General features: G+C 33.3%; 3 protein-coding genes and 1 pseudogene across 3 annotated transcripts in view; 3 read left to right on the top strand and 1 right to left on the bottom strand.

The window, feature by feature from the left end:
• Positions 1-15,138: 15,138 nt before the first annotated feature.
• On the top strand, positions 15,139-18,921 carry LOC117910751 (ABC transporter G family member 11-like). Its single transcript, XM_034824907.1, has 8 exons — positions 15,139-15,511; positions 16,377-16,450; positions 16,602-17,066; positions 17,163-17,249; positions 17,355-17,480; positions 17,606-17,803; positions 17,934-18,020; positions 18,114-18,921. The coding sequence occupies exons 1-8, from the start codon at positions 15,184-15,186 to the stop codon at positions 18,822-18,824; spliced, it is 2,076 nt and encodes a 691-aa protein (XP_034680798.1). The 5' UTR covers positions 15,139-15,183; the 3' UTR covers positions 18,825-18,921.
• A 13,212-nt stretch (positions 18,922-32,133) lies between these two features.
• On the top strand, positions 32,134-35,864 carry LOC117911691 (annotated as a pseudogene).
• A 17,631-nt stretch (positions 35,865-53,495) lies between these two features.
• LOC117911669 (ABC transporter G family member 11-like) lies at positions 53,496-57,871 on the top strand. The gene is made up of 8 exons (XM_034826073.1): positions 53,496-53,816; positions 55,270-55,349; positions 55,455-55,919; positions 55,998-56,084; positions 56,176-56,301; positions 56,387-56,581; positions 56,715-56,801; positions 56,931-57,871. The coding sequence occupies exons 1-8, from the start codon at positions 53,507-53,509 to the stop codon at positions 57,627-57,629; spliced, it is 2,049 nt and encodes a 682-aa protein (XP_034681964.1). The 5' UTR covers positions 53,496-53,506; the 3' UTR covers positions 57,630-57,871.
• A 13,587-nt stretch (positions 57,872-71,458) lies between these two features.
• Positions 71,459-72,089, bottom strand: part of LOC117911012 (uncharacterized mitochondrial protein AtMg00810-like) — a 1,121-nt gene continuing 490 nt past the window's right edge. Inside the window, exon 2 of the mRNA XM_034825180.1 lies at positions 71,459-72,089. This exon is cut by the window's right edge and continues 328 nt beyond it. Coding sequence (XP_034681071.1) covers positions 71,459-72,089 — 631 coding nt within the window.

Genomic DNA, 72,089 nt, shown 5'->3' with positions numbered 1-72,089 from the left:
CATAATCAGTTCATTTCTTCGCGTGGATTATGATGGATTAGGAGTTGTGGGATGACCCTACACTGGGGTATAGCCCTTTCAGAGAGCATTTTTATTGGAGATACAGTCACTCTACTCGATATTCTGCATTGGGACACATTCTACTCATTGATGTTTGATTTTTGAGATGACGTTTTATTTGAGGCGTAACCCTCTCATTAGTGATGGACTTTGATTGTTCATTGGAGCATAGTCACTTCTGTTGCTTTATACTGGGGCATAGCCACCACATTCACATTCATGGAGCCCGGGGATTCTGTTTCATATGGATTACGTTGAGATGTTTCCGTTTTGGCACCAGGAATAGAGGTTGATTGATTTGTTGACTCAGATGCACTGCTTTACACTAGGTTATAGACGAGATGGAGAGTATTTTTCATTGGAGCATAGTCACCCTATCAGATCCTATACACTGGGGCATATCCATCTTTTGGAGAGAGATCAGATTGGTTCTTTACGTTGGAGCATCTACTGGATGATATGGATCATTGGATTATTTCATGTTGTCCTCAGTGCACACTGGGGCATAGCCACCTTGTTGGAGGTTTTGACATTGAGGCTTGACTTCCTGTTTGTGATTGCTGCTTACGATGGGTTATGGAGTTATCGACACCTCGGGTTTAGTCTTCTCGGCATACTTGGATGATCTCGGGTATCTCTCTACCTTTCATTTCATACTCAGACATTTCACCCTTGATACTTTTGTACTTTCTATCTTACCAGAGCCTGATCATCACCTTCTTTTATCCTACACATCCCACCGTGGCACATGACCTTACCCTTTTCTCGATTAGGATGAGATGTAGATCAGTCCTCGATCACCTTGGTTGTGTTTTCATGCATTTTTTTGGACTTTAGGTTCAACATCTTCCATGATAGCAGGGCCTGATAGATTGTTGATTTATTAGTAACGATGTTTTCACTTTGACAGTTGGCATGTTGAGTGTTGATTTGCTTGTTTTTCGCATTTTGAGCACTGGTCATCATTGTTTTTATTCGTCAGTTAGTCTTGTTTTGTCAACATGGTGTCACGATACATGGTCCTGTTTGGCATTACCTATTTGAGGTTGGACATTTTCATTACATGATGGATAAGCATATTTCAGAGTACAGTAGTTTTAAGGCATTTTGCATCTCTGTCTGTTCATCATTGCATACTAGGGCATACCCCCTCTCCAAGATCATTAGACCTTTCACAGGCTTCATTATCTTTTGATCTAGTTGTTGACCCCTGTGAATTCCATACTGGGGCATACCCTCATTTTCTAGCCTTCTTTAGGATCATTGGACCTTTCACATGCTTCATTATCTTTTGATCTAGTTGTTGACCCCTATGAGTTCCATATTGGGGCATACCCTCCTTTTCTAGCCTTCTTTAAGATCATCGAACCTTTCACAGGCTTCATTATCTTTTGATCTAGTTGTTGACCCCTGTGAGTTCCATACTGGGGCCTACCCTCCTTCTAGCCTTCTTTAGGATCATCGGACCTTTCACTTGCTTCACTATCTTTCGACTTAGTTGTCGATCCTCATGAGTTGTCATGCTAGGGCATATCCCTTTCGACCAAGTTTGTTTGCATCGTTATCTGGGTTATCCTTTGGTTTTGGGCCATTCGATCGGTCATTCATCCTGTCAGTTTCAGTTCAGTTTGAGTCGAGGCCGCAGCTATATCGATCGGTCATTCGTCGTGTCAGTTTAAGTCGAAGCCGCACCTATATCGATCGGCCATGTTCCTATTACTTCGTTGTTTGAGTTTGAGTCGGGACCGCACCTATATCAATCGGTCATCATCTTGTCAGTTCGAGTTCAGTTTGAATCGGGACCGCACCTATATCGATCGGTCATTCGTCGTGTCAGTTTGAGTTGGAACCGCACCTATATCGATCGGTCATCTTCTTATCAGTTTTAGTTTCAGTTCGAGTCGGGGCCGCACCTATATCAATCGACCATGTTCCTATCACTTCGTTGTTTGAGTTTGAGTTGGGACCACACCTATATCAATCAGTCATCATCTTGCTAGTTCGAGTTCAGTTTGAATCGGGGCCGCACTTATATCGATCGACCATCTCCTTGTCATGTCAGTTCAGTTTCTGGAACCGCACCTATATCGATCGGTCATCATCTTATCAGTTTGAGTTTGAATCGGGGCCACACCTATATCGATCGGCCATCTCCTTGTCATGTCAGTTTAGTTTCTGGGACCGCACCTATATCGATCGGTCATCATCTTATCAGTTTGAGTTTGAGTCGGGGCCGCACCTATATCGATCGGTCATCTCCTTGTCATGTCAGTTCAGTTTCTGGGACCGCACCTATATCGATCGATCATCATCTTATCAATTTGAGTTTGAGTCGGGGCCACACCTATATCGATCGGCCATCTCCTTGTCATGTCAGTTCAGTTTCTGGGACCGCACCTATATCGATCGGCCATCTCCTTGCCATGTCAGTTCAGTTTCGGGGCCGCACCTATATCGATCGGCCATCATATTGTCTATTTGAGTTTTCGAATCGGGGCTGCACCTATATCGATCGGTCATTCATCCTGTCAGTTTCAGTTCAATTTGAGTCGGGACCGCACCTATATCGATCGATCATTCATCCTGTCAGTTTCAGTTTAGTTTGAGTCGGGGTCGCACCTATATCGATCAGTCATTTTCCATGTCAGTTTGTGTTTTCGGGACCGCACTTATATCGATCGGTCATCTTCTTGTTAGTATGAGTTCGTGTTTTCGGGACCGCACCTATATCAATCGGTCATTTTCTGTGTCAGTTTGTGTTTTTGGGACCGCACCTATATCGATCGGTCATCATCTTGTCAGTTTGGGTTTTGGTTTTCGAGACCGCACCTATATTGATCGGTCATTTTCTGTGTCAATTTGTGTTCTCAGGACCGCACCTATATCGATCGACCATTTTCCTATCAGTTTGTTTTTAACTTGAGTCGAGACCGCACCCATATCGATCGGTCATTCATCTTATCAATTCAGTTCGACGTCCAGGGTCTTTGTTCAGTATGACATTCAGAGTCACATCTTTAGTTTTGGCATTCAGAGCCATTGTGCATACTCATCCAGGCATTTTTGGGTCACCATGTATCATCCATTTTGGGCACTTAGAGTCACTTTCCTCACCTGGCTACTCTGGTGCTTATTATTTATTCATCATGCTCTTCTAGATTTCGCCTTTCACTACACATGACACGGTCTTTTGAGATCACGACACGTATTTATGTCATGTTGTTGGGCACCCTACACCTAGCATTCTCATGTATATCACATAAGGAGTCCCCTTTGGACGCGTTTTTTTTTCTTTTACTTCAAGGTGGTTCAACCGTTACTCATCTGTGGTATGGTGCTTCGAGTCACTTTTGGAGACGTCTAGAGAGAGTCTGAGTCTTTAGTGTGACTTCAGAGTTATTTTGAGACATCCTTCTCTTTTAGGACTAGAGCCTTTATGTTCGTCCATCGGCATGAGTAAGTCCATGTTTCGCTAGTATTTCTTTCGGGGGTCTCCTTTGTTCTTCGATAGAGCTCATTTCATCCCACTCGTTACTCACACTTACTTTTCACTCCAGTGTTCATATTCCTTACACTCATGAGCTCTACCGAAGAGGGGCATATTTGTAGACCCCTGTGAAGATGAGGGCCCAGGGGGAGAAGTGAGGGGAGTTTTCTCCTCATTTTTTTATTGCATTTTTTGGAGGAGTTGGGCAACACTTGGGATAAGTGAGGGCCCCCTTTTCCCTATGCATGGGACCCGCTAGATTGGGTGAGCAACAAGTCAAGATACAGGCCATGCTGCTGGAAGGGGAGACACCATACTTGCTGATGCATAAACATGAGGAGGTAGGTGGTGACTTAGGAAAATAAAAGTGATTCCAAAGAGCTGTAGGCAGGGGGGGATTCGTTAGTGGGAGGAGGCTTTTCTTTTGGCTAGAGGAGCCTTTTGGAAGAGAGGAAGAAAGAAAAAAAAATGGAGTTTTCTGAATCCCTTCGGTTGGGGAGGAGTGCTCTCAGGTACGAGTATTATAGACTTTTGATTCATATTCCCCTATCGTATTTGCTTCTTCACTCATTTTTTTTTATGTAGTTTTCGTTCATTAAAGAGACGTGTTTGCTATGCTATTCTTTCACTCTCTTGGATTTCATTCGAGAATATTACGTATATGGGTTTGTATGGATCATGTTGATGTTCTTTATATATATATATATATATATATATACCTGGTTCATAGCCCAGGGATTAATGCTTGGAAATAGGCTCAATATATTTGCTATTTGTTTTCTCCCGTTTGTTTCTTTTTGAACATTTTACACCATTTCAATCTCTGTTCCTTCTTCCTTCATATACGTCATTTTGAATTGGTGAGTTCACTGCTAGTATGCGGGAATCGAATAGGGACTTGGATTTTAGAGTTGTTTATCTTCTCTCAGTTTGAAGAATATGTCTATCAACCCTGCAGTCCCAGTTTATGAAATGACTCCTCACACAGCCGCCACTACTTTGTTTTTCTTTTTCTCACCATTCTCTTCATTGTCCTTTCATTCATCTCCACTTCTTCCCTCCTCCATTCCCATGGAAGGCCGCCCTTGCTCTCAGCTCGCCTTCGCCATTGCTGGCCACTGACCATGCAGTCTTTCCTCACCTACATTACTACATAGCCATCAGAATCGCCATCTCCACGTTACAACGCCGCCGCATCCCTCACAGTTAAGCCACTACCTTTGTATCTCCATGAAACCGCCTTGGACTAGCCATTGTTCACCATCCCATAGCTCCATGACGCCACAGCCGCTGCCCATAGCTTGCATGGTTACCACACCGCTGGAATGACACCAGAAACGCCAACCTTCACGTGGACCACCAGCAATGCCATTGTCTATACCGCCTCCTCAACTCCGTTTGACGATGGTATCATCAACGGGGAAGAACCATGAGTTATGGCCGTCAAGGTTCCACAATCTCCATCTAGTCCCTCTTATAGGCTGTTGCGACCATCCCCAAGCAAGGATCCTCATATACGAACGTTGCCCAAGGAAGCTTCCGTGATCGTTTTTATAAAACAAATAAGGTTCTATTGACATGGAAGCAATGGCTCGAGATCGGTATCGGTGCTGCTCGAGGACTGAAGCATCTACATCAAGGCTCGGAATGCGAAATCATTCACCATGACATCAAGACCACAAATATTTCGTTAGATGAGAAACGGGTGGCCAAATTTGCTGATTTCGGAGTGGTGTTGTTTGAAGTACTGTGCGCGGGACTGGCTGTGGAAGGGAGCCTGATGAAGGAGCGTTCTTTGAGGGGCACGGAGACGAAGGCGATGCAATGTTATGCAGAAGGTAGATGGAAAGGGTTCCAAGATTAGCATGAGTGTATTTGCTTTCTGTATGGTGTTGGATGCTTTGAGTGAAAATGGGTAGTGTCAGTGCTTTAAAAAAAAAAATGATGATGTTGGCAGAGGCTTGATTTGAATTTAATGGTGTACATAAAGCATGTGTTTGGCTCAGCTATGCATGACCACTTTCTCTCAGGGCGCGTGTCATCCTTTTAAGAGTATTTACTTATTTGTTTATTTTCTTTCCATGTATTTAAAAATTCCATGCCAAAAATAATTTCCTTCAAAATTTAGTTTTTTTTACGTACTGTTCTCAAACAATTCTTCGACATCCCGGTCTCCGAATTTGTTTTTTTAGGTATTACTATTATTCCAATCATTTACTTGTTTTAAAACTTCACCTTTAAATAATCTTTCAAAATTCTTGTTTCTAAATTTAAATTTCAATTTTCGTAAATTCCCAATATTCCCACTAATTTATTTAATCATTAGCATTTTGTTTATTTATTTTAAAACTCCATTTTAAATCAAATTCTTTAAAACTTCTGATTTCCGAATTAAATCCCTAATCCCGAAAATTCCAATATTCCCGTTCATTAATTTAATTATTATTTTCATTATTATTGTTATTTTATTTATTTATTTATTTATTTATAAAAATTCAATTTTTAAATAATTCTTTAAAATTCTGATTTCCAATTTCTTTAAAATTTAATTTCCAAAGTTCCAATTCTTAAATTTAATTTTCAAGACACCAATTCTCAAATCCTTTTAAAAATTCCAATTTCTTTTCCAATTCTTAAATTTAATTCCCAAGACTCCAATTTTTAAATAAATTTCAAAAATCCAGTTTTCTCTTTAACAGTTTTAATGCTTTTCGGGTTTCAAATAATCTTCTATTTATCTCGACTTTACATAAGCATGAATGTAATTTTCATAATTCCAGATTAATGGAATTTGTGGGATTAATTTCTGCAAGATAGATCGGGCTTTGTTGGGGGCCCAACATATGTGATTTCCTTATGATTGATTGATTGTTTGTTTGATTTAATTGCCATGCATGATCGATTTTATCCTGCTCTATGACATGCTCGAAATTATTCCTTAATTGTGCACTAACCTCACTTCTTGATAGCGCTTCATGGATCACTGCCCAAGTACGCATCCACATCCGCTCTGGTCATTTTCGGTATGCATGTTTAGATTCTCACGTGTGCACGATCACTCTGAGTATTCATTGATTTCCTCATCAATTGCCATGATTGCTTCATTTTATTAGTAGAGACTTGACTTTAGGGACTTAAAGAGGTGTTACGGTCTGTACCGTACCTTCTCGATAAGTAACCTGACCCCCGAACCCGATCCGGTTTTTCGTAGACCGCCTTTTCCAAATAAGGAGTCACACTTAGGGTTTTTCTTTCTTATTTTTTTTACCCTTTTAAAAATAAAACAAAAATAAGTGACGACTTCAAGTCATTTTCTTAATTCAAAAAAATCATTTTCCAAATAAAAACGAGTTTCGCCATCGAGTGGAAGGGCATGAGCCGAAATGCGGGGTCCACACTCGTATAATTTAAAGTAATAAGATTTGAGAGAAAATTAAAAAAAAATCCTTTTATTCAAGTAAGGGAAACGAAACAAAATTATATTTGGAGAAAACTAAAATAATTTTTATTATTGAATTTTAGATTACATTTAATTAAATATCACATTTTTTGCTTAAAAAATAGAAAGATTTTTTAATTAAAAAAATACCACAACAATGGGTTTAGATAAAAAAAAAAAAAAAACTTCATTATATAAATAAAAACTAATATTATTTAATTGGTCCAATAGATTCAATAGATAAAAAAAAAAAAAAAAAAAAATCTCATTTTAACTTTTTCCTAAGGCTCAATCCTGCCACTAATTGTTGATTCTCTCTACCAACCCCGTGACTTTAGATGGAGGCTATGGGTCTAAGCTAAAGATTGGAACTTTGAAATTTTATTAGAATGTTCATAGTACATCCAAATCTACAATTTCTTAGCTTTCCCATTTTGTGGTGGTTAGTTTACCTTTGTAGAAACAAAAAAAAAAAAAATCTATGAGTGCAATCTACATGTGGTTATGGCCGAGCTTCTAGTCTCCATCCTACATGTAATGAGTGCAAAAAACAAGACATTATTTGAAAATTTTATGATTTTTTTTTTATGGGAATATAAATCCTTAAAGTTTTAATCGAGGTTTCCATGATAAATTTACATGTGAAGATTTGGACACATGCATGCATGCATACAAGAATTGAGTAACATCAAGAGACTAGTTTTCAGCCAAGAGACTAGCTTTAACACAAGAATTGAGTGTTAAAGCCTTGAAAAGGTTTAAATCTTGGAAAGGTTTAAATTTTAAAGAAATTGTGTAAGAGCTTATTGGAGCCAGAATTCAAGTGTAAGAAGATTAGAAGCTTATTTGAAGATTCAAGTTAGTGGAACCCTCACTCGGTTAGGAGATTGAGGAAAATGGACGTAGGCAAGAAAGTGTTAAACCACTATAAACCCCGAGTTTGAATTCTCTAATTCTATTTCTTTATTTTTGTTTATATTGTGCTTAAACTTGTTGTATTTGAAAAGAATTTAAAAAACTCAATTCGCCCCCCTTTTGGGTGTTTTCTTAATTAAACATCACCTTTATTTTCTCAATTATTTTTTGGCATATTAAATGTGTTATGTATACTTAAAATATGTTTGGCAATATTTATACTTAAAGTGTTTTTAGTGAAAGTTTCTTTAGAAAAATCACTTGTAAAATGTTTCTAAAAAAAACACTACAAATGATTTTTCAACATTATAAATTATTTTAAAAATTTTTTAAAATGTTTCCTAAATTTTACCAAACATGTAAGGTGTTTTTTTTTTTAAAAAAAATACTTTTTAGATTAAAATCATTTCTTAAAATCACTGTCAAACAAACTCTTAATGGGAAGTCCAAAGTGCAAATTTATTCTTAAGACACTATGTTGACCCATTAGAGATTAAAATATTTAATTTTCTAGTTTTTATATAATAAAAATAAATTTATAAAAATTTGCAATTGTAAAAATAATTTAGGATTTATATTAACATGAAGTTGTGTCTTTAGTGTAGTTCCATCATATAAAAATTATCAGTTGAAATTAAAAACAATTTCAATATAAAATTTAAAATTTAAAATTGTTTATTTAAAAGATAATTTTAAATTTCAATATTTAAATTAAGGTTTTCTCTTTAAAAGTATAATCTCTTATTTTACTTTCACAAGTTGGGATAAATTTTGAAATATTTTTCTAATTATCATATTTTATATATCTTTGTTTCTGAAATTACAATTTTTTTTTCGTCCAAATCCCCACCATATGTGGAGGAGAATGCCTAAGCCCACTAATTAGCTTCCTATGAAATGACAAATGCTCCAAAACAAGACGCGTGGCTCAACCTAAAAATTGCTCAACTCTCCCTGGCATGCAACATACAAAATAAATAAATAAATAAATAAATAATAATAATAATTAAAATAATTTTTATTTAATATTGTAAATAATTTCAAGAATAAAAGTCATATTCAAACCATCAGGATCGAATAAAAAAAAAAAAAAAAAAAAATCTAAAATCCATTTCAAATCCATCAATGTTTATTCAAATTGATTCTATCACAAACATGTTCTACTACTTTTATGGAGTCTATCATGGAACGATTGAAGGAGTTCTTCAAAACTGTACTTATTCATGACGCCTACTTGATGGGATGGATTGATTACGTGTTCAAGTTGGATATCTTAAGTTTATCACACAAAAAACCATATTGGATATGACTCCACTAATCTAAACGCGACACTTCGATATTATTTGTTTTACCCCTCAAGTAAGTTCCATATATGATCCCTCTGGCTCCACCGGCGAATAAAATCAAATTTCATAAAAATAATAGGATAAAATTTGAGGTCCAAATTAAACAAATTTTGTCTCTTCGGCACGTCATATGTGCTATGATGCATGGTGGTTGCGGAGGAGCTAGCCTAGACTGCCCTTAGGTTTGCTAGCCTCCAAACCAAGATGCGTGGTTGAGGCTAAATGCTGTCAACTCACTCACATGCAGACGAGGAGAGCCATGGAAATGCTGATTTCTCGGAGATAGAAAAAGTGTGACAATAGGTTTGACGATGATGGTTGGCCGCCGGAAAATAATTTTAAAAGATAAGTTTTGAGAAAAAAACTTGGGAGAATTGTATTTTGGGTGCCCAAAAATTAATATTTGGTCCATATAACTTTCAAATTGATGAAAATGATATAAGATGTTAAAAGACCAATATATCCTTCAAATGTCTATATATTACATTTTAAGGATATAAAACAGCGATGGACTAAAATACTCAAAGGCCTTTCATATAAGCTTTTTATTTTTGTCTTTATTGTACCACTATTCATGCAATCATAATAATTCTATTTTAACAATTTGAATTTTTATTGTTTTTTAAAAAAAAATTATAAATAATTGAAAACCAGCATTATTTTCTATTTTAAATTACAAATAAAGAAAAATAATATTAAAAAACTATTTAAAAAAAACACTTTCTAAAAAAATGGTAATATGATTTATATTTTTTATATTTTCTTTTTGAAAAAACATTTAATTAAAAAATGAAAATTATTTTTAAAAATAAAAATTGAAAACCTAGTACTATTTTTTATATGAAAATAATAAAAAGAATTAAGTTTTATTCATTGATTATCCATTTTTATTTTTTTCCATTAGTTATTTTAATAATAAAATAAAAATATATATAATATGTTTACAATTAAACAATTAAATTGATCAATTATGTGTTTTTTGTGGGACTATCTTTTACATGAAAAATAATTAAATAACTAACTTATATATATTTATTACTCTTTTTAATTTTATTTTCTTTATTTATTTTTTGTCTAATAGAAAAATTTAATATATCCATAATTAACAAAGTAATAAATCAATTGTGCACATTTTAATCTATTAAAATAAATTATTTTCTAATTTAAATAAATAAAATGAAATAAGTAAATAAATTTGGGGTTATTTCTATTTTTTAACATATCTTATATCAATATTTTTTATGGTTAAATAGATTTTTTATTTTATTTTCTTTAATTCCAAAAATAAAATGAAATAAATAAATAAATTTGGTATTTTCAAATTGATCTTATATTCATATTTTTTATGGTTAAATAAATTTTTTATTCTTTTTTCTTTATTTCCAAAAATAAAAGGAAATAAATAAATAAACTTGGCATAAATAATAGTTTTTAAGTAATTTTTTTGTCTTATTTTTAATTACATTTTGCATTGAAAATAAAATAAAATAACGTTTTATTTGTTTTAATTATTTTAAATGTCAAACTATTGGGAACATAGTTTACACACTCACGTGGATATAATTTATACATATATATGAAATTTATACCATTATACAAGGTTATTACATTAATTGTACAAGGGGTGTACAAAACTGTACATTTTGAACAACTTTTTTTTTTTTTCTTGTCATCTAAGGATTATACGTTCTCCTACCACAAATTCTTTTATTTCATATACTTTATTTAACTCGCATATAACAATTCAAATATTTACCTTAATAATGATGTTTAAAGAAAAATTTTGTTTTTACGTTTTATATCATTTTTTAAATCAAACTATTGGAAACATGGTTCACACATCGTATGTGGCACATAATGTATGCATATGGATGAAATTTGCACCATTGTACAAGGTGTTATACCAACTGTATAAGGTAAATGTTCAATTGGACAAACAAATGTTCTAACTGTACAAAACAAATGTTCTAACTATACAAGGGGTATACAAGGCTTTCATTTGTGAAATATTTTAATCAATTTTGGACAACTTTTTTTTTTTTTTTTTGTCTTGTCATCTAAGGATTGCACACTCTTAAGGTACACATTCCTCTATTACACACTTATCTTATGCACTTTATTTAACTTGCACATGATAATTTGAATACTTATCCCATTAATGATGTTTAAGAGAAAATTTTGTTTTTCCATCTTCCACTATTTTTTGAAACAAACCAATGAAAACATGGTTAACCTACCTATGGTTTACACATTGAGTAGGGGGTATATGGAATTTGAGTCACTGTACAAGGTATTTACACTAAGTGTACATGACAAATATACTAACTGTACAAGGGTGTACAAGACTATTATTTGTGAAGGATTTTAAGTGATTATGAAAAACCTGTTTGTTTATTTCCCTTAACCGAGAATAAATGACATTTCTTACACACATTGGTTAAGCATACATTCATCTCATGCACTTTATCTAACTTGTATATGGTCATTTGAATAGGTACCTCACTTATGATGATTGTAAAACAAAATTTTACAATAATTTTTCTTCTTTTTTAAAACCAAACCAATGCAAACATGGTTAACCGACCTATTGTCAGATATTCATGAGATGATGTATGAAATTTGAGTTATTGTACAAGGGTATTATACTAACTGTACAAGACAAATTTACTAATTGTACAAGGGTGTACAAGACTACTTTTTGTTAAGGATTTCAAGTGATTTTGAAAAACTTTCCAATTTTTTTTCCACTCAAAGATTTTTTTCCCACTCAAATTCTCTCACTCAAGAATTGTTTTGAATTTTATTTTTAAATTTCATCATAAAAAATTTGTAATTGCATATTTTGTTTTTGTAGTTTTAGCAATGTTCTTTCTTTCCACTATTTTTTTTTTTTGTGAAATTTTATTCAAATGAATCTATATTTAAAATTATAATCATATTTATCAAATTTTTTACGAAAATTATCTTTAATTCTTTTAATATATTTATACTCATTTATTTAAAAAATGAAAAACTAATTTTTTTTTTTGTAAACATGTTCTATTACCTTTCAAACAAAAAATTAGATAAGTTTGAAAGTTAATAAAAAAATTAAATACCACTTTCAATATTGTTTAGATAAAATTTTATATAATAGATTTTATTTGAAATTTAATTTATAAAGTTTAACTAAAAAATTGTATTGATAATTTTCTTGTTGTGAGTCAAAATACTTTGTATTAGTCTATTTAGATAAGAAAAAATAGTAATATATATATATATATATATATATATATATATATATATATATATATATATATATAGTAAAGTGAAGTGAAACTCAATTTTTAAATTTTTTAAAATATGTTTAATGTAGAAAATATAAAAAATAAGAGAAAAATATAAATGAAAGGGTAATATAAATTTAAAATAAAAAATTAAAATTAAACTAAAATATAAATACACAAAGATAAAAAATATTTGGATGAAAAACTTCAAAATTTTTATCATTGCTTATAATAAGAGCAAAAAGATTCAATATCTTTAAAAATGAAAAACAAAAAAAACATTATTGCTTTTTATTTGACATAAAATAGAAATATAGATTGGAAGAAAAAGAAAAAGAAAAGTTAAAAATGAGTAATACTTAATAGGGAATAGAAAAGGGAAAAAAAACACAAAAAAATCGAAATTCACATTCACTTGTGCCTATGTAAGGGTTAAGAATATTTTAGAGATTAATGAAAGACAATATCCTTCATTTTAATTTTCATACTTTTTTTTTTTTTTTTTTTTTTTTTTATCTTGGGCTTAAATATGCATGATATATGGATCAAATTTTAATTTTTAAACACAATTCTCCCAAAAAAAACTTTTCAAAACTATATTTTTAATAAGTTTGACAATGATGGTTGGCCGCCGGAAAATATGTGGTATGATATTTTATAAAACAATAGTTTGTTTGAAAATCTGAAATATTTTAACATATTTTTTATATTTAAAAAAATAATTTTAATATAATGCTTATTTTTAATTATTCTTCATATTTATATAAATATTTTTCAAAACAAAAAATAAGTGAAAACAATTAAAAGATGTTTTATAAAAACATCATGTTATATATATATATTAAATTATTTTTTATTTTTTGGTTATCAAACTTATTTTACTATTTATTTGTTTTTTTTAAAGTAGTCGTCAATGAAGGTGAGCCTAAAATTGAATTTATTTTAAAAACAAAACAATCAATTTTCAAAAAAATAAAAATAAAATCTTAAAAAACTGTTTTCAATCAAAAGTTTATCAAACGTATTTTCTAGTATAAATAATATAAAATTATTTTAGAAAAGAGTTTTCAATTTTTTTTTATCTAAATTTGTAATTTCCTTATTAAACTTTATAATTGATTTGTACTAGTCCTTTTTCGCACGACTTAATATTACTTCTTATTTTTCTAATATCTGTAAATCATTTTTAAATTAATTCATTTTATATTATTTTTAACTTAATTTTTTTAAAATTTTGGATTTTATAATTTCTATTTTAATTTAGTGACAGGGTGTTCTTAATTTCAATATTTTTAAATATTTTATGTTATGAAATTGTAACCATAAACTTCATTAATACATGACTTCCAAACTTCCATTAAGATCTCCAAGTATACTATACAAAAATTTAGAAGTTATATATAAGATTTGTATTAATTACTAATTATGATAAATATATATGTTAAAACTTAGAAAAGTATGTTTTTATACACTTATATAAAAAAAACTATAAAATATGTAGTCAAATTTATAAAATACAAATTTCAAGCGGTATCTAAAAATAATAATAATAATTATTATTATATACATTTTTTTTATATTAAAAGTATCACCTTCGACCATTCAGATACTACATTTTAATAATATAGATACTACTTTGATCATCCTAAGTACTAATTTTGAGTAATAACTACATGAAACTTAAATTATTTTTAAAAAATTCCTATTTTATAATTATTTTTATATCAATGTTTGAAAACTCACTTTTTCATCAAACTTGTATAGTTCAAAGCAATAAGATTTGAGGGAAAACTAAAAAAATCATTTATAATTGCATCTAAAAGAATTAGGAAAAATTATCCTTTTATTCAAGAAAGGGAAATGAAACAAAATTATATTTGGAGAAAACTGAAATAATTTTTGTTATTGAATTTTAGATTACATTTAATTAAATATCACATTTTTTGCTTAAAAAATAGAAAGATTTTTTAATTAAAAAAAAATACCACAACAATGAGTTTAGATAAAAAAAAAAAAACTTCATTATATAAATAAAAAACTAATATTATTTAATTGGTCCAATAGATTCAATAGATTAAAAAAAAAAAAAAAAAAAATCTCATTTTAACTTTTTCCTAAGGCATTCCTACCACTAATTGTCGATTCTCTCTGCCAACCCCGGGACATTAGATGGCGGCTATGGGTCTAAGCTAAAGATTAGAACTTTGAAATTTTATTAGAATGTTCAGAGTACATCCAAATCTACAATTTCTTAGCTTTTCCATTTTGTGGTGGTTAGTTTACCTTTGTAGAAAAAATCTATGAGTGCAATCTACATGTGGTTATGGCCGAGCTTCTAGTCTCCATCCTACATGTAATGAGTGCAAAAAAACAAGACATTATTTGAAAATTTTATGATTTTTTTTATGGGAATATATATCCTTAAAATTTTAATCGAGGTTTCCATGATAAATTTACATGTGAAGATTTGGACACATGCATACAAGAATTGAGTAACATCAAGAGACTAGTTTTCATCCACGAGAAAAACGTTTGGTTCTACGTGCAAAAATGCGAATTGGTATCCCAATATTCTTGGTAAATTTACATGCTCAGAAAGTCTTTAAATACTGGGCTTAATTCCTTGGAACTGGCAAGAAAAATCACACAAACAATCTCTCCTTCATTGCCATGCCTTCTTCTTCGTTCCGACCTAGTGTAAGTGATTCTGAAATTGGCTATGGCTCAGCTTCTTTGCAGAGTCATAGGCGCGAAACCAGGAAGCCCCTGGAGGTAGAAAGTGTTCCAAGCCCAAATAGTAGGGAAGTAGGAGGAGGAGTTAGTGAGGAGGGTGGTGTTTACTTGACATGGGAGAACCTGTGGGTGACGGTTTCCAATGGAAAAGGCGGCAGCAGATCGATCCTTCAAGATCTTACGGGCTATGCCAGGCCCGGCGAGGTCTTGGCCATCATGGGTCCTTCTGGTTGTGGCAAGTCCACTCTTCTTGATGCATTAGCAGGTGATCACTAGGTTCTACTAACGAAAATTCTTTGAAAGATAAAAATGAGGCATTTGTTGAAACTCGTACGTGTTCAAGTATAGTTGACTCTGTTATTTTTTTATTTCGGGTTAATTTCACCCATATTTCTATGGTTTGGTTTAAATGCATCTAAATATTGTTGGTTTCAAATTTAGTAAATTAACATTTCTATGAATTTAGTCATTTATTTTCTTTCTATGAATTGTTTTAAAAAATAAATTTTATATATAAAATACAACTATTAAGGGTGCTAAATGAACAAAATTTGAAACTAATGGTCGTTTAAATATATTTACGTTAAATCTCATATGGCATCAATGAAATTAACTCTTGTTATTTTTATTGGAGGAAAAATAAGGACTTGTTTGGCTATATTTTTTTTAACTTGTTTTTAAAAACGGTTTTTAAGTTAAATAATGAAGAATAACTTTTAGAAACAACTTTCAAAAAATATGGTTGAGCGGAATTATGTTTTCCGTTTTATTATTAAAAAATTGGTGAAAACAACTCTTATTTGTTTTCTAAAAATTGTTTTTCATTTTATTTTATTTTTAAAAATTGTTTTCAAAGAACAATGCTTAAACAATATTAGAAATTTTTAAAAATAGTTTTTTAAAATTTTTTATTTTTAAATCATACCACCCTTTTGAAAATATTAAAGTCACTAGTAATGGGAGGGAGAAGGCGGAAGACAAGATGAGAAAGAAAATTCACATGTACATATAACTTGCAAATTTATGATCCTTGAAATATTTTTCTACTTAGCTTCATATTCGTTATGTGATGATCATTGATGTGTAAAAATAGGAATTCAAAATAATTAACTTGATTTTTTATGTTGCAGGAAGATTAGAAGCAAATCAAAGTGGGAGCATACTTGTCAATGGTCGTAAACAGACACTAGCTTACGGAACATCGGTACGTATGAATTGATCATCTAAAAACCCAATAAACAGATTAACTCATCTTGTGGCCTAATTGGGAGGCCAAGGATTTGACAAAAATTAGAATTATAAGAACTATATAGGAGCAGATAATTGATTTTCCTTCCTTTCCATGATCAACTTAGGCTTATGTGACTCAAGATGACACCTTGCTTACCACTTTAACTGTTGGAGAAGCCGTATACTACTCTGCTCAGCTCCAATTGCCAGACTCCATGTCAAAGCAGGAGAAGAAGGAGAGAGCAGACATGACTATAAAAGAAATGGGCTTACAAGATTCCATAAACACAAGGATAGGGGGGTGGGGTGCTAAGGGAATTAGTGGTGGGCAAAAGAGGAGAGTCAGCATTTGTGTAGAGATCTTAACACACCCCAACCTTCTCTTCCTTGATGAACCAACAAGCGGGCTTGACAGTGCAGCTTCATATTATGTCATGAGCAGAATTGCCGGTCCTGATTTCCGACATGGAAGGACCATCATTACATCCATTCATCAACCCAGTAGTGAAGTCTTTGCGCTCTTTGACAATCTTTGTCTTTTGTCTTCGGGTAGAACAGTATACTTTGGTCCCGCTCGTGCAGCAAATGAGGTATATATATGTAGAACAAATGTTTAAAGGCTATATTGTGCTTAGTGTTTCAGAATTCAAACACCTAACGTATCAATCAACTTCAACTCTCTGCAGTTTTTCTCTAGAAATGGTTTCCCATGCCCAACTCTCCAAAATCCATCAGATCACTTCCTCAAAACTATAAACAAGGATTTTGAAGAGGTACAATTCCATTTTGCTTCCCCAAATTCCATGGTCATAACACTTTCAATTCTTTATAATGAATTCCCTTAGATACTAGTTAAATTTCTTAGTTATTGTTACCAGGACATTGAACAAGGTCTAGGAGGAAAGAAACCCAAAGAAGAAGTAATCGATATCCTCATAAAGGCATACAAATCATCTGGGAGTTGCCAACAAGTTCAAGCACAGGTTACTGAAATCTGTAAACAGGTAAGCAATTGTTCATGTCATACTGCAAATTTCTTTATCAAAAGAATTTGTAACTAATTATTCATGCTACACCACACATAAATTAGAATCTTTTTCTTAAAATTTAACGAGAATGACATTTCCAGGAAGGTGATCAAGCCCTGCAGAAGTCGAGAGACCATGCCGGTTTCATTAACCAGTGCCTTATTCTTACAAAAAGATCTTATGTGAACATGTCTCGCGACCTAGGATACTATTGGATGCGCCTAGGTGTGTACATCATGGTGTCTTTTGCTCTGGGCACCATTTTTTACGATCTTGGCTTTAGTAACAGCTCAATTCAGGTGAGAGATTTATAGAGCACAAATGTGGAAGAATACATTTTCATCAATTCATCAAATTCAAAACAAGGCAACATGAAAACATGAAAATTAACCTAAATTATTCATTAGAGTTTTGATTCATTTTTTTCAGGATAGAGGTTCAATGCTCATGTTTGTAGCATCATTCCTGACATTCATGAGTATTGGTGGATTCCCATCTTTTGTGGAGGACATGAAGGTAACCATATAATGTCGGTTTTTTTCTTGAATGAAAACATTTCAATTGTGTTATAAACTTCCGACTTCAAGTTTTTTCCCCACATAAATCCAGGTCTTCGGACGGGAGAGACTAAACGGCCATTATGGTACAAGCGCATTTGTTGTTGGAAACACACTCTCTTCTGTACCTTTCTTGCTACTTATTTCTCTAGTTCCGGGTTCAATTGCTTATTACCTTGCTGGACTTCAGAAAGGATGTGAATACTTCATCTACTATGCTTTGGTGCTTTTTGCTTGTATGATGTTGGTCGAAAGCATTATGATGATTGTCGCGAGTCTCGTCCCCAATTTCCTCATGGGCATAATAACAGGTGCTGGAATTCAAGGGCTGCTTATACTGTCCGGTGGTTTCTTCCGGCTGCCCGATAATCTTCCAAACATATTGTGGAGATACCCTTTATATTACGTCTCTTTCAATAGGTATGCTTACCAAGGAATGTATAAGAACGAGTTCACAGGACTAACATTTCCTGGGGATCAAAGTGGAGGGCCAGCCACCATTTCTGGTGAAGAAATTTTGAGAAAGAGATGGCAAGTGGAAATGGGTTATTCTAAGTGGGTTGATCTTGCCATCCTAGTAGGAATGATTGCTTTGTATCGGCTTCTGTTCTTGATTATCATCAAGACAACCGAAAAGGTGATGCCCCTTATCAAGGCTTTCATGTCAAGGCCTCCCAAACACACGAATCAGGTAATGTCGAATTCCACACCTACACCTCCCTTCCGCTTCACCTTTATATGCAACAAGGATGTGCCTTGGTAATTACACTGACTGCATTATAAGGCAGTGGTTAATGTGCTTGTATTAGTGATCTTTGTGGAATATGAATAACTATACTCTGTGGGTTTCATGCTTCAAATCTCAATTGATTGTTCTTAAGCAGTGGAAGAAACTAATGTGTTCCAAAATTCTAATTGAACTGATTGATATGGATTTAACCACAAAATTTAATTTGAATCCTTTTTAAGAACTCAACAACCAAGCTAATTAAGATTTGTTTTACAATGATTTTAAGAAACATTTCTAACTTGTCTAATATTTAAAAGCAATTTTTTGAATTTTTTTTTCAAATAGTAGAAAGGTTAGAAACGTTTTTTTAGAATAACTACCAAATGGGTTTTAACTATCAATACGACTCCAGGATAGAAAAAATATTTTAGTTATATTTGGTTTCTAGAAAGTATTAAGAAAAGAGAAAAATGTTAAGGAAAATAATTTTTTTATATTTGGTTTTATCATAAAAAAATTCGGAATAAAATCAAATATAATTAAAATTAATTAGAAATTTATGCAATTTAAAATTATTTAATTTTTATATAATGAAGGAAAATATGTGAAATACTTTTAAAGAAATGTATAAATAATTTATTGATTTTGAATCAATTTTCCTTTATTTTTATTTTCCTTCCACTTTTTCTCTATTTTCTTTTCCTCACATTTTCACGCAAATTTTCCAAGAAACAAACACAACCTTGTGTTTCTTTCTTTGTTCCTATCATGGGATGGGGTAGTTTAATCTTTGTAGAAATATCCTGCATGAGGCTTTCTTGTATGATTATGTAGTGTCGCAGACCAGAAGAGCAGTGCTTAAATTTGTTTCAATTCATGTTTTAAAACCACTGGTCATGGCTCATGTATATATGCAATAAGAATGAAGGACAAAAAATCAAAGAAAGAATTTAGTAGATTTCTAAGATCAATGATCCATTTACAAAAAATGTCAGGAAATTGAAAAGTAAAAAAGGTCCATCAAACTAATACACATTAATTGCTTGAGGTTAATTTCGTTTACTTGAAATTTTGACTAAATACTTCTAACTCTCATATTTTTTAAATTTCACCAAATACTTTTCTGATTATTTTCATTTCTTATTTTCACTCATCCCTTCTCTCAATCAAAATAATGAATATGTATGATGAAATTTTAAACTTACAGATTATATGCATTTATATAAAATTTTAGGAGAAGTAAATGAAATTAACCTTAATTACCTATTAATGTTAATGTGCAATTTTCAATAAAATTTTGTCAAAATGTAAACAGTTAAGTGTTTAGAACAAAATCTTGGAATTTGATTGATAAAATTCTTGAGAATTATTTTGATGATTGAATTTGGACATAAAGTGACATTTGAATTTATTAGTAGGTAATTTAATATAGGTTAGTTGCAATTGGTTGGATACATTTCTGAAATTGATGCTTGAATTGGAATGGTTGTGGGTGGAATCAAATCTTGTAAGGTTTAGGGTTTTAATATTTATATATAAGGTCGGATTTGATCTTTAATTTTATAAAATGAATAAAATTAATTGTGTGTGTGGTTTTCTTTGGGCGCCACCTTGGTAGCCTCACGTGGCACAATATGAATGGGTAAAATCAAAATAGGAGCAAGAAGGTCAACATGCCACGACAACAGACAATGGGAGGTGTCGTGGGAAGATGGAATTTAGGAAGTGTAGGACCTTGATGGAAGAAGTTGGTTGTGCTAAAAAAGAAAAAAAAATGTTAAAGGAAAATATTTTTTCATTATAAAAAAAAAATATAATTAATATTATTAAAAAATTTTATATTTTTAAATTATGTAATTTTTTGTATAAAAAATTTAAATAAGTGAAAAAATTTGAAGTAATATAAAAAATAATTTATTAACTTTAAATTTATTTTATTTTTATTTTTTATTTTTTATTTTTTATTTATTTTTCCTCTTTATTTTCTTTTCCCTGTCTTTTCTTTCAAACTTACCAAAAACTAAACATAACATAAAGATAATTATGTTTAAGGAGATAAAAATGGAACTGATGCAATTAATCAACCCTAATAAAATAACAGTGATTTACAATTAACAATAGGGAAGGGAATGGAATAAATCATGTCACAATGATAGAGCACCTTATGGAGGTTGAAATCAAAATAGAAGGGGTTAATAACTCTTCTTGGATCTTTGGCTTATCTATATGTGATTACTTAGTAAAAAGACAAAAAAGTCCTTTTGATAAAACAAATCCCTTTTATCATATAGTACTAGTAGTAGTAGTAATAATAATAGAAAAATAATTTTGTAACTTATTTTTTTAGATGAAACCATTAAGCTAAGATTTATGTGATCATACATTGCCAACTAAGAGTATATTTTCTACATAGTTCCCTTCCAAAATCAATGAGCCTATGACCCCAATATATTATACAGCAAATTGTGCTCGTATTGTATATCACAAGCATGTGCAAATCAACAAGCACAATCTAATACCATTAACCCCTTTAGAATCACAAGTATTTATTAATTATGTAACAAACTAGTCAAACTTTTCAACACTTTATGATAGTTATTTAGTGAAGCCATCTAGTAAGTCATCTCTATCAAAGATGAAAAACGTCATAACACAAGTTATGAGGTTAACTATCCTATGATTGAGTCAAGTCATATTATATAATATCCACTTTAATTAGGCATTGCAATTAACTAAAAGAGTCTATCCACTTTCTTTGGTAATTGTGAGCTAATTTTCTGTTTCAAATAAACTAATAATTATGAAATCTTGTACATGTCTAATGCTAAGCACCATGGTCATTATCACACCCTTGAGATTCACCTCAAATTTTTCTCTGAGTGAGCAGTGCTAAAAACCCTTTCTTAGCCAACCTTCTCTGAATGCCTCACAAAAGCAACGTAAAGAGGCTAACTCAATTACGGGAATCCTTCCCAACTTGTGATATTCAATCAACAACTATAAGATACAAAACTATCTCAAGTGTCTAACACTTTATAAGAGATAGAGAACCAACAAATGCCTACAACCTGCTAAGCATTAATCTATATCCGTATCTCTAATATGCAGAAGGGTTTATATAAGTCATAACTTGCAATTACATGTTCAAATTTCAAACCAGGAGCCTACTAATGGTTATACAACGTCTATAATCACCCAACTGGAGACACCCCTCTAGACCAAGGTGTCTATTCGCATCAACTACAACCTATCAGCCACCTACATGTTCCCTTTACGGAGTCAAGTTGTTGTCTCCTAGGTGCTGCATTGATCATCAACCTTCAAGATGATGCTACTAGCTACTGTGTCAAGCCATCTCTCATAGAGCTAATATTGATGAGTCATCCTAACAAGGTGCCTCTTATGAACGGGTGTCTATCAAGGTGCCTTTGATTAATGGTTTTCTGAATCGGCATCATTTATCGACCACCTGATTAGGTCCATTTGATGCATCAACATGCCTTCCCCCATACTGATGCTTGAGCCCATGTCATGTCAAGGTGCCCATGGCATGGGGCATGTGTCAAGCTCCATCTTATTGTAAGGCTTGTGGTGCTTTGAGCATGCCATGCACCACCAATCCCATTGGTCTATTTGTTGTATTAGTGCTTCCTATCAAGCCATCTTAGTCACAACATCGAGCCATGGCATTACGCCCATGGCTTGGTCATCCTTGTGCACAAGCCATTATGCCCTTGTGCCATGCATAGACATGTTTAATATGAGTCGGTTGCATGTCTAGTCGCCTTATCAAGCCATGTCATTGCGCCTATAGCTTCTCGAACCAACTTAATGTGCAAGTCTTTAGACACCTTCATGCTAGCATGGGTAGGGGATGGGTCGCACCAAGCCTTGTGCCATTGTGACCATAGGGTGAATGCCACACATGTCATGAAGCCCATGTGTGCATGCTAGTGTGTCATCCGTGTGTCCTAGGCAAGTCCAAGGCCATGCCAAGTGCCCTCTTGGTGTGGCCAAGGCTTAGCCTTGTTGTCTCATTGAGTCACTTACCCTACCCCTTTAAAGAGCATTATGGACCGTTTTCAAAATGTTTAGAGGAGACATCAGACCCTCTTAAGGAGACATGATGGAATATTTAGATAATTAATAAATATATTCCATCAATAACCTCACTCTCCATATGCACCATCATCATAGCCCTCTCAGGGCGTGAGTTCACTATTGGAGATTCCCAAGTGCACAGGATATGTGCAAGGTGCACGTGCATGGTGCATGCCTGGTGCGTGTGTAGTTGTGTCTGGTGTGCGTTGGTGTGCAGGCGGCCTATGCCTAATGCATGTGCAACCTTAGCAATGTGTGTCAGTCTCCTCACTTAGCTTCCTGAGGTTAAACCATCAAACCTCTAGGTTCTCTTTACTCTCTACCTAGGGTCCCCATGGCCGTAAGGCCTACCCATGAGACCCTTTTTACTTCATCATTGGGTCAAGAGGCTGACAAACCCACCCTCATCTACTGAAGTTGATGCCCTTGTCGACTTAGTTTGCAAGTATGTCTGCAATGCCTCCTCAAAATGCCATAAAGTAACATCTCTCTCTCAAGTTGCTTTTGATTCTGAAGTCCCTTTCCACTAAACCATAAAATTAGTTTGTCAATTATTTCTACTGGTTCCCATGGTCCTATGATCTAAGATTTTCTCCATCTCTTGATCAAACTACTTTATGACCAAGTAAGGGGTTCACTTTATCTACATCATTTCTATGTCCGAGTCATCATGATATGGCTTCAGAAAATTAACATGGAAGATTGGGTGAAACTTGAGTCTCTCAGGCAATTTCAACATATAGGCCACTTGCCTTACCCTCTTTATCACTTCAAATAGTTCATAATATTTTGGAATTAGACTCCTTTGCCTTATCTTACTTCTGATCTTCTTCCATATTTGAGGGGTCAATTTTAGGAGGGCCTTGTCTCTAACCTAAAATTCTAAGGATCGATGATCATGATCTGCATACTTCTTCATCCGTTTGGCTACCTTTTCTAAACTATCCCGGGCTTTATCAAACATCTCCTATTAAGACTTAGTCAATTAGTATGTTGTAGGGTTGTTTCCCCCTGAATTTTGTTTAGCCACTTCTAAAGGCATATTTGGATGCAACCCCATAGCCAACTTAAAGGGACTCATCCCTATTGTTGAACTCCTATGCAAATTATAACACAACTAGGCAGTGTCAAGCAAATCAACCCAGTTTTCGTCACATAGTGTTTGAGATATTCCTCCAATAGAACATTGATCATTTCCATTTATTCATCAGTTTGAGGATGGTTGGTTGTAGAAAACTTCAACTCCGAACCCAAGAGTTTGAATAGCTTAATCCAAAAGCGATTTGTGAACCATGTATGTCAATTGCTCACAATGTCTCTAGGCAACCTGAAGAATTTCACCACATGGCTGAAGAACAACCTAGCCGCCTCCTCTGTGGTACATGCATCAAGTGTAGTACTTAGAAAATCTATCCACAATAATAAAGATAGATTTGAAGTCATGAACCTTTGGGAATTCGTTGATGAAGTCCGTAAAGATGCTTTCCCAAGGCTTCTCTAGAATGGGGATAGGTTGCAACAACCCGACAACTTTCTTCCTCTTGGTCTTATCCATTTGATAAACCAGGTAGGACTTCATATAAGCCTACACATATTCACTGATCTTTGGCTGGTAATAAGATTTGGCCAGCAACGCCAAGGTCCTTTTTTCATCAGGATGACCTACCCATGTAGCATCATGAGTTTCTCACAATAGTTCCCTTCTCAAGCCACCTACAGGGACATACCATCTCTCTTCTTTAGCCATAAGGAGGTCTCATTCCAACCAATATATACCTTCTGATTGCACCATCTCTGACCTGTTGTCTTAGCCTTCCATACCCAACATCAATCTCTGTAGTTTGCTTGATTCTTTCACTAAAGTCAGAGATAACTTTTGAGAGTGTAGTAATATAAGCAATCACTCATTTTCTACTTAAGGCATCTGCCACTATATTATGCTTTCTTAGTCGATGCAACCATTCAAACTTGAAGCCAACTAGAAATTCTTACCACTAAGTCTATCTGGGACTCAACTTCTTTTGTGTTTTGAAGAAGGTATTGACCGTGTTGTCAGTGACCATTGTGAATATGCTCCCAAGCAAATAATGCCTCCACTACTGTGGACAATGAACCACAATTGTCATTTCCTTCTCATGAGTGGAGTATCATTGCTCTACATCATTCAACTTTCTGCTCTCAAATGCCATAGGGTGCCCTTCTTGCTCCAGGACCCTACCTAAGGTCCTATTTAAGACATCTGTTTGGACTTCGAAGGGTAAGTTAAGGTTTGGCAACCACAACACAAGCTCAATGGAGATGGCTTCTTTTAGGCCTTCAAAGGCGATCTAACATTGCATACTCCAATCCCATTTATTGTCTTTCTTCAGTAGGTTAGTGATGGGAAACACCATTTTTGAATATCCCTTAATGAAACTTTTGTAATAGTTGGCTAAGATGAGGAAGGACTACAATTCTATCAACTTGCTAGGGACTAACTACTCCTTGATAGCCCGCACTTTGCTCTCATCCATTCTGATCAAGCTTGCATTGATTTTATGTCCAAGAAATGTGATTTGTCTATGAGGAATTTCAAATTTCTTCGACTTTACATTAAGCATGTGCTCCCTTAGTCGTTGGAAGACCATCCTCAAATGCTTCTCATGCTCTTTTAGAGTCTGGTTGTATACTATAATATCATCTAGGTACACCCTAAAAAAAGACATCCAAGTAATCTAACAGAAATCATTCATCAAATTACAAAAAGTAGTAAGGGCTTTCATTAGCCTAAATGACATTACCATAACTTCGTATGAGCCATAATACGTTACAAATGTAGTTTTCCCCCTTATCTCTTCTTACAATTCGCACCTACCAATAACCCAATCTCAGATCCAGTTTGGTGAAATATGAAGCCTTTGACAATATATTAAACAACTTGACCGCCAAAGGGATCGGGTGTTTGTTCTTTATGGTGCCTTTGTTCAGGGCCCTATAACCCACACACATGTGCAAAGTGACATCTTGTTTTTTTTGGAATGACACTAGTGCACCATATGAAGCCCTCGTGGGTTGGATTAAACTTGCATCCAACAACTCTCTTAATTGTTTCCGTAGTTCCAACAATTCTATAGGGAACATCTTGTAAGGGAATTGAGTAGTGTGTTTTTTTTTTTCCAAGCAACAACTCTATCTTGTGGTTAATGGGTTGTCAGGGTGGCAACTCTTTAGAAAGTTCTACAGGCATCATGTCTTTAAACTCTTTTAGAATCCCAACCATTGAATCAAGGACTTCCACAAACTATTCCTCCTTGATCTCGATCAAGGCTGCAACATAGGTATCCTAGCCCCACTTCAAACCCTTCTTTAATTGGATAGCAGACAACATCTTAGGATGACCTTTATCATCATCTTTCACATTCAAAGCTTGCACAAAGCAAGGCTGAATTTCTTTCAACACTACTCAATGCATCAAAAGCACACATCTTGAGATGACTTTAAAACTTCAAAAAAATAACTAATAACTCTTGCAAGGGTAACAAAATATTAATTGGGCATGTTAGACATAATTACTACTCAAAATATATGAAATTAATAAGAATTATTATATAAAATGTACTCTTTTTGAGTAGTAATCAGTCAAGAATTGACTTTGATTTTAAACCTTACATTTTATAATGTTCTCTCTAAGGATTTAACATCAAATTATGAAACTCTTCAGAACATTCTTTATTTTATGATTATTTTATTTATTTCATTAAGTATTTTAAGAAATCTTTATTCATATTTTATTATTATTTAGTTGATTTAGAATTTTAGTATCTTTAGTAAATAATTAATCTTTTTAATCTAAAAACAAATAAATATATTAAACTTGATCATAAAAGACGACAATCCATAATACTACAAAGTTATGATAACTCCATCTCTGATTTTTCGGTTATCACTTATTTAATCTTTAATATTTTATTTATAATAACGTGGAAGGAGTGATCCCATTATTGCAACAACAACTTCATCCCTCCTACCATCAACATCAATCAAGTTTCTATTAATGTGAGCCCACACGTCAATCAAATTTTATGAAAAAATAACTTTTCAATTTAATTTTTTATATATATATAAACATAAAAACCAATCCTTTTACTCTTCGAATTTATAGAAAACAAATTCAAATGCAGAATTACCTCATTCCAAATATTTAATAAAAATATATTTTTAGATTCATGTTAAATAGAAATCAAAACCTTCATTTTGAAATCCAAAATTATTTTTAGATTCTTACAATTTTCTCTCTGAAGTTGCAAATAATTTAATGAATTCTATTGAATCTTTTACACCATATTGTTTTCAAGAGTATCCTTCTCGGCCTTTGTACACTTGGAAACGTAGGTTCCCACAACCACTCTCAACAATCCCCTCCCCCCCAAGCTTTTGAGGCTCGTTTTATAATTATTTTAATTTTCAGAGAGGAAGTTTTATTTATTTATTTATTTTAGGTTTTGTAGTTTTTTCCACTATTCTCCTTCCACCACCTATTTTTATAGAGTATAAGAGACAATGTCAAATATTTCTATTTGGATAACTATTCTCAATTATATAATTATTCTAATGCAAAAATTTGTAAATTTTCTCATAATTTTGGAAAAACCACTTTAAATAAAATCGACTATTCAATTTAATCCTAATTAGGAATAACCTATTAAATATCCATAAATTTTAAGCTCTAAAACTTTCCCTTTGTGATAAATCAATAATTAACCTAAGTTTTGCACAACGTTAAAAGATTCTCGCATGTTCAAAAAATTAATCAACCTCCATAAATGAAATTACAACAAGATGATATAAATAAACCTCATATGAAATATTGGAACACATGAAATATAAAAACCGCCCTTAAAGCAAAATTTTCATGTGCGTTGTGCGAACTTTTTCTTCATTCTAATACATTGCAAAATTACTTTGGTTGATTCTTTAAGCCTATTTTTCATTGCAAAATATTTTCCATAAGCAAATCATAAATCTATATGAGGTCCATGAGAAACCATTGTTGGGATTTTGTGATGGTCATTTCATCAATATTCCAATCAATCCTATCATCTAATTAATATATATTGATAAACTATGAACATATCTTACTACAGTGTCATGGGTGAATTCCAAAAAATAGAACGTATTAGGTTAAGACCCAAAACTTTGATGACGATGATGACGACCACGATGAAATTGATATATATTGATAAACTATGAACATATTCTATTATAGCCTCATGGGTGAATTCCAAAAAATAGAACATATTAGATTAAGACCCAAAACGTTTTAGATGACTTGTAAGTGGGCCTCTCTACGACGATGATGAGTTGATAGAAGGAAAAACAAGCTCCACCATTTATGTATTTTTCTCACATCTTTGGCTTGACTTGATAAAGAGCATAAAAGTCCTTTTGATAAAACACATGGTTTTAATAATAATAATATTACTAACAACGATCGAAGTCCCGTAAATTTAGATTCATATGATTCATCACCTTTCACAATCAAAATTTGCCGCCCCATAAAAGATGTGGCTATTAAGAGCTGGAGGAACCATGACGATTAGGAGCCACAGCTTCCAGGCCAATGCAAAAGACAAAGGAAAATGAGATTCACATTGGTGTCGGCCAGTTAGGTTAAAGTTCAATGAATTTATAACAATGTTTTAGCTTTAATTTCGCCTCAAATTTTCACATTTTTCAGGCTTCCTTCTAGATTGGAGCTTCTCTGGCTTCATCTCAAATAATCTTCATTTTATGTAAGATGTCTCAGCATGGTCACACCCTTTTGGATTGTTAGGCAGAAAATTTAAAATTGTGTGTCAAATAATGTAAATATTATGTATGGTAGGCCCTATAAATATATTAATTTTGGTCTAATTCTATGTTTAGCTGTATAATATGTGTCATGCAATTTAGAATTCATCTTGAGAGGAGGAAGGATGTCAAACTTTAAGATATATAATTTTATATTACAAATTCATAATTGCATGAAAAAAGAATATTTATTTATTTAATATAATTAGATGTAAGCATAAAAATTTAATATTTATATTCCATAAATCATACAAAAATTAAAATATTTTATATTAAAGTTGTGTTAGATGGTAGTTTGAGAATTAAAAATAACCTATGAATAATAATAGTTTAAAGTAGATAATAATAAGTTCAATTTACAACTTTATTAATTTTTATAATACAAGTTGACAGAGAACATATTCTTTTGATTTTTATTTTTTTTTGGTTTTATTTTGCAGTTGATAATTTATAGTTATTTAAAATGTAAATCTTGGATTGACCTTAAAATGGTAAGGATTTGACAATTGTTTGATAATTGTTTTTTAGTATAGTTTTCTGTTTTGTAAAACAAAAAATAAGGAAAACATATTAGATAACCAAAAGCTATTTTTTTGTTTTTTGTTTTAACAATAAAAAACAAAGTGTTTTTAAATAATATTTTTTAGTTGTTTTTATTTATTTTTTAAAAACTGTTTTAAAAAATAATTATATAAATATAAAAATAATTAAAAATAAATAATTAGATATAAAAAATTATTTTTAAAACATATTTTAAAATAAATTAAAAATATTTTAGGTTTTCAAACAAACTTTTATTCTAAAAAAATCAAAAACAATTTTTAAAAATAGTTTTAAAAAATAATAACCAAACAAGCCGTAAATCTCCTTTGGGTTCTCCTTCTCATGATGAAAGCTTGCAAATTTGTAGAGAAAGAAACCAGAAAAACATAGCAGAAATAGGGCACACAAGAAAAACATAGGCAACAAGAATTGCAACTTGTTTATGTTTCAAGATTTTTTAGATACAAAAATGAGAAGCTTGCTCAATACACTTCTTTCTTTCCATCCAAGCCCTCCATCTGTCAAGATTATAACCATAGATCAGAAAGATGACTATAGTTAAAGTATTAAAAAACAAACTACAGTACATTAACTCATCAACAACACTACATTTTTAATCATCCAAGTGAAAAGGGATTTGGAAAGAAAATGGCAAACCCCAGCAATGAAATAAAAACAAAAGTTCAAAAAGATATGGTAGGCAATTCCTCCCAAAAATCAACAATGGCATTCCTTCGAATGTTGCCATATTTACTGAAGATTTTGTGAATGATAATTTGATTTTAGCCCTACCTCTGCATTCGTTGCTCACCAGAATGGGTGTTTAGCTAACTACTACAATTAAAATCGAATTTGAAAATAACTAGGGAGGAACCAGGATTTGGAGGATTTTTGGTGAGAAAAATGCAAATATTCACCATGGTCTTTGCATGTGGCTTACTTAGAGATTTGATCCGATCACATGTTCTCTACACATGCATGACACATCTTTGATTTTCTCCCTAAATAATGTCCTTGTAATTTTTGAATTGAAACCAGAAGGATTTAAACTTCAATTTGATATGTGCAAAGAGGGGAATAGAGAATTAGAATCAAAGTATTGTGATGAGAAGGAACTACCGGTTGCTATTAACAATTATGGAGAGTCAAATTTTAGGAAGCATTTTTAATATTTTTAGTACTTAAAAACTTTTATCTTTTAAATGTTAAAAAATGCTTCTTAAAATTATTACCAAATAGACTTTAAATCTAATTTTGGGAGTTGAGTTTTTGGATGTATATTACTACTAATGTTATTGACTCATCTTTTATTAAGAGTATTTGGTTTATTTAAGTTAATCTACATGTGGACATGGTCGAGTCATGTCCTAATTTCATTTCTCATGTCCTAATTTCATTTCTTATGTTTTAGTTATCCTATTCAGAATTAAGGATGGAAATATCGAAAATCACACACACACACACACATATATATATATATATATATATATATATATATATATATATATATATATATATATATATTGGTACTTGAATTTTAGGGATATATCAGATACATCGGGGGATACTTTGACACAAAATATTGATAGATAAAAAATTAATAAAAACTCATGGAAATGTAAGAAAAACTCTTAAAAATGAAATTAGAAGTATAATAAAAATTTTAAAATTGTTTTGTTGAAAAAATTAATATGTGTATGATATAATTTGTGATATTAAATTTAATTATATCATGTCAATTAAAAAATATGAATTATATATATAAACTCATTATGAAGCTAAATTATTTCAAATATACTAATTGTGTGATTTAAATATGTTACTATACTAAGTTAATTTATTTACATCTATTGAAAATATATTAATTAATTATAAAAACATACTAATCTAAATTTAATGTTATACTAATTTAAAAATATATTACGTTAATTTAGTTTCAATAAGCTATTATTACACTTGAATATGTAAAAAAAAATTATTAATTTAAAACTAAATTATTGCAATTGTACTAATTATGTGATTTAAATTTATTTATGATTTTTATTTAAAAATAATAATATATTTTGACATAAAATAAATTTATTAAAAAATATCAGTAGATATTTTGATGCAAAATATTGATAATTTTATTTACGATTTTATGTTTATCTTATATTTAATTATTATATAAAAATAAATTAGAAGATAATTAATATTAATTTATTTATAATAATTTAATTTTTCATTGATATATATTTTTGATATTTCAATTATTTTTTTTCATCTAAGATCAATTTTTTACTTGTATCCCTAATATATATTTGATTATTGATATATTTTTAATATTTTCGTAAATCGATATATCAACTATATATTCTATTGACGGTCCTTTATAAGAATTTAGAACTCATCAATTTAGATCATTTTTTATTTTTATTTTTTGAAAATTTCAATTTCTAGTGCAGTCTTAGTGCACGACAACACCGTTTATAATCCTCTCATTTGAAGTAATAATAATAATGAAAAGGGCCCCACTCAACTGCTTCAGCAGTCCTACCGTGACATGATTTATGGCCAGTCATTCCCATCCAGGATAATTGAAGCTTTGATACGGATTGATATTGACAAGCTTTTAATATGTAAAATCAGATTAGATTAGCCGTATCCCATCACGAATGAATTCTTGGCCACGTTAAACACATATGGGCAGTGCACATGCGTGTGTCGAGCGTGCACATTGTGAATTGAACCTAGGACCACAAATTTCTTCTTAAATCACATGCTCATGAAGTCTATAAATGAAAGGGTAGTTTCATGAGGCTACCCAGGAAAGATCACAAGCCCTTGCTCTAGCTATCTCTCTTTGTTTACCATGCCTTCTCCAGTGCAACCTGGTCTAAGTGATTTAGAAGTTGAATATGACTCGGCATTTTTGCAAAGTCATAAGCCCATAACCAGGGAGCCACTAGAGATGGAAACTGTGCCAAGGCCAAGACCTAGGGAAGTTTTAGGTGGTGTAGATAAGGAGGGTGGTATTTTCTTGACTTGGGAGGATTTGTCGGTGACTGCTTCCAATGGAAAAGGTGGCAGCAGACTGCTCCTTCAAGGGCTTACTGGTTATGCCAGGCCGGGCGAAGTCTTGGCTATAATGGGTCCTTCTGGTTGCGGCAAGTCCACTCTTCTTGATGCATTAGCAGGTGATTGACTTTCTTTTGGCTCTAAGAAAATCATAAGTACAGTGTCATGCTAATCCCTTTCATAGTTCTTATGCTAATCCCTATTATTGTTCTGCCCTTCTGTGCATTCAAACTCACGCATAAAGTGCACTGTCATGCACTTGGACACAAACTACGATGTTAATTACCAAGGAAAAACTTATTGATTCTGTTTGTGGCAAGAAGGTGGAAGAAAAAAAAAAAATCTTTAGCATGGTAAAAACATATAATTTGGACAAGGGCGAACCCATGCAGTGTCCAGGTTATGTAAGTAGTTTGATGTTATTTTGCTTCTCAAAGTAAGTTTCATATATTGGCCTCTAAACCTCTTTTCAGGCTCCACCACTTATCTTGGATTTTTGTTGCAGGAAGATTGGGATCCAACATAAGTCAGAGTGGAATGGTACTTGTTAATGGCCATCAACAGACACTAGCTTATGGAACATCGGTATGTATGGAAAAAGCTTCTTGAGACTTCCTAGTTCAAAAAGATCATGTCAATTAGAATTTGAAAGGATTAATGGATTAAAAATGATGAAAAGATCCCAAATTTGTAAAATTAACCTCCTCCGTTTTTTAACTTAAAGACTAATCCATTTTTGACATAAATACCCTTTAATATTTCAATTATTTACGTATGTGTTTTTTTTAAAAAAAGTTATTTTTCAAGAAAAAAATGTGGATATTCTTATACAAAATAAACATTTTTTAGGGTGAGAAAAAAAAATAAAGGATTAGTTTTACAAATTGGAGATGATTTCGTCTCTTTTAATCAATTAACCTAATTTGAAAATCGATTAAGCGTAAAAAGGAGGATATCGGGCCCTTTCAAAAATATACATTAATTTATTTATCTCTATCTTATATCCGATAACTTTTTGAAACAATACAATAAGAGTATAAATATCAAATTGAGGTTATATTTACAATTTTTGATAAGTGGAGTTATTTGTCCAAATATGGGAATTACTTTGTCCCTTTGACACAAATATTTGTAATGAATAATTTTCCTTTCTTTTTTTTATGGTCAAGGCATATGTGACTCAAGATGACACCTTGATTGCCACTTTAACGGTTGGAGAAGCCGTGTACTACTCTGCTCTGCTCCAGTTGCCAGACTCCATGTCCAAATCAGAGAAGAAGGAGAGAGCGGACATGACCATAAGAGAGATGGGCCTGCAAGATGCTGTAAACACAAGAATAGGAGGCTGGGGTGTTAAGGGCATTAGCGGTGGACAAAAGAGAAGAGTCAGCATATGCATAGAGATCCTAACACACCCCGAGCTTCTTTTCCTTGATGAACCCACGAGCGGGCTTGATAGTGCTGCTTCATACTATGTCATGAGCAGAATTACAGGCCTTGATCGACAACATGGAAGGACTATCATAACATCTATTCACCAGCCCAGCTATGAGGTCTTTGCACTCTTTAACAATCTTTGTCTTTTGTCTTCAGGTAGAACAGTGTACTTTGGTCCAGCTCATGCGGCAGATGAGGTATGCATAAAATTTTGGAGGGTTCCATTGATTATTTTAGAACTGGAATTAGTCATATGTCACTTATTAATCCAACCTTTATTCAATGCAGTTCTTCTCTTCAAATGGTTTCCCTTGCCCAACTCATCAAAACCCATCAGATCACTTCCTCAAAACAATAAACAAAGATTTTGAAGAGGTAAAATCTCATGATTTTCCTAATTCCTTGCTCATAGCGGTATCTTTCAATTCTTTAAATTGAATCCCCTTGGAGAATTACTGAAATTGCTTAGTTTTTGTTACCAGGACATTGAACAAGGTTTTGGGGGAAAGAAATCGAAAGAGGAAGCAATTGATATTCTTACAAAGGCATACAAATCATCTGGTAATTTCCAGCAAGTTCAATCACAGGTTGCTAAAATATATAAAAAGGTAAGTAACTGTACTGTAAATTAATGCTTTAAATTCTTAGAAGAAATTGAACTCATTGTTTATATTAAAGTACTTTTTTAGAAGTTAACGACTGTGACATGAATTTCCAGGAAGGTGGAGCCTTGAAGAAGAGAAGCCATGCTAGCTTCCTTAACCAGTGTCTTGTTCTTACAAGAAGATCTTTCGTGAACATGTACCGTGATATAGGCTACTACTGGTTGCGCCTAGCAGTCTATGTCGCATTGACTATAGCCCTGGGCACCATTTTTTACACGTTGGCCATAGTAACAGTTCCATTAAGGTGAGCAATAGTCATAGAGAGAGTCCTATAACACCAATAGGAAGCAACATCTAGTTTCATCAATTCGAAATTATACAACATGAGAACCTAAAATTGATCATTGTTGTTTTTATTTATTTATTTATTTATTTTTTCTTTTAGGATCGAGGTGCAATGCTCATGTATGTAGCTTCATTCTTAACTTTCATGACTATTGGTGGATTCCCTTCTTTTGTGGAAGACATGAAGGTATCGTTTTTTCTTTTTCCTTTTCGTAGTCCTCCATCGAGTTTTAATCAATTCAACGCAGATCTGTGACACACTTCTCTTACCAAGGATAAGATTTTTCTGGAATGAATTTTTTTCCCCCATATAAATCCAGGTTTTTGGGCGCGAGAGATTAAATGGGCATTATGGGTCGAGTGCATTTGTTGTTGGAAACACATTTTCTTCAATACCATACTTGCTAGTGATTTCTCTGATCCCGGGCGCAATTGCTTATTACCTAACTGGACTTCAGAAAGGATGTGAACACTTCATTTACTATGCTTTGGTGCTTTTCACTTGTATGATATTGGTTGAAGGCCTTATGATGATTGTGGCGAGTATAGTCCCCAATTTCCTCATGGGTATAATAACAGGTGCTGGGATTCAAGGGCTACTGATGCTGAGTGGTGGGTTTTTCCGATTGCCGGATGATTTTCCAAAACCATTTTGGAGATACCCATTATACTACCTGTCGTTCAACAAGTATGCTTACCAAGGGCTGTACAAGAATGAGTTCCAAGGACTAAAATTTCCTAATGAAGAAGCTGGAGGGCCACCCACCATTTCTGGTGAAGAAATTTTGAGAAAGAGATGGCAAGTCGAAATGGTTTACTCGAAGTGGATTGATCTTGCCATCTTGCTGGGAATGGCAGTTTTGTATCGACTTCTGTTCTTGATTACTATCAAGACAACCGAAAAGGTAATCCCACTTGTCAAGGCTTTGGTGTCAAGACCGAGCAAGCGATCAAAGCAGGTAATGGCAAATCTCTCTGCAACACCTTCTGCTACACCTTTGCATGGAGCGAACCCATAGCCTAATAGTGATGCATATTGCATTTATGGTATATTTGAAAGCAATGGTGATCAATGTAATTCGAAGACTAGATATATTCTACTGAAAATGGAGTTCATGTGAGAAGTTTCTGGTAAAAATTAAGGAAAATAAATGATATGGAAAATAACTTTCTTAGATTTGATGTCATGGAAAAATGTAAATAAAATAAAATAAAACACATTTTCCTCCTCATTTTTCTTTGTTAAAGGTGAGGAAATTTGGGGAATGCATCACAATTTAGTTTTTTATTTTGGGGAAGTTGTGTTTCGGGAGGCCCATTTGAAGGTTATATGGGAATGAAACCCATAGAAAGTTGAATATGGGCTTTGTCCATTAATGATCAGAATATATTTTTTTTTATGCACTAAATACTGTTTCAAAAAGTTATTCCAAAATTGCCCTTTTGTTTTCCTTGTCAACAGCTACCACGGTCTCCATGTAAGTAGCCACTGATCTCCAAAATATTCTATGTAATAAGCACTCAAATCTGAACCAAGAAGAAGCCGATCAGAGGAAACACAACATGAGGTATGTGGGTCTCCGTTCAGTGGGTTTCCACCTTCAAGGAGTAATCCTGTAATTTTTCCTCAGAAAAGGTGAAGAAGAAGACCATTTCTGCTGGTACGAATTTCCACCTTCAAGGAGTAATCCTGTCTTCTTCTTCACCTTTTCTAAGGAAAAATTAATAATAACGGTACCAGCAGAAAACCATTTAAATTCAACACTTCATCCCCAAATCAAATTAGAAGACTCTTCTATAACCCTCTCAACTCACTATCTTGGTCCTGTAAACAAAGAACACTTAATTTGTTAGTCACAACACTCTTGAACCCTGTATTCTTAAAGTTTCCCTATACTGAATCCTCATTGTGTAACAAAAAAAGGAAGCTTATCTAAGTAAATAATGGTTGCAAATTAACTGAACACTCTTCTTGAAGCATGAGACTAAACCACAACCTAGATAAAAAGATAGCAAAATAAAAGAGTTAGCTTTTTCACTGTAATTTCTAGATTTCTTATCCATATTAGATAGTTCAACATCATTCCATACTTGTTTCTAAATCATTTCCTCATGTGTAGTTCCATTTTGAGAAATCATCTATGGTAATTTCTCAAGCATGTTTACTGTGAACATATCATGGGAAGCAATGCATCTCAAAATATCAAATAATCTAGAAAAATAATAAACTTTACTTTCGCATAAGTAGAGTAGAATATGAAGATTGTTGTCAGTTTCGAAATGGATATGGATTCTTCATGAATGTTCTATAGGCAGGCATCCAACAGGCTAACCACTCATAGGGGGAAGTGGCCTGCATAAAATAGTTTTGCTGGACATTCCAATATTATGATTTCTTACTGCTGTTGTTGAGTCATTTCCAATACAATTTCCGACTTCTTTCTTGTTCCTTTATTGGATGCCTCCACATTGTTTTCCTCAAAACTTTGAGGGAAAATTCTCCCTTTTAGGTGTGAATTTGAGGATTTTGATGAACATTTCAGCATTTGTAGCCCATTCTTCCGATGACCTAGGTCAAGTTTTGGCATAACGAGTAAATTTGAGAATGTGTTTTTGAGAGACAGTCTCATTTTTTCACATGGGTTTGAATTTGATTGATGATTTGGTGAGCATTTCTTAACTATATGGCTACTCATGAAATGACCCATGTAAACTTCTGACTGTATCTGTGGGAAAAAAAGGTCTTAGATTAGATAATTTTGCTGACCATTTCTCCAATACATGGCCATCCATACAAAGGCCCACTTCCAAGTTTTGGAACAACATGAACATTTTAGTGTATTTTTGAGAAAGTAGATAAATAAAGGTTCTCTTTTACATATGGGGTCGAAATTGATTTGATGATTTTGGTGAGCACTTCTCAATTATAGAACCATTCATCCAATGACCCACCTCAAGTTTAGGCACAATAATAATATTTTAGAAGGTAATTTTGGGAAGTAGTCTCGTTTTTTAGGGAATATACCTTAAGTACTACCTTAGTGGCCTTTAAGTACTAACTTAAGGGCCCCTAGGTACTACCTTAGCTAAACCTCAACTCAACCTCTCCAAATCCACAGGCCTTCCTCTCCTACCTTTACTCCATCTCCATATGTCCTTTTCTTGAGTGCTTCAGTGGTCCCCAAGTGCTTTTTAGGGACTATACCTTAGGTACTACCTTAGTGGCCTTGAGGTACTACCTTAGTGCCCTTTAGGTACTACCTTAGTGCACTTTAGGTACTACCTTAAGGGCTCCTAGGTACTACCTTAGCTAAACCTCAACTCAACCTCTCCCAAGCCTCGCACCTTCCTCCCCTACCCTTACACCATCCCCTTATATGCTTCTCTTGACTGCTCAAGTAGTCCCCAAGTGCTTTTTAGGGACTGTACCTTAGGTACTACCTTAGTGGCCTTGAGGTACTACCTTAGTGGCCTTTAGGTACTACTTTAAGGGCCCCTAGGTACTACCTTAGCTAAACCTCAACTCAACATCTCCTAAGCCTCGGGTCTTCCTTTCCTACCCTTACACCATCCCCTTATGTGCTTCTCTCGAGTGCTCAAGTGGTCCACAAGTGCTTTTTATGGACTTGACCTTAGGTACTATCTTAGTGGCCTTGAGGTACTACCTTAGTGGCCTTTAGGTACTACCTTAAGGGCCCCTAGGTACTTCCTTAGCTAAACTTAACTCAATCTCTCCCAAGCCTCGGGTCTTCATTTGTGACCCTTCGACCATGCCATTATATGCTTCTCTTGAGTCCTCAAGTGGTCCACCACTGCCTTTTTGCTACTATTCCTTAGTTACTACCTTAATGGCCTTTAGGTACTACCTTAGTGGCCTTGAGGTGCTACCTTAAGGGACCCTAGGTACTACCTTAGCTAAACTTCAACTAAACCTCTCCCAAGCCTCGGGTCTTCCTTTGTGACCCTTAGACCATGCCATTATATGCTTCTCTTGAGTTCTCAAGTGGTCCACCAATGGTTTTTTGCTACTGTTCTTTAGGTACTACCTTAATGGCCTTTAGGTACTACCTTAGTGGCCTTCAGGTACTACCTTAGCTTAACTTCAACTCAACCTCTCCCAAGCTTCGGGTCTTCCTTTGTGACCCTTAGACCAAGCCATTGTATGCTTCTCTTGAGTCCTCAAGTGGTTCACCAATGGTTTTTTGCCACTGTTCCTTAGGTACTACCTTAAGGGACCGTAGGTACTACCTTAGCTAAACTTCAAATCAACCTCTCCCAAGCCTTGAGTCTTCCTTTGTGACCCTTAGACCATGCCATTATATGCTTCTCTTAAGTCCTCAAGTGGTCCACCAATAGTTTTTTGCTACTGTTTCTTAGGTACTACCTTAGTGGGCTTGTGGTACTACCTTAAGGGCCCCTAGGTATTACCTTAGCTAAACTTAGACTCAACCTCTCCCAAGCCTCGGGTCTTCCTTTGTGACCCTTAGACCATGCCATTATATGCTTCTCTTGAGTCCTTGAGTGGTCCACCAATGGTTTTTTGCTACTGTTCCTTAGGTACTACCTTAATGGCCTTTAGGTACTACCTTAGTGGCCTCCAGGTACTACCTTAGCAAAACCTCAACTCAACCTCTCCAAAGCCTCGAGCCTTCCTCTTCTACCCTTACACCATTTCCTTATGTGCTTCGCTTGAGTTCTCAAGTAGTCCACAAGTGCTTTTTAGGGACTGTACCTTAGGTACTACCTTAGTGGCCTTGAGGTACTACCTTAGCGGCCTTTAGGTACTACCTTAAGGGCCCCTAGGTACTACCTTAGCTAAACCTCAACTCAACCTCTCCCAAGCCTCAGGCCTTCCTCTCCTACCCATACACCATCTCCTTATGTGCTTCTCTTGGGCTCTCAAGTGGTCCCCAAGTGTTTTTTAGGGATTGTATCTTAGGTACTATCTTAGTGGCCTTGAGGTACTACCTTAGTGGCCTTTAGGTACTACCTTAATGGCCCCTAGGTACTACCTTAGCTAAACCTCAACTCAACCTCTCCCAAGCCTTGGGCCTTCATTTCCTACCCTTACACCATCCCCTTATGTGCTTCTCTCGAGTTCTCAAGTGGTCCACAAGTGTTTTTTATGGACTGTACCTTAGGTACTACCTTAGTGGCCTTGAGGTACTACCTTGGTGGTCTTTAGGTACACCTTAAGGGCCCCTAGGTACTACCTTAGCTAAACTTCAACTCAACCTCTCCCAAGCCTCGGGTCTTCATTTGTGACCCTTAGACCATGCCATTATATGCTTCTCTTAAGTCCACAAGTGGTCCACCAATGGTTTTTTGCTACTGTTCCTTAGGTACTACCTTAATGGCCTTTAGGTACTACCTTAGTGGCCTTGAGGTACTACCTTAAGGGACCCTAGGTACCACCTTAGCTAAAATTCAACTCAATCTCTCTCAAGCCTTGGGTCTTCCTTTGTGACCCTTACACCATCCCCTTATGTGCTTTTCTCGAGTGCTCAAGTGGTCCACAAGTACTTTTTATGGATTGTACCTTAGGTACTACCTTAGTGGCCTTGAGGTACTTCCTTAAGGGACCTTAGATATTATCTTAGCTAAACTTCAACTCAACCTGTCCCAAGCCTCAAGTCTTATTTTGTGACCCTTAGACCATGCCATTATATGCTTCTCTTGAGTCCTCAAGTCGTCCACCAATGGTTTTTTGCTACTGTTCCTTAGGTACTACCTTAATCGCCTTTAGGTACTACCTTAGTGGCCTTCAGGTACTACCTTAAGAGACCCTAGGTATTACCTTAGATAAACTTCAACTCAACCTCTCCCAAGCCTCGGGTCTTCGTTTGTGAAGCTTAGACCATGCCATTATATGCTTTTCTTGAGTCCTCAAGTGGTCCAACGATGTTTTTTTGCTAATATTCCTTAGGTACTACCTTAATGGCCTTTAGGTACTACCTTAGTGGCGTTGAGGTACTACCTTAAGGGCCCCTAGGTACTCCCTTAGCTAAACTTCAACTCAACCTCTCCCAAGCATCGGGTCTTCCTTTGTGACCCTTAGACCATGCCATTATATGTTTCTCTAAGTTCTCAAGTGGTCCACCAATGGTTTTTTGCTACTGTTCCTTAGGTACTATCTTAATGGCCTTTAGGTACTACCTTAAGGGCCCCAAGGTACTACCTTAGCTAAGCTTCAACTCAACCTCTCCCAAGCCTCGGATCTTCCTTTGTGTCCCTTAGAGCATGCCATTATATGCTTCTCTTGAGTCCTCAAGTGGTCCACCAATGGTTTTTTGCTACTGTTCCTTAGGTACGACCTTAATGGCTTTTAGGTACTACCTTAGTGGCCTTGAGGTACTACCTTAAGGGCCCCAAGGTACTACCTTAGCTAAATTTCAACACAACCTCTCCCAAGCCTCATGTCTTCCTTTGTGACCCTTAGAGCATGCCATTATATGCTTCTCTTAAGTCCTCAAGTGGTGCACCAATGGTTTTTTTGCTACTGTTCCTTAGGTACTACCTTAATGGCCTTTAGGTACTACCTTAGTGGCCTTCAGGTACTACCTTAAGGGACCCTAGGTACTACCTTAGCTAACCTTCAACTCAACCTCTCCCAAGCCTCGGGTCTTCCTTTGTGACCCTTAGACCATGCCATTATATGCTTCTCTTAAGTCCTCAAGTGGTCCACCAATGGGTTATTTCTACTGTTCCTTAGGTACTACCTTAATGGCCTTTATGTACTACCTTAGTGGCCTTGAGGTACTACCTTAAGGGCCCCTAGGTACTACCATATCTAAACCTCAACTCAATCTCTCCCAAGCCTCGGGCCTTCCTCTCCTACCCTTACACCATTCCCTTATATGCTTTTCTCGGGTGCTCAAGTGGTCCTCAAGTGCTTTTTAGGGACTGTTCCTTAGGTACTACCTTAGTGGCCTTGAGGTACTTTCTTAGTTGCCTTTAGGTACTACCTGAAGGGCCCCTGTGTACTACCTTAGCTAAACCTCAACTCAACCTCTCCCAAGCCTCGGGCTTTCATTTCCTACCCTTACACCATCCCCTTATGTGCTTCTCTCGAGTGCTCAAGTGGTCCACAAGTGCTTTTTATAGACTGTACCTTAGGTACTACCTAAGTGGCCTTAAGGTACTACCTTAGTGGCCTTTAGGTACTACCTTAAAGGCCCCTAGGTATTACCTTAGCTAAACTTCAACTCAACCTCTCCCAAGCCTCGGGTCTTCATTTGTGACCCTTAGACCATGCCATTATATGCTTCTCTTAAGTCTACAAGTGGTCCACCAATGGTTTTTTGCTCCTGTTCCTTAGGTACTACCTTAATGGCCTTTAGGTACTACCTTAATGGCCTTGAGGGACTCTAGGTACCACTTTAGCTAAACTTCAACTCAACCTCTCTCAAGCCTTGGGTCTTCCTTTGTGACCCTTACACTATCCCCTTATGTGCTTTTCTCGAGTGCTCAAGTGGTCCACAAGTACTTTTTATGGACTGTACCTTAGGTACTACCTTAGTGGCCTTGAGGTACTACCTTAAGGGACCCTAGATAGTATCTTAGCTAAACTTCAACTCAACCTCTCCAAAGCCTCGGGCCTTCCTCTCCTACCCTTACAACATCCCCTTATGTGCTTCTCTTGAGTTCTCAAGTAGTCCACAAGTGCTTTTTAGGGACTGTACCTTAGTGGTCTTTAGGTACTACCTTAAGGGCCCCTAGGTACTACCTTAGCTAAACCTCAACTCAACCTCTCCCAAACCTCGGGTCTTCCTCTCATACCCTTACACCATCCCCTTATGTGTTTTGCTTGAGTGCTCAAGTGGTCCCAAGTGCTTTTTAAAGATTGTACCTTAGGTACTACCTTAGTGGCCTTGAGGTACTACCTTAGTGGCCTTTAGGTACTACCTTAGTGGCTTTTAGGTACTACCTTAAGGGCCCCTAGGTACTACCTTAGCTAAACCTCAACTCAGCCTCTCCCATGCCTCGAGGCTTCCTTTCCTACCCTTACACCATCCCCTTATGTGCTTCTTTTGAGTTGTCAAGTGGTCCTCAAGTGTTTTTTAGGGATTGTACCTTAGGTACTACCTTAGTGGCCTTGAGGTACTACCTTAGTGGCCTTTAGGTATTACCTAAAGGGCTCCTATGTACTTCCTTAGCTAAACCTCAACTAAACCTCTCCCAAGCCTTGGGCCTTCCTCTCCTACCCTTACACCATCCCATTATGTGCTTCATCTTCAAATCTATTTTATTTGCAATGCAAAGCTACCAACTATATGTATGGAATTTAAATTTAAACTCTTTCCAAATTAAATTTTAGCATATTTGAAATTTATACTTAAGCTAACAGGTAATGCTAGATGGTGCATGAATTTCTTGATTTCATTATGTCTAGTTAGACCAGTGGAGAAATGGTTCATCTCAATTGTACATCTACTTTGTAGGCTTGCCGTTTTCTGTTGTAAAATAGTAAATGTTTATAGGAAAGTGAGAAATGGTTCATAGTGAATGATGGCATTTTCCATTTGCTATGCTCATTGAAATCAAAATTCATAACATAAATATACTTTATGTAAAAGAGCATACTAGGTTTAAGAATAATATATTTTATTGGTGAATCAGACGATCTTCATTGCAAATGAACACACCGATGCGATGTATCATCTTTTCATTTGTTACAGTGGTTCATTGGAAGGGATGTGTGATATCCTATATTAGATTAGATATGACACAAAGCTCGAGATGCTATATATAAATATATGTGTTCTTCTTAATTTTATATACACATTTTAGAGCTATAAGGGTTAAAAGTAAACAATTTATGCACATTCAACAGTGAATAGAAGTCTGCACACTCCCACATTCCAGTTTTATTGGATAAATGAAGAGGGGTTTGGCTCTTATTCCAGTTCACAAAGTCTCCACTTCGAAAAAAAAAGTAGATACCATTTTGGAGATACCCATTATACTACTTGTCGTTCAACAAATATGCTTACCAAGCGTTGTACAAGAATGAGTTCCAAGGACTAAAATTTCCTAATGATGAAGCTGGAGGGCCACCCATCATTTCTGGTGAAGAAATTTTGAGAAAGAGATGGCAAGTCAAAATGGTTTACTCAAAGTGGATTGATCTTGCCATCTTGCTGGGAATGGCAGTTTTGTATCGACTTCTGTTCTTGATTACTATCAAGACAATCGAAAAGGTAATCCCACTTGTCAAGGCTTTGGTGTCAAGACCGAGCAAGTGATCAAAGCAGGTAATGGCAAATCTCTCTGCAACACCTTCTGTTACACCTTTGCATGGAGCGAGCCCATAGCCTAATAGTGATGCATATTGCATTTATGGTATATTTGAAAGCAATGGTGATCAATGTACTTCGAAGACTAGATATATTCTACTGAAAATTGAGTTCATGTGAGAATTTTCTGGTAAAAATTAAGGAAAATAAATGATATGGAAAATAACTTTCTTAGATTTGATGTCATGGAAAAATGTAAATAAAATAAAATAAAACATATTTTCCTCCTCATTTTTCTTTGTTAAAGGTGAGGAAATTTGGGGAATGCATCACAATTTAGTTTTTTATTTTTCCCTCAATCTTCAAAAATTTTGAAAGTAAATTTTAAGAACTCAAGGTAAGTCTATACCTTTTATATAGGAGCAAAAGGGTGAGTCTCAATAATGGACTACACCTAGAAGAGGGAGGGGGTGTGAATAGGTGTTGTTGAACTAAAAAATATTTTCCAACAAAGATTTCCTAACTTTAAAATTTCTCAATGTCAGCAAACTTCTCTTTCAACAATTTTTTAACAAATCATAACATCCACAAGCAAGTACGTATGCATCAACACTCTCCCAACAATTTATAAATGTAATTCACATGCAAATGCAAATGCAAAGAATAGAGTGAGAGAAAGAGATAATTGATATAGGATTTTAATGTGGAAACCTCCGAAGAGATCAAAAACCACGAGCCTACTATCGATCGAAAACATCCACTATGAAGAATAAAAACTGAATACAAGATTTTACCTAGCTCAAGCCAACCAATCCTTCCTAGACCACCTGACTAGTACCTTCACTTTTAGCTTCTCATCTTCTTCTCCTGAAGCATACTTGGAGTCCACACCAAGCTCGATCTCGACATCTTTTTGAATTCACACAAGAAGAAAATGGATTTTTGCATAAAACCAAGAGAATGAGAGTTGAATGTTTCAGAAATAAACCCACGTTCATTTTCAGAAAATCCATTAAAAAAAATTTCTTAGAAAACTTATGGGATTTTCTTAAGAGGCAAACACCCTAAAAATGGTGAGGAAAGAAAGCCCTCACATGGCTGCTACTCTCACTACTTCTAGAAATGTGAGGAATTTGATTTTAAAAGAGAATGAAGCCCTTAATCCAAGGGCTAAAAATTGATCTTAAAAATAGGTTAGTTGGATTGATCTACCCCTATACTTGGATTGATCCAAAAATAGGGGAACAAAAGGCTTTCATCAAAAAAACATTTCTCCCGCCTTTTCTTAACTCTTTTAAAGATGAAAAACAAGGTTGATTCACATTCAATCACTACACACTTAGCTACATACCTTGGCCTCTTAGCAAAGTCCTAATTTCAAGGGTCAAGTAGTTCGAAGAGGAATTGTAAAACCGAGTTAGGAGACACTTAGGAATTTTGTTCAAAATTGCCAACCTAGCTAAACACTCACAATCTCCCCCTTTGGCAATTCTAGGACAAAACCCTTTACAACACGAATGAATACAAATAAGCCCCACCCAACTCTCATACAAGGCCACTCACTCACTTAAAACCTCACTAAAGGTACTATAATACTTACAAATAAATCTCAAGAAAAACTTTAGTAGCACTTGCACATATTACCAAGACACTTCCACAAGTTTTAAATGATTTGACATACAATCATCCACATATATTCACAAAAATCACCTATATAAAGATAGTCAATATGCATTAATGAGTTCAAAACCATGTCAAATATCCACAGATATACAAAAAAAGTGATCATGATCAACATATCAAATATCCAAAGAAACAAGACACAAAGAAATTGTCATGATCAACTACATGTCATATCAACATCCATAGAAAATGTAAAATGTCTTCCCCTTTTTGTCCTAGGAGGAGACAAAGATCACTTAATGCATATAAAACTAGCAAACTAAACAAGATATCAAAAAAAAGTTGTCCAAAAAGATAACTAGTTGCTACATGGCTAAGAAAGATGAGACATCCCACCAAATGTAACTCTATTGTAAAAAAATTAACTAAAGAAGCCATACCTGAAGGCACGTACATTGAGGAAAGTAGAATAGGGAAAGCCAACGACCACTTGAACTTTTGTCGAAATTTTTTTCGAACAAAATGAAACTTTAAATCTAGAGCACAGACTAGGAAAACCTTACTAGAAAGGATTTTTCAAACAAAATTAATAGATGAATTGAAGTTCGAACACAGTCCGAAAACTATGCGATAGGATTTTGGTTTAAAATCCTTGCAAAAGATGAAGAAAAGCCAAAGATAAACGCCAAAGAGGTTGGAAGTGATGTGCAGCAAAACACGATAAGCCCTTCAAGATTTCCAGCGGTTGGAATGTATTTTTAGCCTTTCCAAGCTATGCATAGGTTGTGTAGAAAGGAGTTTTTGACAGCACCGATGTACCAAGATGTGACACACGGGCTGGTGGCGAACACTGAAGGAGTTTCAGACTTTGATGTTGGCAAGTTTGAATCCAAACTCACACCAAAACATGTTGAAGAACTCGTTGGAAAATATGTCATCGGTAAGGGAAGATGTGCAGGTCGATGGCACGAGCTAAACAACACGGTAGTTCAAGGCTGTGCGGCGGTATTAGCCTGACCTAAAACGTGAACCTAAAGGGGATGGTCGATGGCAGAGGTTTCCAACGATAGTCACTAGAACGACGAACCAATAGTGGAGGTTGAGCAGAAAGGAAGAGTTTTCTTCTACAGAACAAATGCTTTAAGGCTTTTGCAAGAAATGAGGAAAAAAAAAATGATTTGGGAATTTTGACTTTTTCAAAATTTCAATATTTTTTTTAAATATTTACAAAATTACGAACACACCCCTATCCATTAAACCATATGAGTATAACTAGTTGGGGGCAAAAATGGAAATTTTCACAAATGTATAAGTGGTATCGATCTTGGTGGATTGATCCAACTTCCAATTGTGAGCTCTCAATGATACATAGTGACATAGGTTTGAATAGGCCAAACTTAAAAAAAAAAAAAAAAAAAAAAGTTAAGTGTGTGAGAGAAAAGGAATAAGTGGTATCGATATTGGTGGATCGATCTAGGATTCGTTCAAGGGCTCTTGGTCATAAGACTGTGCAAAGTGGATCGACCCACAAATTCAACATATCAATCTACACCCTAGTAAGAAATGACTTAGGCAAAAACTGACAAAAAATCACTAGAAACAAACCAACAAGCTTTCTAAAAACTGAAAATTGATCCACCAAGGCTGAAAAACATTAGGATGACACACTTATCTTCTCTTCAATGAGTTAGAATTGAATCATATTGATCAAACATGATACCAAGAGCTTAAATTTAAACAAAATTAATAAACATAGAGATTGAGGAACTTTCCAAAATTTTCATATAAATAAGTAAAAAACAAATGATTATCAACATTCCAACAAGGAAGGTTAAGCTCAAAGAAGACTTACTCATGACACCATAAAATAGTGAGAATGTTAATTCTTTCCACTTATGAACATACATCCATCCATGAGGCAAAAACATTTTTCAAGACACTCTTCCTTCCTAGAGAAATTCAAGATAATATTCCAAGAAGTCAAGTTTCACCTCTCTTGGCCGGATTTCTATTTAACACGGCCTAATCACACCCTTTAACAAATTTCATTCACTATTTGCTTTTCACATTTAGCATTTAAAGGAATACAAAGATATAGGCTTTACTCTTAAGATCAATTTTTGACTTAAGGATCTCTAAGGATGCCTTTACAACATAACAACATAAAGGATGTCCCAATCTTGCAATGAAGGCTTTTCACACTTGAAACATTGCCAATGAACCATAACCATTCCGGGAAACTTCATATTGTATTTTTCTTTTCTTTTCTTTTCTTTTTTTCATATATATATATATATATATATATATATATATATATATATATATATATATATATATATATTTAAATTAATTTCAAAAGAGGGCAAACCATCAAGGAACGATCATCTCAACCACTCAAGGAATTTCTGGGTGACTTTACTCACTCTTTAATGCTCATTAAAAAGGTATAAGTTTACATTTAAACTTTAAAGAACTTTATTCATCATTTATTGAATGACAAGGTTCAACCATTGGCTTTTACTCACTTAAAAGAAATGAAGCTAACCTTTTGTGGTTTATCTAATCAAATCAAAATAGTAAGGATTCAATATTATATTTATCAATCAAGCCATGGAGATAAAGACATCTTGAAGCTTTAAGATCATTATGAGTCAATCTAACTTTTAAACAAAAGAAAAATGTGTCACTCTCATGAACCAAAAAATTGTTGAAAATTTATGAAAAATAGAGAAAAGATTGAACAAAAACAAAAAGAACATCAACTTGATGACATTTAGGGACTTAGGAAAACAACTAGGACTCAAGGCTATGCAAGAAGATGTCTTATACAAGTTCTAAAGGTAGTCAACTGAGTGTGCATAAACCTATGGATCTTCTAAGTGATTCAAACCTAGGCACATTCAAAGCTTTAGTGAGAATATCAACAATTTGACCCTCTATTGGAACATATTCCAAGGAAACAATTTTGTTTTCAACTAAATTACAAATGAAGTGATGTCTAATGTCGATATGTTTTGTTATAAAGTGAAAAACACCGTTCTTGGAGATGTAGATGACACTAGTATTGTCATAAAACACAACCATGGTTCCTTGATCAATTCCATAGTCTTTCAACATTTGCTTGATCCATAAAAGTTGAGAGCAACAACTTACAAAAACAATGTATTCAGTTTCAGCTATAGAGAGTGAAATAGAGTTTTGTTTCTTACTCATCCAAGCAACCAAGCAATTTCCAATATAGAAACAACCACCCAAAGTGTTTTTCCTATCATCCACATTTCCATCCCAATCAGCATTAGTGTAGCAAGCTACATCAGAATGAGTGTCAAACGGATACCAAAGGCCTAGCTCTAAAGTACCAGCAATGTACCTAATGATGCGCTTAAGAGCTGTGAGATGAGATTCCTTAGGACATTCTTGATACCTAGCACACACTCCAACACTAAAAGTTATGTCTAGTCTACTAGTAGTATGGTATAAGAGGCTACTAATCATGCTCCTATACAATGTTTTCTTTACCTTTTTTTCGGGATTCATCCTTACTTAACTTTAGGTTTGTAGGCATTGGTGTCCTAAAATGTTTGGTTAACTCAAGCCCAAACTTTTTGACAAGTTCCTTTGCATACTTAGGTTGGGATAAGAAAATCCCATCCTTGAGTTGTTTCACTTTGAAACCAAGAAAGTAAGTCAATTCCCCTACCAAGCTCATTTCAAACTCACTTTTCATATTTTTGGAAAAATTTAAAGCACACTTACTGGAGATAGAGGCAAACACTATGTCATCCACATAGATTTGTGCTACTAAGAACACTTTATCATTTCTCTTAATGAGCAATGTTCGATCTATTCCTGTTCTCAGGAATCCTTTCTTAAGAAGATAGGATGTGAGTCTTTCATGCCAAGCTCTAGGAGCTTGCTTTAAGCCATAAAGAGCTTTTCTAAGTCTATAGACATGATTAGGATACTTAAGGTCTTGAAACCCTTTGGGTTGCTCCATATCAACTTCTTCATTGAGGATTCCATTAAGAAAGGCACTCTTGACATTCATTTGAAATAATTTAAATTTCCATAGACAAGCTACAACTAAGAGTATTCAAATGGATTCAAGTCTTGCAACTAGAGCAAAAGTTTCATCAAAATCAATTTCCTCAATTTGCTTAAACCCTTGTGCAACCAACCTAGCTTTATTTCTCACAATCACTCCATTTTCATCCATCTTATTTTTGAAAATCCATTTTGTTCCAATGACATTCACATCTTTTGGTCTAGGCACTAAGAACCACTCTTCATGAAGAGCCTCTACCCAAGCTTCATCATTCAAGGCTTCTTTAATATTTTTTTTATTTAATTTGGGAGATATAGCAAACGTAACTTATCTCATTTAGCTTGACTTGTCTCCTTGTTACCATGTTATCCTCGTAGTTCCCAATCACATTGCTCAATGGATGGTTCTTAGGTACTCTTGACTTATTTTTCTTTGATGGCTCAATTCTCCCCCTATCTCATTTCTTTCCTTGCTCTTCTTTCTTTTGTTCCTCTTTACTTAACTTTACATCTTCAAAATTTTCTTCAATCAATTCAATATCTTTTTGACACATCAATTCTTTCCTCATCACACTCTCTTGACTTTGATCCTAGATCATCCTCAATCACATTGATTGATTTCACCATACATTTTGAACTCAAAATATACACTTTATATGCTCAAATTTTGGTGGAATATCCTATGAATATCCCTACCTCACTCTTGGACTCAAATTTACCAAGATTTTCATGATCTTTCAAGACATAGCATCTACTTCCAAACACCCTAAAGTACTTCACACTAGGTTTATTTCCTTTCCATGACTCATAACAAGTCTTCCTAATGTGATGACGTAAGTGAATTCTATTGGAAGTATAGTAAGTTGTGTTGATGGCTTTAACCCAAAAATGTGTAGGAAGTTCATGCTGATTTAGCATTGTTCGGGCCATTTCTTAAAGGACACAATTCTTTCTCTCAATAACCCCATTTTGTTGAGATGTTATAGGAGCGGAAAACCATGTTTGATTCCTAGAGAATGGAAAAATTCTAGAAAATCAGAATTACCAAAATTTCTCCCCTTATCACTCCTAATATTTTCAATGGGATGCCCTTTTTCATTTTGAATATTTTTCAAACTAGTGTCCTTGAAATTTATGAATGCCTCACTCTTATCTCTTAGGAATGCAACCCATGCATACCTAGAATAGTCATCAACCATCACCAAAATGTATTTCTTGCCTCCTAAACTCTTAGTTCTCATTGGATACATGAGGTCCATATGTAAGAATTCTAAAGGTTTAGAGGTCAAAATTTCATCAACTCTCCTATGTGTACTCCTAGTTTGTTTTCCTTTTTGACAAATACCACAAATAGGATTAGAGGGTTTTCCAAGCTTAGGAATTCCTTTGATGACTTCATTATTAGCAACCTTCATCAAGTCACAGTAGTATAAATGACCCAACCTATGGTGCCACAAATCAATTGATTTCACTTTTGAACTACCAATAGACCCGCATTTTTCACGTGCATCCTCACTCGATCGGTGAGACTCGTTTTTTATTTGTGAAAAACTAATTTTGGAAAAATTAACTTTACGGAAACCACTAACAACCATAAAAGAAGCCTTCAATTTCTCATCAACGTGCTACTCATGCAGCATGCAGTTATCGAAGTCAAAATTGTTGACAACACATACGGTACTATATCCACCTACATCTTTATGTGGTTATGAACTTAGCTACGTTAAAATGGTCTTCCATCACTACCTACTTGGCAGTTGTCACCTACAAATTACCATCACATATCATACCATAAAAGAGGATATAAAAATTATTATTGATTAAAATAAATAAATAAAAGAGAAAGTGGTTCCACCACAACCTACTTAAACCATTCGTATTGAGAAAAACCAGTGGTTGTGGACAGTCCACATCCCCATTTCACTGGGTACCGTTTTTCAGGTTCTTTTTGAGGTTTCAAGTACGTAGGTTTATAAATATTTTGTAAAACCACTCTTTCTTAATATATTTTTTACGTTGAAAATGGATCACTTGGCCGACAAGCTCGGAAGAAACCCTTGAAGTCTTCTATGATTTGGTGGCTTTGTGTACCTTGGAAAAATATGTGGTGATAACAGCAGGAGAAGACTTGCCTGCAGTCAAATGTAACATTTTTTGTGCATGGACTTTTATATAAATCAATATTTTAAGATTCTAGAAGAAAAAAACATTTCTGTAATAATTTTATTTATTTATTAATATATCATTTTTTATATTAAAATAAATAATAAAAAATTAATGGCTGAATTCCTCAATATATATATAAATTAAGGGTCCAATCATGGGAGTATTTATGGAGGGGTTAATGGCCAATTAAAGCATGTTTATATGACTTTTAAACATCAATTACTGTTAATCCGCTGACAATCTCAAAGCCATGTGTGTTGATTCTCATCAATTCCCATGTAATTAGGACTTCGTCCCGTCATGAATGAATCATTGTCCACGACAAAAATGTTCCGGGAGTCAGCCTCCATACAGGTTGTGAATTTGGCATCGTAACTGTTTTCCATATATATATTTTTTTAATTCTATAGATAAACATATTTTTATTTTTATTTTCAACATCTTTTAATTATTTTTTTATAATTTTAATTATTTTCTATTATTTTTACTTATTTTATTATAATTATTTTCAAAAATAATGATACAAATATATAAAATAATTAAAAATAAAATATTAGATATGAAAGTTATTTTTAAAACATATTAAAAATATATTAAAAATATTTTAGGTTTTCATTAGATTTTTATTTTACAAAACATTATAAAATAGATTTCAAAAACTATTTTTAAAAATAGTTACCAAATAGGTCTTAAACTTGTTTTCAAAAATAATTTTGAAAACTAGTTTATGATGTTTTATGAAACAAGAGTCTGTTTAGAAACGTAAAATATTTTTAACTTATTTTTAATAATTTAAAATATGTTTTAGAAATAATTTTTATGTGTTGTGTTTTATTTTTAATCATTTTAAATGTTTGTATAATTATTTTTTAAAATAATTATAAAAAATAAGTGAAAATAATAAAAAACAACTAAAAGATATTTTATGAAAATACCTTATTTCCTATTCTTAAGAACAATATATATATATATATATATATATATATATAGTTTTTTATTGCCAAACGAGTTTTCTAGGTTTTTTTTTGTTTTGAAAAACAAAAAATTATTTTATAAAACAATTGTCAAACATACCCTATGTTTTATCTAGAAATGTTTTTTAAAATACAAAAAATAGTTTTTTTTTTTAAATTTCTAAAAAGTATTTTCTAATATTTTTGCAAAGTGAAAATGTATTAGAAAAGTTCAAATGTTTAAGCAGTTTTCTATATTTTAAAAATAAATTTTAGGTGTAGTAAATTACTTTTAATTATTTTTTAAAAAAATCAGAAAATTGTTTTAAAATATCATGTTTTCTAATTTTAATAATAGAAAACTATTTTATGTTTTTTTTTTCTATTTTTTTAAAAAAAAATTAAAAAAAAAACTGTTTTTAAAATAATTACCTAACAAGAACTCTGTTTTGTAATGTTTTCAAAAAATACTTCTAATTTTAAAAGTGTTCTTAAAGAAAAATCATTTATTTGAAAAAGTTTAGAAAATATTTTAAAAGAAAGTTGAAAAATTACTTTTAATGCCTCGATAAATACTTTAGTACATGATTATCGTTAAAAGACTTCTAAAAAAGGGTTTGGAAGAGAAAAACCGACAAACTCATTAGAGGCGACTAAGCACCCAATTTTCTTGATAAATCACATGCCCATGAAGCCTATAAATAATGGGCTTAGTCTCATGAGACTGCCAAAGAAAAATCACTAGCACTTGCTCTAGCCATCTTTCTTTGATTACCATGACTTCTGCAGTGCAACCTAGTAGTAGTGTTAGTGACTTTGAAATTGGCTATGACTCAGCCTCTTTGCAAAGTCATCAGCCCATAGCCAGGGGGGCCCTAGAGGTGGAAACTGTTCCAAGGCCAAACCCTAGGGAGGAGGGTGGTGTTTTCTTGACATGGGAGGATCTGTGGGTGACGGTTTCCGATGGAAAAGGTGGCAGCAGACCCATCCTCCAAGGCCTTACCGGTTATGCCAGGCCAGGCAAGGTCTTGGCTATAATGGGTCCTTCTGGTTGTGGCAAGTCCACTCTTCTTGATGCATTAGCAGGTGATTTTCTCTTTTTGGCTCTAACAAAATCATGATTCTTCCATAGAAGGAAGTATTTCTTGAACCAATGGTTATGTATAATTCAATTCTTTGTCTAAGGCTTTGAGAAAGTTTCATTGTAAGTGTATTGTTAAATTTTCTTCTTAAAATTTAAAATAGATTCCTAACAAGTTTTACTTTCATAAACTAATAAATTTTACTTTTATAACCACTTATTGGCTAATAGTTTCTTATGCTTAGAGCCTGTTAGATAGTAATTTTAAGAAAAACTTTCAAAACTTATTTGATAGTGATTTTAAAAAGTATTTATAATATTTTTAACACTTCAAAATTTTTATCACTCAAATGTTAAAAGTGATTAAAATGTTTTTTATAATCATTATCAAATGTACTCTTAATTTAAAAAATATTTTTTAAACAAAAATAAGTATTTATAAAATTTTGAAAAACAATATTTTAAGATTTGAAAATTTATTTATAATATTGACAAAAAAAATATTTGATAAGTAATTCTATTAAAAATAATATACTTCTATTAATAATACTTTGAATGAAACAAAACCACACCATGAGCGATTTTAGAAGGTGGTTATTTGTGACTGATTTTAAAAGGTTTTTTTTCTTTTTTTGTTACATTGGGTACAAAATTGGGCCTTTATTATTCAAATTTTCGAAGTGTAGAGAATAAATTAAAATGGTCTTTGATAGGTTATTAATAAGTATTTCTTTTCAAAATCATTTTTTTTAATAAAACAGATTATCAAAAATACTTTTTTGTTTAATATTTTTTTTTATATCACAACATCAAATGATTGTACTTGAAAATGTTTTTAATAAAAATATTATTGATAAGCCACTCATTATTACTTTTGACTTTTGAATATGACTTTTCCTTTCAAAATACCCCACATCAACTACCTATGTACGTACCTTCTAAAAGATAAGGAAAGGCCTGAAAAGGGCAATTTTCGTGCGGAATAGTGTTTTGAGGAGATTTGTACTATTTCTCTAAAAACACGTTATAAACGATTTTTCATCAATTATTTTTTTTTTAAATTTTAAAATAAAAGTTTGTCCAAAAACTCGAAATATTTTTAATATTTTAAAAATGAATTTTGTACTTAAAACTTTACTTTTAACCATTATACAAAACACCCATTTTCGAATTGTCAAACTTATTTTTGAATTTTTTTTGTTATGACAATATAGATTTTTTTTTATAAAAACAGTTACCAATATATCTACATCTACATCTACATCTACATGTATTTTCAAAATATTTATTACACTATAATTTTTTTGTCACGTTAGCATCCTTAAAACTATAATTATTATTTTTAAGCAAAAACCAGTGTCGTGGTTTTTTAATCCTAAGGAAAAGAAAATTCCTTAGGCACAACTGAGGTATAAGCAAAATCACACGGTAAAAACATAACTTGGATTTTTGTTGCAGGAAGATTAGGATCGAACACGAGCCAGAGCGGGATCATACTAGTCAATGGTCATAAACAGGCACTGGCTTATGGAACATCGGTATGAATGACCAACTTAAGCTTATGTGACTACGAACTCTTTCGATATACTACGAGCTCTTTCAATATACTCATCTTCCTTTTCCTTTTCATATGACCAACTTAGGCTTATGTGACTCAAGACGATACCTTATTGACAACTTTGACTGTGGGAGAAGCTGTATACTACTCTGCTCAGCTCCAATTGCCAGACTCCATGTCAAGATCGGAGAAGAAGGAGAGAGCAGAAATCACTATAAGAGAAATGGGTTTGCAAGATGCCATAAACACAAGAATAGGAGGTTGGGGTGTTAAGGGCATTAGTGGGGGGCAAAAGAGGAGAGTGAGCATTTGCATAGAGATCCTAACACATCCCAGCCTTCTCTTCCTTGATGAACCAACAAGCGGGCTTGACAGTGCGGCTTCATACTATGTCATGAGCAGAATTGCAGGCCTTGATCAGCTCCATGGAAGGACTATCATTACATCCATTCATCAGCCCAGCAGTGAAGTATTTGCCCTCTTTGACAATCTTTGTCTTCTTTCTTCTGGTAGAACAGTATACTTTGGTGCAGCTCATGCAGCAAATGAGGTATGTTGACAAATTTTTGAAGGCTGTATTGAGCATATTGTTCAGAACTTGAATACTTAATGTACCACTTAAATGCAGTTCTTCTCTTCAAATGGTTTCCCATGTCCAACACTTCAAAACCCACCAGATCACTTCCTCAAGACCATAAACAAAGATTTTGAAGAGGTAAAATTTCTTGTGTCCAAATTCCTTTCTCATAACAGTATTGAGTTCCCTTAGAAATTTAGTGAGATCATTTACTTCCCATTATTACCAGGATATTGAGCAAGGTTTCAGTGGAAAGCAATCCAAGGAAGAAGCAATCGATATCCTTATTAAGGCATACAAATCATCTGGTAGTTACCAACAAGTTCAAACACAGGTTGCTGAAATATGTGGGCAGGTAATCAAGTACACTCATTGCTCTCCTTGCACTCTAAATAAAATTACTTCCTTAGAAACTAAAGGCAGTGACCTGGGTTTTTCAGGAAGGTGGAGCCTTGCAGAAGAAGAGAAGCCGTGCTGGCTTCATTAAACAGTGCCTTGTTCTTACAAGAAGATCTTGCGTGAACATGTATCGTGATCTAGGCTACTACTGGTTGCGCCTAGCTATCTATATCACGTTGGCTTTTGCGCTGGGAACCATCTTTTATGACCTTGGCTTTACTAGCAGCTCAATTCAGGTAAAAGGGATCATAGAGAAAAATATATAGCACAATTATAGAATGAAAATCTAAATCTTTATGGCTTTGATTTCTCCTTTTTCTTAGCTTCGATTTCTCCATTTTTTTTGTTTTTTTGTTTTGGGGTTTTCAGGATAGAGGTGCAATGCTCATGTATATAGCTTCATTCCTAACTTTCATGAGCATTGGTGGATTCCCTTCTTTTGTGGAGGACATGAAGGTATTCTTTTTCGTTTTCTTTTGGTTGGTCTTCCCTTAGAAGACAGACACACACGTCCTCTCGCTAAGCCTTAAGTTTTTTTTGCTGAAATGAACTTGAGTATCCATGTTTTTTTCCACATAATTCCAGGTTTTCGGACGTGAAAGACTAAACGGACATTATGGGTCAAGCGCATTCATTGTTGGAAACACACTGTCTTCCGTGCCATACTTGCTACTGATTTCTCTGATTCCGGGGGTGATTGCTTATTATCTTACTGGACTTCAGAAAGGATTTGACCACTTCATATACTATAGTTTGGTGCTTTTTACCTGTATGATGTTGGTTGAAAGCCTTATGATGATTGTGGCGAGCATTGTTCCCAACTTCCTCATGGGCATAATAACAGGTGCGGGAATTCAAGGGCTAATGATATTGGGTGGTGGTTTTTTCCGATTGCCAGATGATCTTCCAAAGCCATTTTGGAGATACCCATTATACTACTTCTCCTTCAACAAGTATGCTTACCAAGGGCTGTACAAGAATGAGTTCAAAGGACTAACATTTCCTAATGATGAAGCTGGAGGGCCATCCACCATTTCTGGTGAAGAAATTTTGAGAAAGACATGGCAAGTGGAAATGGGTTATTCAAAGTGGGTTGATCTTGCCATCTTGTTAGGAATGGTGGCTTTGTATCGAATTCTGTTCTTGATTATTATCAAGACAACCGAAAAGGTAATCCCACTTCTCAAGGCTTTCATGTCGAGGCCTCCCAAGCAATCAAATCAGGTAATGGCAAATCTCTTCGCTACACCTTCTGCTACACCTTTACATGGAGCGAGCCTGTAATTTAACATTGATGCCTGTTATATGGTATATTTATTAGAAAGCATTGGTGAGCTATGTACTTCTATCTATGCTTCTTGTTATTATTAGAGAAATAGTAATGTTGTTAAGAGTATATCAGAGAGCAATGGTGATTAGTGTATTTCTGTAATTCTCCTTGTTGAAAGAGAAACAGGGGTATATATAATGTACTCTACTTAGTTCATGCTTCAAATCTGAGTTGATTGAGAATGCTGTACTGTTCAGAAGTGGAATAAATTTTCAGGTTTTCAATCCTCTAAAACTATACAACTACCCAATTTATGAATTATCATGGGTTGGGATTAAGAAGGAACAAATTGTCTTGTCAAGGATTTGAAAACTACCAGTCAAGAGTGGACCTTCCAATGCATGCCTATTTGGATTGAAGCAGGACCAATGAGAAAAGTCCGGCTTTTTAAACTTCTGCAGCTAGTTTCAAAAAAAAAAAAAAAAAAAAAAATCTTAGAAAATGGCAGTTTGAAAAGATATTCTTAAAAAATATTAGTTACAAAACTATTGATAATAAACTATGGTTAAGTTTGCTAATGGTTTAAAATCAAGTTAAGTGACATGTATTAATTTCAAAAATCATTTGAAAAGATAAATCATTCATCAAAAGATCGAAGGGATGCAAGATCAAACATGCAAGAAGACCATTCAATCTTAGGAAACATATGTAAGATGAATGTATTAGTGCACTTAGGATATTTATATCAATTCATGCATCTTTAAAAACTTGGTTTATATATTAAAGTTAAATTCTCATTAAAACCCGAGTTTTCTCATACAAACCTTAAGCAAACTGTTCTAAAAATGATACTTTAATATACTCAAAGGAGTTGCCTAAGTGTTTGAAGTGAAAGAAATAGAAAAATATAAGTTTTCAGGTCAAAATAAGTAAACTTGTCAAGGAGACTTCCCAACCGATCAAGGAACTAGTCAACAGTTTAAGTCTTCTCGATTGAGGTTCTCGGTCAAAGGTGAGGCCTCTCTCGATCGAGGGGTAGGTCTTCCCGATCAAGACTCGATCAAACCCCAATAGTCACCTGTTTTGCATGTAATGCCCAATGGCTAGTCAACTAATTGAACTGGAGCTCAATCAGACGAGTTCACTTTTCAACATTTTTTGCTCTCGATGGTAGAAATGTATAAATTGAGAATTCCATTTCATTTATTGCTTAGAGAACATACACTTGCAATCAATTATCTACCTCCTTGTTCTCCATTCAAAGCTCTCATTTATTTCCTTTGGTGTATTAACTCTTCATTTGCATACCATTTAGTGCACCTTGTCATTCATCCTAATCGTTTCTTGTATTTGAGCAATAAGTGAGCTAGGTTGAGAGGTTTTCAATTATTCTCAAAGTGATTTAGTGAGTATTGAAAGTTTCACGTTGGTAGAGACTTGAAGGGATTATGTAAGAGTCCATTATAATTGGAATCAAAGTATAAAACATTGGAAGCTTGGTTGAGCTCTAAGGATAGTGAAACCTTGACTCAGTTAGGAGTTTAACGAGAATGGATGTAAGCAATGGATGGTGAACCACTATAGAATTTGTGTTTGCTCTCTCTAACTCAATCTCATTATATTTGTGCTTTATTTTTCTTAAAATAGTTGTACTTGAAATTGAGATTTCTATTCAAATAAGGTACGTTATAAGTCATTTTTCATTTGAACATTTTTCAATTTCAAATGTTATTTTAACATTAGAAAAGCTTTTCAAATAAGACTTACATATATATATATGAATATGAAATTCAATGCATGGATTATGCTTCTTTGGATAGCTAGTTTAGTTTAAGTAGGGATTATTATACCTTATCAAACTTAGCAAATGGATGAGATTAGGAAAGTTAAGATGATCATGAAATCCAATGCATCAATAGGGATCGATGATTGAATTGAAAAGTTTAATAATCTTGTATCACAAAACTACCTAAAGGAGATGAATAGGTGGCCAACCCAAAATTTTGAGTTTTTAGGTACCTTTTTCTATTAGTTGTTTAGATAGAATTTATTCAATTAAGAAAACAGCGTACAAACAATTCCACACTAAATATGTAGTGTACATATAAAACCATCTATAAAGTAATGAGGAAAGCCTTTTAAAGTTTATTCAAGGAAGAAAGGGAAGACCTAAGTAAACTTTAAGTAGGATTAATATTAATTAGAATTGAATTGGGATTGGTATTTGTTGGAGTCTAATTAGGATTAGCTAGTTTAGTTATAATATAATTAGAATTTAGGTCATGATAGGTTATTAGAGTCTTAATAGACTTTGGATGTTATAATTAGAATTAGAATCATAATAGGTTATTAAAGTCCTAGTAGACTTTGGATTTCTTTGCAACCCTCAATGGTGAGACTCCATTGATTTCCTTCTAGGTGAGACTCCTAGAAGGCTTTAGTGAGACTCTAAGGTTTTTCATGTTTTCTTCATTGTTTCTTTTTTCTCTCTGTTTCTTATCTTATAATTTTCTCTACTATAAAATTTATTCCTTGTTCCTCTCCTTACACCCTAAAAATAAAACCCTAGCCCACCTACCCTTGAGTGTAGGCAACCATCCTAGGGTTGTCCTACATCAATTTTAGGTATCAAAGCCAAAGTTCTTGGCTTGAAGGCATATGCAATTAAGGAGCGGAGCAACTTATGCAAGCATGAGTTCCAAAAAAAACTTCTAGCAATCAAAATGCCGCTACAATACGCTTGGAGAAAATTTCGGCCACACAACAATCCCATCAAGATGCTATAATACAACTAAATAGCAAACTTGATGAGATCATGAAGTTATTAGAAAAGAGTCGAGAAAAACAACCAATTGAAGAGGAGATTGCAAGTCATCAATTTAGACAATTGCCAAGTTGATCACGCGAAGAACAAGACAATTTTATGATGGGGACTCAAAGAAGGGCAAGACTTTTTTAGCTAGATGATGATGTGACTAAAAAGGTACATCTTGATGTTGCTGAATTTTATAGAAAACTAAATCCAACAGTTTTTCTTGATTGGATTATGTCAATGGAAGATTACTTTTATTGGTATACAATGTCCGAAAATAGAAAAGTTTGTTTTGTGAAGGCAAAGTTGAAAGGAGCAGCATGTCTATGGTGGCATAATATTGAGAATCAAGTTCATAGAATTAGCCAACCACCTATTGACACATGGGATGAGATGAAGTTGAAGATGAAGAAGCACTTTCTCCCAACTGATTATGAACAACTTATGTATATAAAATTGTTTTCCCTTAAACAAGGTACCAAGTTCGTTGAAGAATATACAGAAGAATTCCATGAATTGAGTATTCGAAATCAAGTGCGGGAAACTGATGCTCAACTTGCAGCCCGCTACAAAGCTGGACTTCGAATGGAGATTCAACTTGAGATGATAGCTGCACACACTTATACCATAGATGACGTTTATCAACTAGCCCTCAAAATAGAAGAAGGCCTCAAAATTCGGGTTTCCAGACGTCCAAGTTCACAAATTGGGAGCACTTTCTCCAATAGGACAACAAGCAAACCTTTAAGCACATCAACCTTCAGAACTTATAAGCATGTGAATGGTGGGGGCAACACTTAACAAACTTCGAATGTGGCTCATAAGAATGGTAATAAGGGTAAAACTTCAATAAGTATTAGAGATAGAAAAGTAGACGTGACTCTTTATGCTTTAAGTGTGGTGGGCATGGTCATTATGTTGTTGTATGCCCAACCAAAGGTTTACACTTTTGTGTTGAAGAACCAAAATTTGAATTAGAAAGTTACCCAAAGGAAGAAGAGACCTACAATGAAGATGAAGTTAGTGAAGAATGTGACTACTATGATGGTATGTCGGAAGGACATAGTCTTGTAGTACGACCTTTATTAACTGTCCCAAAAGTAAAAGAAGAAGAAGATTAGTGACGTACTAGCATTTTCCAGACACGTATTTCTTGCCAAGGGAGATTATGCACCATGATCATGATAAAGGTAACGGTTTGAACATAGCTTCACAAGAACTTGTTGAAAAACTAAACCTTAAAACAAAGAGACATCCAAATCCATTCAGAGTAGCATGGGCTAATGACACCTCTATCCCGGTAAGTTTTCATTACTTAGTAACATTCTTTTTTGGTAAGGACTTTGAAGAGTTTGTATGGTGTGAGGTCTTACCCATTAAAGTAAGTCATATTTTACTTGGAAGACCTTGGCTCTTTGATAGAAGAGTTCAACATTACAGCTATAAAAATACATATGCTCTCATACACAACTGACGTAAGAAGATCCTTCGTCCAATGAAAGAAGTTCCTCCAATTAAGAAGTCAGAGGAGAATGCACAACCAAAAAAGGTACTTAGTATGTGTCAATTTGAAAACGAGAGCAAGGAAATTAAAGTTATTTCTTATTTAATGGCTCGAAGAGTGGAAGAATTTAAAGAACAAGATAAGGAATATCCAGCAAACATACGTAAAATCCTTGATGACTTTTCTGACTTGTGGCCTGCAGAGTTACCTAATCAACTCCCTTCTATGCGTGATGTACAACATGCCATTGATTTGATTCCTGGTGCATCATTACCACATTTACCAGCCTACAGAATGAATCCAACAGAGCATGATGAATTGAAAAGGCAAGTTGATGAATTACTTACTAAAGGCTTTATTCGTGAAAGCTTAAGTCCTTGTGGAGTTCCTGCCCTACTAAAACCAAAGAATGATGGATCATGGAGGATGTGTGTGGATAGTCGTGCAATCAACAAAATCACAATCAAGTATCGATTTCCAATTCCAAGACTTGATGACATGCTAGATATGATGGTTGGATCAGTAATTTTCTCAAAAATTTATCTAAGAAGTAGATATCATCAAATATGTATTAGACTAGGGGATGAATGGAAGACATCTTTCAAAACTAAGGATGGATTGTATGAGTGGTTAGTCATGCCGTTTGGACTAACCAATGCTCCAAGTACCTTTATGCGAGTTATGATGCAGGTATTGAAACCTTTTATTGGACGGTTTGTTGTTGTCTATTTTGATGATATTCTTATCTATAGTCAATCTTGTGAAGATCATGAGGAACACTTGAAGCAAGTAATGTGCACTCTTAGGGCTGAAAAATTTTACATTAATTTGAAAAAATGTACTTTCATGAGCCCTAGTGTTGTATTTCTTGGCTTTGTTGTGTCTTCTAAGGGTGTTGAAACAGATCCGGAGAAGATTAAAGCTATTGTTGATTGGCCAGTACCAAAAAATATCCATGAGGTGCGAAGCTTCCATAGAATGGTTACATTTTATAGACGATTTATTTGAAATTTCACCTCTATTATGGCCCCAATTACCGAATGCATGAAACCTGGTTTATTTATTTGGACTAAGGCGACCAACAAGGCATTTGAAGAAATCAAATCCAAGATGGTGAACCCTCTTATCCTACGTCTACTAGACTTTGAGGTGGCCTGTGATGCTTCCCATGTGGAAATTGGAGCAGTTTTTAGCCAAGAGGGACATCCTATGGCTTTCTTTAGTGAAAAGCTCAATAGGGCAAAGAAAAAAATACTCCACATATGATCTTGAATTTTATGCGGTGGTGCAAGCAATTAGGCATTGGCAACATTATCTTAGTTACAAGGAATTTTTTTTGTATTCAGATCATGAAGCCTTGCGATATCTTAATTCTCAAAAGAAGCTTAACTCTCGACATGCAAAATGGAGTGGTTTTCTTTAGCTGATGCCCTTAGTAGGAAGACCCTTCTCTTAGTAAACATGTCAGCCACTATAATTGGATTTGAAGAATTAAAGCATTACTATGATAATGATGCTAATTTTGGAGATGTTTATTCCTCTATTTTGCGTGGTTCAAAAGCAACACGTATTGATTTCCAGATTTTAGAAGGGTACTTGTTTTATAAAAATCGTTTATGCTTGCCAAGGATTTCCCTATGTGATCATGTCATATGAGAACTTCATGGAGGTGGAATGGGTGAACATTTTGGTCGAGATAAGACCATTGCTTTGGTGGAAGATCATTTCTTTTGGCCTAGTTTAAAGAAGGATTTTTGGAAGGTTATCAAACAATGTCAAGCATGTCAAGTAGGAAAAGGTTCAAAACAAAATACAGGGTAGTTATATACGCCATTAGCAATTCCATCCAAACCTTGGGAAGACTTGAGCATGGATTTTGTACTTGGATTACCAAGGACACAACGGGGCTTTGATTCTATATTTGTTGTGGTTGACAGATTTTCCAAAATGACACATTTTATCCCATGTAAGAAGGCTTCGGATGCTTCTTATGTTGCTGCCTTATTCTTTAAAGAAGTAGTTCAATTGCATGGATTACCACAATCCATTGTTTCTGATTGTGATGTCAAGTTTATGAGTTATTTTTGGAAAACCTTGTGGGCCAAGCTAGGTACTCAATTAAAATTTTCAAGTTCTTTTCATCATCAAACTGATGGACAAATAGAAGTTGTCAATCGCAACCTTGGTAATCTTTTGAGATGCATTGTGAGATATCAGTTGAGAAATTGGGACAATGTCTTACCACAAGTCGAATTTGCTTTCAACAGTTCCACTAATTGTACTACTGGGTACTCACCTTTTGAAGTGGAATATGGGTTGAAACCTAAACAACTGGTTGATCTTATACCATTGCCTACTTCTATCAACACTAGCCAAGATGGTGATGCATTTGCCCATCATATATGAGATATGCATGAAAAGGTATGAGAAAAAATCAAAATCAACAATGAGAACTATAAAGAGACAACAAATGCACATCAAATATATATTCAGTTTCAAGAAGGTGGTCTAGTGATGGTTCGTTTACGACCAGAAAATTTTCATCCGAGCACATATCAAAATCTTCAAGCTAAGAAAATGGGTCCATTTTGGGTACTAAAGCGATTGGGTGAGAATGCTTATTTGTTAAAGCTCCCTTCAAACTTGCATTTTAGTCCAATATTTAATGTGGAAGATTTGTATATCTACCATGGCCATCACAATGATGTAAGTGAAAAGTTGGATCTTCAATTACCACTTACTCTTAGCCCATGTCTTGAGATTGAGTATGTTCTTGATGATCAACTTGTGTCTACTCGACAAAGTGGATACCAAAATTTTTTTGGTGAAATGGCGAGGCAAACCACACTTTGAAAATACATGGATTACGACAACGGATTTTTAGAAGCTTAACCCTAATCTCTATGAATTGTATCAAGCATCTAACTCGTCGAGGTTAAGTTCTTTCAAGTTGGGGAGAACTGATGGGGGAAAACCTTTTAAAGTTTATTCAAGGAAGAAAGGGAAGACCTAAGTAAACTTTAAGTAGGATTAATATTAATTAGAATTGAATTGGGATTGGTATTTGTTGGAGTCTAATTAGGATTAGCTAGTTGAGTTATAATATAATTGGAATTTGAGTCATGATAGATTATTAGAGTCTTAGTAGACTTTGGATGTTATAATTAGAATTAGAATCATAATAGGTTATTAGAGTCCTAGTAGACTTTGGATTTTTTAGAGAAGCCTATAAATAGGCTAATCAATGTAAATCAAATGGATGAATTGATATGAATAATATTATATTTTCTTTCATTGCAAGGTTGCAACCCTCAATGGTGAGACTCCATTGATTTTCTTCTAGGTAAGACTCCTAGAAGGCCTTAGTGAGACTCTAAGGTTTTTCATATTTTTTTCATTGTTTCTTCTTTCTCTCTATTTCTTATCTTATAATTTTCTCTACCATAAAATTTATTCCTTGTTCATCTCCTTACACCCTAAAAATAAAACCCTAGCCCACCTACCCTTGAGTGTAGGCAACCATCCTAGGGTTGTCCTACATCATAAAGTCTCCTAAAATCTTTGCAAATATAAAAATCATGAGTCAATTAATTATATAGTAAATTTATTAATTATGAAATGTCAAGTACGCACTACCTAGATAAATAATACTCTCCTTAAAATTTATACTATCAGTACCTATACTTATATTCAAGTTAGTGATACAGTACCTTCGTGTTCCTTAATAAATATCTCAATGACTTAAAAGGATGCGAAATTTTTTTCCCTTTTTCATCTTCGACATATTTTTAAGTAAATATATTCATATAAAAAATTTTCATACAAAAATTATTTGGAAAGATAAGTATAAAATAAAATGGTTAAATAAAAATAACTTAAAACAATTTTTTTTAATATGGGTAAAAAAATGGGTAAAAATTATATATATAATCATTAATATGGGCCAAAATGTATTCATATAAGATTTATTTATTATAATAAATTATTAACCATGGAATTTTTTTTTTTGTCATAATCACCAATTACTTAGAAAATGATGAAATAAAATATTGTGTTAAAGAAAAAAATTATAAGAAATTAATTTCTTGTTATCTTAAAGAAATTACAAAATATTTATTTTATCAAAATATCATATACTATCATTTGAAAAATAAAATTCATTACTAAAATAGGAAAATTGACATTTTGTTGATCATAATGAAGAAATGAAGTACTTAGGAAATTTTAGAAGATACAAAAATAATAATAATTATTATTATACCCCTAAAAATAGTAAAAATACTCACTAAATGGGTAAAACACTTTCCCCCACCACCCAAAAAAAAAAAAAAAAAACGAGTCATTTCACTCCATAAATATGAAATTCTACTCCCAAGAGTGAAATTATAACATCATTTCTAAATTCATCGGTTAGTTAGTTTCATTATTTAGTGCCATTCATCTCATTGCAATGTAGTTTTGGCCTTATTGATTTGTATCATTAGTCTCATGACTTTCTTACTTTGTATTTTTGGTCTTTCTACGTCCTTGATACAATACTCCTCTGTGTTCCTTAGTGGATCCCTTGAAACCCTTATCGAACTTTCATGATGAGATTTCTGATCTTTGTCATGGTCGAAAGTTACTTTGAAGAAAGATTTTGAAAGTTTGAGAGTTGGAGGATTGAACTTTTTTTTATGAATGATTATACTCTCTAGGGTTCATAAAAATCCACCACACCTTTTTAAATAGGGTATTTTTATTTATATTTATAAAACTCTTTTTAGAATTATGAAGAGTTTCCTAATTCTAAAATATTTTAAAGATTCTTTATAGAATCAAATATTAATTTAGAGATAATCACAATTTTAAAATATTCCAAAAAAATAAATTTAGAGAAAAACATAATTTTAAAACTTATCAAAACAATTTTTAGAATTAATAATATGGTAGAAAACAAATTAGGAAATAGAGAGCATTCTTTTCTTAATTTCTTGTATTATTCCAAAAGCTTTACTAACCATAAACATAGTTATTTTAAATTTTACACTTTATATAACTGGAATCCTTGAAACAAATAATACCCAAGGAAATAAGTTGCATCAAATTAATAAGAAATGAATCAAATTATCAACTAAATAAAATACCCTAACACTTAGGATTATCTAGATATAAAAAAAAATGTTTAGATAATGAAATCCCCTATTTATCCTATGTCATGTCTAGTTAAATGTGATAATAAGTAATAACATAACCTATCCTATCTCATTATCAATAAAATATAATATAAAAATTGTTAAATTATTAGTTATATTTTAATTGTTGTTTAAAATATTATATTGTAAGACTTGAATTAGTTTTGTTGCGTTTCAAAGGAGATATAAGGGATTGGTCATTTCTATTTATTGAATGATGAGTTTACCCTTATTATATATTTTGACCCATTATAATTTAGTGTTTTGTTTCAAACATAAAATTTAGAGTGAGATTGCAATTGAAAAGAAATGAAGGTTTTCGTATCTATTAATGAATTCTTGAATATATGCATCCAACATTAAAAATATTTTATCTTTTTTTAATTTCTATTCGAGTGGTTTGGCTCGAATACACTTAAAAAAAAAAACTAAAAACATAAAATAAAAACTTGTTTTTGTGAATGGTATATATTATAGAAAACTTTTATCAACAAGAGTTTCAACAAGCCTATTGTTAGCCCCTTTGTTCCAGTTCGTGCTGGAGAGACCTATCCTAGTATATTACCACGTTTCAAATGTGAAGGCTCATCCTACGTATGAACGAATGACTTTCTCTCCTACCCAATAACACTAGATACAGGGATCTAACTTCAACCTTTAGCTTCATTAATTTATGGTGGTTGGCTAGCTTCGTTTCGTGGAAAAAAAAAGGGCTTCCACCACATGCCGAGAAAAGGAGTGGGAGTGGCTGTGGCTGAGTTTGTAGTCCAAATCCTCGTCCAGTCAAGTAGTAGACTTTTGGAGCTCTTAGAGTACACTACCATTAGGAATACATATTCTTTTGTATTTGTTGGAACTTGGAAGATAAGAGTTTCACGGCATGATATGGCCCTTTTAAAAAATAATAACAATAATAATAATTTATTTTGAAAAACATTTTCTTATTAATATTTAGAGCTTGTTTGATGAAGTTTTTAAAAACAGTTTTCTATTTTTAAAAACTAAATTTTTTTTTTTAAATTTATAACATTGTTTGGCTATTATTCTCTATTTCTAGTATTTTTAAAACAAAAATGAACTAAAAAACAACTTTTAGATAACAAGTAAAAAGAAAAAAAAATTCACCGATTTTTAAAAACAATAGAAAAACACACACATTCTATTATTTATCTTCTGCATAAAATCATTACTTTTTTTTTCAATAGGCAAACTAACTTCAAATTAAACAAAACTTAATATGTTAGATTTGTTGACAAGTCTATTAATTTTTTTAAAAAAAAATTAAAACTTCAATAATAAATTTATTAATACCATAAATTCATGAACAAAAATTAGTTTAAAACAACTTATTGTTTCTCTTTTATATAAAATTATTATTTTTGGATTTTTTCTTTCACTAGGCAAATAAACTCTAAATTAAATAAGAGTTAATGTGTTGGATTCATTAACAAGTCTATAATTTTTAAAAACAATTTGAAGTTCAAATAATAAACTTATTAATATCATAAATTTATGGATAAAAATTGGTTTATAATGACTTTTTTTTTTTTTTTTTTGCACATAATTATATTTTTTATAAATTTTTCCAATTGAAAAATAAACTTCAAATCAAGTGACACTTTTTATTGAATTATTAATGATTTTAATAATTTTTAAAAATAATTTGGAACTCAAAAATAAATCTAATCATTGAAAAAATAAATAAATAAATAAATAAGAGAGGAAAACTAATATATCATGAGTCATGGCTTTTCTATTTATCTTATACATACAACTATTTTTTTTTAAAAAAAAAAATTCTCACTAGGTAAATAGATTATAAATTCAAAAAGACATAATTAATAAATCCTTTAATTTTTAAGAATCATTTGCAATAAAAACCAATCCAATTAATTGTAAATTAAATCAAAATATTCTAAAATATTGTATTGAAATTTGAGTACTAAATATGTGCATATGTAATAAAAAAAACTTGGCTCATTTATATGTTAAAAAAAAAAAAAAAAAAGCTTCATTCATTATTTATTTTAAATAAAATACTATCGACAATTAGTATTATTCATTTTTAACAAAAAATAAATTAAAAAAAGCAGAGATGTTAATATTCTTATGTTTCTAACATATAATAAAATAGTATATTTTCTACTAAAAATATAATTTATGATTTTATTATAATATTACTATTTATGTTTTACTAAAAACTATTTATTTTTTAATTTATTTGTAATTAAAAAATTATTTTCATTTTCAATAAGTCTTCACTTAAATTTAATTAATTAATATTATATAAATTGAATTTAAAGTTTTTTTACAAAATCAAAATAAAATTTTTTTTTCAAAAAATCATTTATCCAAGCAAGTCTTTTTTTTTAAAAAATAAAATAAAATAAAATCTTTTTATAAAAACAACTTGCCAAATATCCTTATTTTCATAAAATATTAAAAAAAAACTTTTATTTTGGTTCTTTAACTTAAATTTTTTTAAAAAAAACAAGCATGAAAAATCATGGTAAAACAAGAATTTTTTTAAAAATTAATTAAAGTACTTATTTGACTTGTATTAAAAATGAATATTAAATGATTTTTATCTTGTAGTAATTTTTGATTCATTAGAACTAAAAAAAAATTGTTTCATAATTAAAAAAATTATTTATCTTTAACTCATATATAATAATAGATTTAATTTTTATTTTTTTTTTAATAAAATTTAACTTGAATTTGATTTCATGCTATTATAAATTAAATTTATAAGTAACATGTTATTTTTAAAAACAATACAAATTCTTTCATCCAAACAAACTTTTTATTTTTTGTTTTTAAAAACTATTTTTGAAAAACATCTTGCTAAACACTCTTGTTTTTAAAAAAACTTGTTTTTTGTTCTCTATTTTGAAAACAATTTTTAGAAAAAGAAAAAAAAAATTAAAAACACCATCAAACAGACCCTTATATTTTAAAGAATGTGCTTGTTTTTATTGATAATGTATTTATTTCCTTGAACATTATACTTAGAGCCCATTTGATAGTGTTTTTAATTTTAAAATTCACATACCTTAATTCCCTTCTAGGCTCAATTCCAGATTTCTTTTGCAAAGCTTGTTAAATCGAACTCCAAATCTCGGCAAGAAGTTGAATTGGATTATCAATGGGTTGGGCTTGATAATTTTCGTCCCCATGCTCACTTGTCAATGAAGAATCTACAAAACAGAGAGGTGAGAATCAGTTTCCAGGGAAGGACGTTGTGGACTTGATACTTGAAGAAAGCAAAAACCGCCATTCAAACACTGTGCAATCTGATTAGACTTTGACTCCCTCCAGAGTCGACTTGCCATCCAGATCATAATGGTTTAAAAATTCTAGTTATTTGAGGTGAAGTTAAAAGGCAGTCTTATCCATCTTCCAGAGACCTGGCTTAGAATAATTCTGTAGATGCTTCAATCTTAGTTTTTAAGGAGACAGATTATGATGAAAGATCAGATGACACATCTAATGATTTTTTTTTATTTTTTATTTTTCTGTGCGAACAAAATATAGAGGCCTTTAAGATGTTAGAAACTGCTGAAGAGTCTAAACCAGATTCCAGAATAGCAAGACCTCCATAAGGTGTAGAACTTTATCTTTACCTGCACGGCAGTCCATACATGTTTCAAGTGAGAAGTGAATATGCTCAGAACCTAATTCTCGGGAAGGAGATTAGTGGCTATGTATCAAGACCAGGATTTAACGCCCAGCATAGCTACTCAAAGCACGCCCTTAAGCAAGGGATTTTCACTGAAAATTGAGAGCATTGGAATCTTTCCATAATTGGTGCTTGACCAAGCATAGATGAAGCAATGAAGAATTAAGGTATGACAGTCAGAGATCTTAACGACACTGCAGGGTTTGAACCCAGGTCACGAGATTCGGATTTGAGGATCAATTTAGCATTCCTCACCTCAACCGGACACACCAGTTATGTGGTGATGACAGCAGGAGAAAACTGGCCTACAGACAAATGTAAAATTCTTTGTGCATAGACTTTATATAAATCAATATTTTAATTACAAAATAATTAATTTTTAGTTCTACAGGAAAAAAACATTTCTGAATAATTTTTTTATTTTCATAGTGTTTGTAGAAATGGAGCAACAGAAATGATTAGAAGAAGAGAAAGAGAAAGTAAGAGAAAAACGGAGTAATATTTCTTGCTCTTATTTCTTAGTTGTAATGTCATTACACTTCTGTAGTTTTTATATACTTAGTTGTTGATACCTATAACTAACTTGAGAGATTGGTTTTAAACAGAAATGATTAGTTGAAACTAACTGAACTTGACAACAAACTCAAGTAGTTCACTAACAGCCCCCCTCAAACTCAGGGTGGACTTTGGTTGACACTGAGTTTGGCACGTATGGTGAGGAATCTGGAGCTGGGAATTTCCTTAGTGAAGACATCTGCTAGCTGATCAGAGGAAGGTACATGATGGGTTTGGATTTGCTTCTGAAGAACTTTTTCTCGAACAAAATAAAGATCAATTTCGATATGCTTAGTCCGAGCATGAAGAACGGGATTAGTCGAGAGGTACACTGTGCTGAGGTTGTCACACCAGATGACCGGAGTTGTGGAGGAAGATATGTTTAATTCTTTGAGGAGAGACTGCAACCAAGAAATTTCAGCAACTAAGGTAGCTACACTTTGATATTCTGCCTCGGTGGAAGACTTAGAGACTGTATGTTGCTTTCGGGAGTGCCAGGAAACCAAGTTTGGACCAAGAAAGAGGTAATATCCTGATGTGAAGTGGCGGTCATCAACATCCGATGCCCAATCTGAATCATAGAACCCTGTTATGTTGAGGTGTGAGTTGAAGCTGTGCTGAAGATGGAGTCCATGGTGAAGAGTGCCAACCAGGTAGTGTAGAATTCTCTTGACAGCCTTCCAATGAGCAGTCAGAGGAGCTTGCATGAATTGGCAAACTCGGTTGACACTATAGGTGATATTTGGCCGT

The sequence above is a fragment of the Vitis riparia genome, chromosome 3 (genome assembly GCF_004353265.1).
Source record: "Vitis riparia cultivar Riparia Gloire de Montpellier isolate 1030 chromosome 3, EGFV_Vit.rip_1.0, whole genome shotgun sequence".
In the NCBI taxonomy this organism is placed as follows: Eukaryota; Viridiplantae; Streptophyta; class Magnoliopsida; order Vitales; family Vitaceae; genus Vitis; species Vitis riparia.
The sequence above is the reverse complement of the archived record's forward strand: the minus strand, read 5'-3'. Positions and strand labels throughout refer to the sequence as shown.

Coding starts and splice junctions, on each gene's coding strand:
- LOC117910751 (XM_034824907.1), top strand. CDS start 15,184: ATGCCTTCTTCTTCGTTCCGACCTAGTGTAAGTGATTCTGAAATTGGC. Junction 17,067..17,162: donor CCGCTCGTGCAGCAAATGAG/GTATATATATGT, acceptor AACTCTCTGCAG/TTTTTCTCTAGAAATGGTTT. Junction 18,021..18,113: donor CTTTTGTGGAGGACATGAAG/GTAACCATATAA, acceptor ACATAAATCCAG/GTCTTCGGACGGGAGAGACT.
- LOC117911669 (XM_034826073.1), top strand. CDS start 53,507: ATGACTTCTGCAGTGCAACCTAGTAGTAGTGTTAGTGACTTTGAAATT. Junction 55,350..55,454: donor CACTGGCTTATGGAACATCG/GTATGAATGACC, acceptor TGACCAACTTAG/GCTTATGTGACTCAAGACGA. Junction 56,085..56,175: donor TAAACAAAGATTTTGAAGAG/GTAAAATTTCTT, acceptor CATTATTACCAG/GATATTGAGCAAGGTTTCAG.